At 38.3% G+C, this 70,000-nt stretch overlaps 3 protein-coding genes across 3 annotated transcripts; 1 reads left to right on the plus strand and 2 right to left on the minus strand.

Moving 5' to 3' along the window:
• Positions 1-13,846: 13,846 nt before the first annotated feature.
• On the plus strand, positions 13,847-19,154 carry LOC133665108 (mitochondrial ubiquitin ligase activator of nfkb 1-A-like). The gene is made up of 5 exons (XM_062070317.1): positions 13,847-13,892; positions 13,989-14,104; positions 14,177-14,264; positions 17,818-17,938; positions 18,017-19,154. The coding sequence occupies exons 2-5, from the start codon at positions 13,991-13,993 to the stop codon at positions 18,504-18,506; spliced, it is 813 nt and encodes a 270-aa protein (XP_061926301.1). The 5' UTR covers positions 13,847-13,892; positions 13,989-13,990; the 3' UTR covers positions 18,507-19,154.
• Positions 19,155-23,806: 4,652 nt separating this feature from the next.
• LOC133665109 (translation initiation factor eIF-2B subunit epsilon-like) lies at positions 23,807-50,064 on the minus strand. The gene is made up of 16 exons (XM_062070318.1): positions 49,818-50,064; positions 45,214-45,338; positions 44,962-45,147; positions 41,043-41,220; positions 40,566-40,646; positions 40,393-40,470; positions 36,187-36,499; positions 33,168-33,313; positions 32,873-33,020; positions 32,708-32,809; positions 32,530-32,631; positions 28,807-28,897; positions 28,611-28,734; positions 27,032-27,157; positions 24,257-24,367; positions 23,807-24,000 (listed from the first exon to the last, which is right to left on the minus strand). The coding sequence occupies exons 1-16, from the start codon at positions 49,959-49,961 to the stop codon at positions 23,938-23,940; spliced, it is 2,118 nt and encodes a 705-aa protein (XP_061926302.1). The 5' UTR covers positions 49,962-50,064; the 3' UTR covers positions 23,807-23,937.
• A 3,806-nt stretch (positions 50,065-53,870) lies between these two features.
• On the minus strand, positions 53,871-64,626 carry LOC133665463 (crystallin J1A-like). Its single transcript, XM_062070763.1, has 10 exons — positions 64,595-64,626; positions 64,277-64,343; positions 59,309-59,485; positions 57,973-58,071; positions 57,816-57,908; positions 57,584-57,740; positions 57,287-57,402; positions 54,521-54,598; positions 54,313-54,452; positions 53,871-54,245 (listed from the first exon to the last, which is right to left on the minus strand). Exons 2-10 carry the CDS (start codon positions 64,341-64,343, stop codon positions 54,153-54,155), a joined length of 1,020 nt encoding a protein of 339 aa, XP_061926747.1. The 5' UTR covers positions 64,595-64,626; the 3' UTR covers positions 53,871-54,152.
• Between the last annotated feature and the right edge of the window lie 5,374 nt (positions 64,627-70,000).

The raw sequence follows: 70,000 nt of genomic DNA on the forward strand, positions 1-70,000 counted from the left end.
AATGGTTTGAATAGGTTGAAAAATGTGGGAATTGTGCAACTTGGAGAAATGTCCCATTCATTTTAATGGGAACTTCCTGGAAATTTGGGGAAAAGCGGGATTTTTTAAAAAATGATTAGGAGCATGAATGTCCTGAATGAGCTGAATCGGTTGGTGTTGGAATTGTTTAAATCAGTCAAAAAAATTTGAATTAGTAACAGTTTTTAATTAAGAAATTCCGGGAATTTCGCGAAAACCGGGAATTTTTCTAGTTCCTTAACCGACTTGGTTTTTGTCCTTGACGGTGGAACGGTTGAAATGGGTTGAAAAATGTGAAAGGAGTAGTCGAACTTAAGAAGGGTGGAAATAGGTTACCAAAAAACGGGAATTCCTGGAAATTTGTTGAATGTGGAAAAATGGTAGTTTAAATGTCCAGGATGAGTGGAATGTGTTGATGTTGGAATGGTTTGAAAAGGTTGAAAAATGTGGGAATTGTGCAACTTGGAAAAATGTCCCATTCATTTTAATGGGAACTTCCTGGAAATTTGTGGGAAAGCGGGGTTTTTGAAAAAAAATTATTAGGAGCATAAATGTCCTGAATGAGCTGAATTGATTGGTGTTGGAATTGTTTAAATCGGTCAAAAAATGTTGAATTAGTAACAGTTTTTAATTGAGAAATTCCTGGAAATTTCGGTAAAACCGCAAATTTTTCTAGTTCGTTAACCAACTTGTTTTTTTTCCCTGAATATGAGTGTTTTGACGGCGGAACGGTTGAAATGGGTTGAAAAATGTGAAAGGAGTAGTCGAACTTAAGAAGGGTGGAAATAGGTTACCAAAAAACAGGAATTCCTGGAATTTTTTTGAATGTGGAAAAATGGTAGTTTGAATGTCCAGGATGAGTGAATGTGTTGAAGGTGGAATGGTTTGAATGTTGGAATGGTTTGAATGTTGAAGAGTTTGAATTCAGGAAACGGGAATTTGGTTTGGAACTTGGGAAAGTGTTAGTTTGAATGTCCAGGATGAGTGGAATGTGTTGATGTTGGAATGGTTTGATAGGTTGAAAAATGCGGGAATTGTGCAACTTGAAAAAAATGTCCCATTCATTTTAATGGGAACTTCCTGGAAAATTTGGGGAAAAGCGGGATTTTTTTTTAAATGATTAGGAGCATGAATGTCCTGAATGAGCTGAATTGGTTGTGTTGAATTGTTTAAATCGGTCAAGAAATGTTGAATTAGCAACAGTTTTTAATTGAGAAATTCCTGGAATTTCGGGAAAACCGGGAATTTTTCCACATTCAACAAATTTCCAGTAAGTCCCGTTTCTTGGCAACCTATTTCCACCCTTAAGTTCGACTACTCCTTTTACATTTTTCAACCCATTTCAAGCGTTCCACCGTCAAAACACTCCTCACATTCAGGACAAAAACCAAGTTGGTTAAGGAACTAGAAAAATTCCCAGTTTTCCCGAAATTCCAGGAATTTCTCAATTAAAAATTGTTACTAATTCAAAATTTTTTGACCGATTTAAACAATTCCAACACCATCCAATTCAGCTCATTCAGGACATTCATGCTCCTACTCATTTTCAAAAAAATTCCGCTTTTCCCCCAAATTCCCAAATTTCCAGGAAGTTCCCATTAAAATGAATGGGACATTTTTCCAAGTTGCACAATTTCCACTTTTTTCAACCTATTCAAACCATTCCAACATCAACACATTCCACTCATCCTGGACACTTTCTTAAGTTCCTGGAAATTCAAACTCTTCGACATTCAAACTAGGAATTGTGTGCTCTACTTCAACAATTGTAAAAAAAAAATCCCGCATTTCCCATAATTCCTTTTTTTTTTTTTCATTTTCCCCATTTCAAAATGAATTGGCCATTTTTCAAACTGCGATGAGGTGGCAACTTGTCCAGGTTGTACCCCGCCTTCCGCCCAAATGCAGCTGAGATAGGCTCTAACCCCCCCACCCCCCAACCCCGAAACTACCATGTTTTCACATTCAACAAATTTCCAGGAATTCCCATTTCTTGGTAACCTATTTCCACCCTTAAGTTCGACTACTCCTTTCACATTTTTCAACCCATTTCAACCGTTCCACTGTCAAAACACTCCTCACATTCAGGACAAAAACCAAGTTGGTTAAGGAACTACAACAATTCCCGGTTTTCCCGAAATTCCAGGAATTTCTCAATTAAAAACTGTTACTAATTCAACATTTTTTGACCGATTGAAACAATTCCAACACCAACCAATTCAGCTCATTCAGGACATTCATGCTCCTAATAATAAATTTTTAAAAAATCCCGCTTTTCCCCAAATTTCCAGGAAGTTCCCATTGAAACGAATGGGACATTTTTCCAAGTTGCACAATTCCCACATTTTTCAACCTATTCAAATCATTCCAACATCAACACATTCCACTCATCCTGGACATTTAAACTACCATTTTACCACATTCAACAAATTTCCAGGAATTCACGTTTTTTAGTAACCTATTTCCACCCTTAAGTTCGACTACTCTTTTTACATTTTTCAACTCATTTCAACCGTTCCACCGTCAAAACACTCCTCACATTCAGGACAAAAATCAAGTCAATTAAGGAACTACAAAAATTCCCGGTTTTCCCGAAATTCCAGGGATTTCTCAATTAAAACTGTTTCTAATTCAGCATTTTTTGACCAATTTAAACAATTCCAACACCAACCAATTCAGCTCATTCACGACATTCATGCTCCTACTCATTTTCAAAAAAGTCCCACTTTTCCCAAAATTCCAGGAATTTCTCAATTCAAAACTGTTACTAAATCAGCATTTTTTTGATCGATTCAAACGATTCCAACACCAACCAATTCAGCTCATTCATGCACCTAAGCATTTTTCTTTTTTATCCCACTTTTCCCAAAATTCCCAAATTTCCAGGAAGTTCCCATTTAAATGAATGGGACATTTTTCCAAGTTGCACAATTCCCACATTTTTCAACCTATTCAAACCATTCCAACATCAACACATTCCACTCATCCTGGACATTCAAACTAACACTTTCCCAAGTTCCAAACCAAATTCCCGTTTTCCTGGAAATTCAAACTCTTCAACATTCAAACCATTTCAACATTCAAACCATTCCACTTTCAACACATTCAAACTACCATTTTTCCACATTCAAAAAAATTCCAGGAATTCCTGTTTTTTGGTAACCTATTTCCACCCTTCTTAAGTTCGACTACTCCTTTCACATTTTTCAACCCATTTCAACCGTTCCGCCGTCAAAACACTCATATTCAGGGAAAAAAAACAAGTTGGTTAACGAACTAGAAAAATTTGCGGTTTTACCGAAAATTCCAGGAATTTCTCAATTAAAAACTGTTACTAATTCAAAATTTTTTGACCGATTTTAACAATTCCAACACCAACCAATTCAGCTCATTCACGACATTCATGCTCCTACTCATTTTCAAAAAAGTCCCACTTTTCACAAAATTCCAGGAATTTCTCAATTCAAAACTGTTACTAAATCAGCATTTTTTGATCGATTCAAACGATTCCAACACCAACCAATTCAGCTCATTCATGCACCTAAGCATTTTTTTTTTTTTATCCCACTTTTCCCAAAATTCCCAAATTTCCAGGAAGTTCCCATTTAAATGAATGGGACATTTTTCCAAGTTGCACAATTCCCACATTTTTCAACCTATTCAAACCATTCCAACATCAACACATTCCACCTATCCTGGACATTCAAACTAACACTTTCCCAAGTTCCAAACCAAAATCTGTTTTTTCCTGGAAATTCAAACTCTTCAACATTCAAACTATTCTTACATTCATACTACATTATGTCAGCATTGGAGTATTCACACACAATTCCTTCAGGAATGGTCTCTTCTAGTTGTATATGTCTTTTTAATGAATATATCAGGCCTAATCTAATCCAATAATAATAAAAATCAAGAGAATACTCTTTAGTTACAGCACTGCGTGATTATGCAACATCACCGTTCCTTTTCCACACCTTAAAAAAAACGATTAATAATGACGGACAGTAAAACGGTCAGGCGGTGTTTGCAGAGGGATCATAGTCTGACGGTCGGTACACACCACGTAAGGCACAGAAAAGGGAAGTGTGCGACACGTTATGTAATGTTGCACGTGCGCATACCAATACTAGTGGTGCTTCTCAAACTTCTTTTCACCGAGTACCATCTCAGAAAACACCTGAATGACCAACAAAAAAAATGTAGCTTTTTGGCCACAATACTCAGCAATATGTTTGGGAGGAGAGAAGGTGAGGCCTTTAATCCCAGGAACACCACACCTACCGTCAAGCATGGTGGTGGTAGTATTATGCTCTGGGCCTGTTTTGCTGCCAATGAAACTGGTGCTTTACAGAGAGTAAATGGGACAATGAAAAAGGAGGATTACCTCCAAATTCTTCAGGACAAGCTAAAATCATCAGCCCGGGGGTTGGGTCTTGGGCGCAGTTGGTTGTTCCAACAGGACAATGACCCCAAACACACGTCAAAAGTGGTAAAGGAATGGCTAAATCAGGCTATAATGAAGGTTTTAGAATGGCCTTCCCAAAGTCCTGACTTAAACGTGTGGACAATGCTGAAGAAACAAGTCCATGTCAGAGAACCAACACATTTAGCTGAACTGCACCAATTTTGTCAAGAGGAGTGGTCAAAAATCATCAAAGCTCTGAGAATTATGCTCATGGTTTTGTGGTTAAAGGATGTAATTACACCGAAACAGTATTATTTTGTTTTATAATTGTCAGGAATGAGATTCATTCAGTTTTCATAGAAAAAGCATATTTATACGCCACAATTACAGTTGGTTAAAAATCAGCAGTTATGAGAGTCAATGGGACCTAAGGGGGTGTTAAAAGGTGTGTATACATTATGTTTATAGCCTATTCTAAAAATGTTACAATCAATGCAATTTTATATTTAAAAAAAAAATAACTTAAAAGGTGAATTCAGACCACTAACTTTCAAACTGAAAAACCATATCAGATAAGGAACACGTCCGTTCTGAAACCCCAGGGTGAACAATAGTTAAAGAGGTCACATTATGATTTTGTTTTTCTTTTTATATTTACAAACCCCGTTTCCATATGAGTTGGGAAATGGTGTTGGATGTAAATATAAACGGAATACAATGATTTGCAAATCCTTTTCAAGCCATATTCAGTTGAATATGCTACAAAGACAACATGTTTGATGTTCAAACTCATAAAAAAAATAAAAATTGTCACCACTTTGTCAACAAATGCGTGAGCAAATTGTTGAACAGTTTAAGAAAAACCTTTCTCAACCAGCTATTGCAAGGAATTTAGGGATTTCACCATCTACGCTCCGTAATATCATCAAAGGGTTCGGAGAATCTGGAGAAATCACTGCAGGTAAGCAGCTAAGCCCGTGACCTTCCATCCCTCAGGCGGTACTGCATCAACAAGCGACATCAGTGTGTAAAGGATATCACCACATGGGCTCAGGAACACTCCAGAAACCCACTGTCAGTAACTACAGTTGGTCGCTACATCTGTAAGTGCAAGTTAAAACTCTCCTATGCAAGGCAAAAAACGTTTATCAACAACACCCAGGAATGCCGTCGGCTTCGCTGGGCCTGAGCTCATCTAAGATGGACTGATGCAAAGTGGAAAAGTGTTCTGTGGTCTGACGAGTCCACATTTCAAATTGTTTTTAGAAACTGTGGACGTCGTGTCCTCCGGACCAAAGAGGAAAAGAACCATCCGGATTGTTCTAGGCGCAAAGTGTAAAAGCCAGCATCTGTGATGGTATGGGGGTGTATTAGTGCCCAAGACATGGGTAACTTACACATCTGTGAAGGCGCCATTAATGCTGAAAAGGTACATACAGGTTTTGGAGCAACATATGTTGCCATCCAAGCAACGTTACCATGGACGCCCCTGCTTATTTCAGCAAGACAATGCCAAGCCACGTGTTACATCAACGTGGCTTCATAGTAAAAGAGTGCGGGTACTAGACGGGCCTGCCTGTAGTCCAGACCTGTCTCCCATTGAAAATGTGTGGTGCATTATGAAGCCTAAAAGACCACAAGGGAGACCCCCGGACTGTTGAACAACTTAAGCTGTACATCAAGCAAGAATGGGAAAGAATTCCACCTGAGAAGCTTCAAAAATGTGTCTCCTCAGTTCCCAAACGTTTACTGAGTGTTGTTAAAAGGAAAGGCCATGTAACACAGTGGTGAACATGCCCTTTCCCAACTACTTTGGCACGTGTTGCGGCCATGAAATTCTAAGTTAATTATTATTTGAAAAAAATAAATAAAGTTTATGAGTTTGAACATCAAATATGTTGTCTTTGTAGTGCATTCAACTGAATATGGCTTGAAAAGGATTTGCAAATCATTGTATTCTGTTTATATTTACATCTAACACCATTTCCCAACTCATATGGAAACGGGGTTTGTAAAACTGTGTCAGAAAATACTAGGAATCAACCCAATAATATCTGTAAATCAACCGCTTTGGTACAATCCTAAAATCAGAATTAATAAAAATGTGGTTAAATGGACAACATGGAAAGACACAGGTATTACTAAACCTCATCATATTATTAATAAAAACTCTTTTAAACCGTTCAATGATTTAGTTGATCAATATAATGTACCCAGAAATCATTTTTTAAATGTTATCTCTTTAAAACATGCTGTAAATAAATGCATATCCTCTGAAAGTATGTCCTTAAATAGCCATGAACTGGAAGATGCACTTTTTAATCAAGATACATTTAAGAAATTAATTAAACTATTTTATGGAATAATAAATGAACACCACACTAGAAATGCATGTGTTCGGAAATGGATGATGGACTTAAGCCCTTTAGAAGCATTAAAGATAAACTGACTCAATTTAAGATATTGAATAGATTGTATTTTACATCTTCTCAGCTGTTTAAAATTGGTGTAGTAGATAGCAAGTTATGTATGAAGTGTCGGGCAGCCGAGGCAACTCTTGTTCATTTATTGTGGGAATGTCAGAGAATAAAAGAGTTACGGTTGAAAACAACAAAAGAAGCAATCACAGTCCTTAATATAAACATCCCAATGACACTTCAAACTTGTATTCTTGGGGATCTCCATCAATTTAGTAATGTGTCATCAAAGAGTAAAAATGCATTTATTTCAATATGCATAATAACAAAAAGGGTAATATTTAAAAAATGGATACATGTTGATAGTCCAACTCATACTGACTGGTACACACAAGCTATGGAGATGATATCAGTAGAACAAACTGCATTTAGTTTAGATAATAATGAGTCATATATTGGAATATGGGATCCATTATTTAAATTTGTTTTAACTATTAAATGAACCAAAATATGACTTATTATATCTTTGTGGAAAATATTGGACACAGTGTGTTGTCAAGCTTATGAGATGCGATGCAAGTGTAAGCCACTGTGACACTATTGTTCTTTTTTTAATGTTTTTATAAATGTCTAATGATAATGTCAATGAGGGATTTTTAATCACTGCTATGTTGAAATTGCAACTAATATTGATGCTGTTGTTGATAATATTCATTTTTGTTTCACTACTTTTGGTTTGTTCTGTGTCGTGTTTGTGTGTCCTCTCAATTGCTCTGTTTATTGCAGTTCTGAGTGTTGCTGGGTCGGGTTTGGTTTTGGAATTGGATTGCATTGTTATGGTATTGCTGTGTATTGTTTTGTTGGATTGATTAACAAACTAATAAAAATTAAAAAATTTAAAAAAGAAAAGAAAAAGAAAAAGCATATTTATACACCACAATTACAGTTGGTTAAAAATCAGCAGTTATAATGAGAGTCAATGGGACCTAAGGGGGTGTTAAAAGAAGGTGTGTATACATTATGTTTACAGCCTATTCTAACAATGTTGCAATCAATAACTCAATGCAATTTTATATAAAAAAAAAAAAAAAATTTAAATTAAAAAGGGGAATTCAGACCACTAACTATCAAACTGAAAAATCATAGATAAGGAACACATCCGTTCAGAAACCGCGGTGTGAAAAATAGTTAAAGAGGTTAACATTATGATTTTTTTTTTCTTTATATATTTAAAACACTTCCTTGTGGTCTACATAAAATGTAATGCTGGTTCTTTAGTGAAAATGTTGCATAGATTATGTTACACAGACCTACACTACATTGACAAAAGTATTTGGCCACCCATCAAATGATGAGAACCAGGTGTCCCAATCACTTGGCCACATGGAGACTGTTTCTACAAACTTTTGTGAAAGAATGGGCCGCTCTCAGTGATTTCCAGCGTGGAACTGTCATAGGATGCCACCTGTGCAACAAATCCAGTCGCTCCTAAATATTCCAAAGTCAACTTTATTATAAGAAAATGGAAGAGTTTGGGAACAACAGCAAGTCAGCCACCAAGTGGTAGGCCACGTACACTGACAGAGAGGGGTATAGTGCAAAGACTTTCTGCACAGTCAGTTGCTACAGAGCTCCAAACTTCATGTGACCTTCCAATTAGCCCAGGCACAGGACGCAGAGAGCTTCATGGAATGGGTTTCCATGGCCGAGCGGCTGGATCTAAGCCATACATCACCAAGTCCAATGCAAAGCGTGGGATGCGGTGGTGTAAAGCACGTTGCTGCCAGACTCTAGAACAGTGGAGACGCCTTCTCTGGACTGATGAATCACGCTTTTCCATCTGGCAACCTGATGGACCAGTCTGGGTTTGGAGGTTGCCAGGAGAACGCTACATTTCGGACTGCATTGTGCCCAGTGTGAAATTTGGTGGAGGAGGAATTATGGTGTGGGGTTGTTTTTCAAGTGAAAGGAACTTTGAATGCTCCAGGATACCAAAACATTTTGGACAATTCCATGCTCCCAACCTTGTGGGAACAGTTTGAAGCGGGCCTCTTCCTCTTCCAACATGACTGTGCACCAGTGCACAAAGCAAGGTCCATAAAGACATGGATGACAGTCTGGTGTGGGTGAACTTGACTGGCTTGCACAGAGTCCTGACCTGAACCCGATAAAACACCTTTGTGATGAATTAGAACGGAGACTGAGAGCCAGGCCTTCTCCACCAACATCAGTGTGTGACCTCACCAAATGCACTTTTGGAAAAATGGTGGGAAATTCCTATAATCACACTCTTCAACCTTGTGGACAGCCTTCCCAGGAGAGTTGAAGCTGTTATAGCTGCAAAAGGTGGACCCACATCATATTGAACCCTATGGGTTAGGAATGGGATACTTTTGGCAATATAGTGTATCTATCCTCTGAAAGTATATTTCATGGAGGAATGGACAACAAAAAATCCACTTTAAAATTTTAAGGGATGTCCAAAACATGCAAATATCCAACAAAGTTACTGCAGTGGTTTAAACGCATGTATTTGTTTTGACTGCAAGTATATACGTATAACGTAGTAACAGACACCTTCAAAACAATATGTAATATGTACAATATACACACTGCAAGTATATATATATAATGTAGTAACAGACACCTTCATAACAATATGTAATATGTACAATATACACACTACAAGTATATATATAATGTAGTAACAGACACCTTCATAACAATATGTAATATGTACAATATACACACTGCAAGTATATATATAATGTAGTAACAGACACCTTCATAACAATATGTAATATGTACAATATACACACAGCAAGTATATATAAATTGTAGTAACAGACACCTTCATAACAATATGTAATATGTACAATATACACACTGCAAGTATATATATAATGTAGTAACAGACACCTTCATAACAATATGTAATATGTACAATATACACACTGCAAGTATGTATATAATGTAGTAACAGACACCTTCATAACAATATGTAATATGTACAATATACACACTGCAAGTATATATATAATGTAGTAACAGACACCTTCATAACAATATGTAATATGTACAATATACACACTGCAAGTATATATATAATGTAGTAACAGACACCTTCATAACAATATGTAATATGTACAATATACACACAGCAAGTATATATAAATTGTAGTAACAGACACCTTCATAACAATATGTAATATGTACAATATACACACTGCAAGTATATATATAATGTAGTAACAGACACCTTCATAACAATATGTAATATGTACAATATACACACTGCAAGTATATATATAATGTAGTAACAGACACCTTCATAACAATATGTAATATGTACAATATACACACTGCAAGTATATATATAATGTAGTAACAGACACCTTCATAACAATATGTAATATGTACAATATACACACTGCAAGTATGTATATAATGTAGTAACAGACACCTTCATAACAATATGTAATATGTACAATATACACACTGCAAGTATATATATAATGTAGTAACAGACACCTTCATAACAATATGCAATATGTACAATATACACACTGCAAGTATATATATAATGTAGTAACAGACACCTTCATAACAATATGCAATATGTAAAATATACACACTGCAAGTGTATATATAATGTAGTAACAGACACCTTCATAACAATATGTAATATGTACAATATACACACTGCAAGTATGTATATAATGTAGTAACAGACACCTTCATAACAATATGCAATATGTAAAATATACACACTGCAAGTATTTATATATATAATGTAGTAACAGACACCTTCATAATAATATGTAATGTGTACAATATACACACTGCAAGTATATATATATACAATGTAGTAACAGACACCTTCATAACAATATGTACAATATACACACTGCAAGTATATATATATATATATATATATATATATATATATATATATATATATATATATATATATATATATAATGTAGTATGCTCCTACTTAAGGAACAAAACACGAGTGTGTTGTCTAATCATGGCAGACTTGGTAACAGACAACAAAGACGACTATTTTGGGACAAATAAGGATTTACGACCTTCTCTTTCTGAAGCTGAACATACTGAGGATGAACTGCTGCTTCTAGAAGCGAGCAGGAAGGAAGAGTGAGCCGTTGGAGCAAACGGAAGCTGAGAGAGGGGGACGAACGCGATTTTGACACTATAAATATGGAACTTGGAGACAAGCTACTTCGACATAAATGGATTGCTTACCCAAAATCAACAGGAAACGTCCCTGGCCAACTGGACCAGACGAACAACTTATAAAGAACACACAAACCCTTTATTTACGAAATCATAAATCAGGTTATAGTTTGCTTTATACACTATGTATAAAGCAAACTATAACCTGCTACCCAAGAATGAACAATTCTTCTCCCCAAAAAAAGGATAAATATAAGCTTCATGCTACAGATTGAATACAGTAAGTAAAGGTTAGTAATTGCTGTGAAACAGAGAAGTGGTTGTGGTAAGCTGTAAATATGTAATTTATTGTTATGTAATCATGTTTCCTTGTTCGAAATAAACAAACAAGAACACAATAAACATGCAATGTATGTGGGTTGAATGCATGTGGTTGCAACTTGATGACTTATATTGTTTATTTTATTTCTGTGTCTGGCATTCATGGCAGACACACAAATAAACGTGTTTTCTCTTTTATTGTGTAACTTATTTGATCTTACTTTGTAGCAACACAAGGCTTGTCTGTAGTTTAGTATATGTTTAGTATGTGGCTCTGCTGCCATCTGCTGGTCATGTAGGATTACTACATTCTTATTGGCTGTTCAAATATGACGTAACAGTACGGAAACATTTCTATTTTGGGAAGCGCGAGAAAATAAAAATAAAATAAAAGGTAGGATATGAAATAATTTAGTTTATGTTGTTGTCTTTTTAAATGTAATTCTAAAGTATTCAGTCCTTTTTACATACATTTAACGTCATAGTTATAGTAGAAGGTCAACAAACGAACCAGGAAACGGGAAAAACCGCGATGGGGAATGGGACGGCCATTTTGGCTCGGTTTCCTAAAGAGTCTGTTATTTAGGCTCAATTGTTTGTTTTTTGCTGTTGTTGCTGCTTCAATTGCTTTATTATGGTTGTTGTAATTTTCCAAATTAATTTAATAAGATAGTATTTTTTTTTATCAACCAAACTGTTTATATTTTAAGTATTGTTTATTTTGAGAGGTTCTAACATTTTAGTTCAGGGGTGTCTAAAAGGCCACATACTGAAAAGTCAAAAGTATGTGGGTCTATATCGATATTTTTGTATTTTTAAAAAAAGGCTAAAAATAGACATTGTGTCAGTGGTGACCAATCATATTATTATTACTTATTAGTTAGAACATTTGATCTTTTTCTAATTACATTCCAATTTTTTTTTTTACATTTTTCCCGTTGTTTTTTTTCCCATGTAAAAATAATAATAATAATAATAATGATTGTGTAACTGCATACCATAGTGTGCCAAAAAAGAATCTTCAGTTACACATTTAACAGTGTTAATTTAATAAATGAGTATTGTTTTTTTAATTAACCGAACTTTGTTTATATTTCATGTGTTGTTTATTTTGAGAGCTTCTAACATTAAGGGGTGTCTAAACTTTTCCCCCCAAGGGCCACTTACTAAAAATTCAAGTACAGGGGGTCGTTTTTATACTTTTTATTTGGGAAAAACATGCTTAAAACAGATATATAGATTTAAAAAGAAAACTTTGTGATATAGATAATACGTTTATTATTATTATTAGTTTAAAAAATGTAGATTTTTCTCCTTAATTCCAACTTGTGTTCTATGTTCTTACATTTCAGTTTTGTTTATTTTAGAAACATTATTTTAAAATACACAACTTTTTCAATTTTAGCAAGCTGGTTAGGTATCGTGTCGGTTCAGTATCGCGGATACCAGCCTGATTACTTGGTATCGAATCAGAAATAAAATCAGTGGTATCTCAAGTGACTAATCTCGACTCAAAATATGCAATGTATCTTTTTTCTTCTAATTTATGTCGTGGTTATAGAACAGGGGTGTCAAACGTACGGCCCGGGGGCCGGATCAGGCCCGTAAACAGGTTTTAGCCGGCCCGCGGGATGAGTTTGCTAAGTATAAAAATGCACCTGAAATTTATGAATGAAAGAAACAGCTGTTTTAAATGTGTCCACTGGATGTCGCAATAGCAATTCTTTGTATCGTTGTAGATGATGCTATATATGTACAAAATAAACCACATAAGGTTAGTGCACCAGTCGAGGAAAATGATCAAACTACATAAATAACATACTGTAATTTGATATTGATATAAGTTTTTTATCTTGATAGATTGAAAATGAACACCAATGACTGATGAACATTACCATATAATTTATTCAGAAAATATAAGTAACAACAAATAAAGATAGAAGTCTATTAACTGCAACATGTAAGTGTAAAAAAAAAAAAACAACATGATTTCTACAATTTCAGAATGTACTTGTTCTGTTTTTAAACAAAGAAAACAATCTGAAGTTTGTCTATATTTTTAAGTTATCGTGCCGTGATTTTACCAGTCCGGCCCACTTGGGAGTAGATTTTTCTCCGTGTGGCCCCCGATCTAAAATGAGTTTGACACCCCTGTTATAGAAGATCAACAAACGAACCAGGAAACGGAAATGGGGAATGAGACGGCCATTTTGGCTCGGTTTCCTAAAGATAAGCCGGTTATTTTTTTTTGCTTTAATTGATTTATAACAATAAAATACGGTACTGGTTGAACAAAAATATGATTATTAATTATCTGTTGTTTTTTTTATTTTACATGTTCCACGTGCAATACATTACAAGAAAAAAAAAAGTTTAAACACACTTGGGTTTAGCGTGTCGATGCACATTTAATTCCGGAAGGTGGCGGTATTGCACTGCAAAAGACGCTTGCCAACTGCCATTAAATAAAAGAAGAAGAACCCACCAGCCAATCAGGCCATCAGACAAAGTGAGGACTTTTATTAATGCAGGTAGTTGTCTTCACTTTCGATTTTTAAATACTTCTCCCGCACAACTTTCAAGATATAAACAAGTTTTTAATAATCTACTTGGTTGTTTCTCGACAGAAATGAGTGACTTCATAAGCGCTTTGGTTTTATTCGGGGCAGGAACCAGTTTCGCCTGTTCGGGCTTGTTTCACCACTTATACCACGAGAAGAAGAAAGAGTTGAAGAAACTGAAGGTAAAACTTTTTAAAGCTTTTTAAATGTTGCACGTTTTTTTTTATTTAAATGTCGTTTTAATGTTGATCCAGGAAATACCGGTGTTCAGACCTGATCAACGTTTGTCCGCAGTGTTGAAGTCGTCTCCCCGCAGGAGGCTGCACTATGTTGCAGTGGAAGGTAATGTTGCACATAAGTCATGGTCAAATGTTGTAAAGAACATCATGTCATGGCTGTCTTGAGTTTACAATCATTTCTTATTTTTTGGTGATAGAGTGATTGGAGCACATACTTGTTGGTCACAAAAAACATTCATGAAGTTTGCTTCTTTTATGAATTTATTATGAGTCTACTGAAAATGTGCTGGGTCAAAAGTATACATACAGCAATGTTAATATTTGCTTACATGTCCCTTGGAAAGTTTCACTGCAATAAGGCGCTTTTGGTAGCCATCCACAAGCTTCTGCTTGTATTTTTGACCACCAAAATTGGTGCAGTTCAGCTAAATGTGTTGGTTTTCTGACATGGACTTGTTTCTTCAGCATCTGACCACAGAACTTTCCTCCAGAAGCTATTATCTTTGTCCATGTGATGTCAGATGAAACAAAAATGGAGCTGTTTGGCCACAATACCGAGGAATCCCAGGAACACCATTCCTACCGTCAAACATGGTGGTGGTAGTATTATGCTCTGGGCCTGTTTTGCTGCCAATGGAACTGGTGCTTTACAGAGAGTAAACGGGACAATGAAAAAGGAGGATGTGAGGAGGCGTGGCCTGCGGACCTGCAGCGAGGCGGGGCGCGCCGGGGCCGGCTCCGAGATGGGCGACAGGTGCGTAGATGGCCCACCTGGGCGCAGTTCTCTCATCACCTGTCACTGTATAAAAGGGCAGCAGCCGGGAAGGAGGGGGTTGGTGAAGTCGGAGTGGATGGCCTAGAACGAACCCGAGCCCGAGCAGAAGCGAAGACGCGGAAGGCTGAAAAAGCGACCGGAAGAGCGAGACGGGTGCTGAAAAGCGAACAGAGAAGGAGATTTATTGAAAAATTAAATCTCCAAACCGTCAAGCCTGTCATGTCCGTCATTGGTGGTCCAAGGAACCCGGAAAAACGAGACCTCCACAGATGATTACCTCCAAATTCTTCAGGACAAGCTAAAATCATCAGCCCAGAGGTTGGGTCTTGGGCGCAGTTGGGTGTTCCAACAGAACAACAGTGTTTCCATTCAACTGCCAAGATACCTGTGGCGGTGGGGGCGTGGCTATGGGCGTGGTCAACATGACATCATCGAGTAATTTGCATAATTTACTACAATGATATTTTCTCTAAAAAGGCTCAAAAAATGTATACTTAATAATTAATAATAACAGTTTTGTTTTAAACGTCCATCCATTTTACAATATAATTACAACACTTTATGTACATATTTATATACAGATTTGAACAATAAGTTATTCACTGAAATATTTATTAATTGTGGTTCTTAGAAAAAATATATCTTATAAAATATAAAAGCTGAAATGTCTCTTATAGCTCTGCCCCTTTAGTGCATACTAAATAATTTAACTTTAGCCTACTACTACAACCATATTATTTACCAGCAACATAAAGTGAAACAGAGGCAGAGGTGTCCTGCCACAGTCAGTAACAAATAAACAGAAAACAGTAGTGGTCAAATACAAATAAGGCAACAAGAGAAGTATCCTACACTTCTCTTTTGTAAAGTAAATCTGAACAGCCGATATGGGCATCTACATCAACTAAAGTCCTGACTTAAACGTGTGGACAATGCTGAAGAAACAAGTCCATGTCAGAAAACCAACACATTTAGCTGAACTGCACCAATTTTGTCAAGAGGAGTGGTCAAAAATTCAACTAGAAGCGCCCAAGACCCAACCTCCGGGCTGATGATTTTAGGTTGTCCTGAAGAATTTGGAGGTAATCCTCCTTTTTCATTGTCCCATTTAAAGCACCAGTTCCATTGACAGCACAACAGGCCCGGAGCATAATACTACTACCACCACCATGCTTGATGGTAGGAATTGGTGTTCCTGGGATTAAAGGCCTCACCAGAAGCTTGTGGATGGCTACCAAAAGCGCCTTATAGCAGTGAAACTTGCCAAGGGACATGTAAGCAAATATTAACATTGTTGTATGTATACTTTTGACCAAGTCACATTTTCAGTAGACCCATAATAAATTCATAAAAGAAGCAAACTTCATGAATGTTTTTTGTGACCAACAAGTATGTGCTCCAATCACTCTTTCACAAAAAAAGTTGTGGAAATGATTGTTAACTCCAGACAGCCATGACATGATGTTCTTTACAAGTGTATGTACACTTTTGACCGCGACTGTGTGTGACCCGTGGGGAACCTATGTGGTTGTAGTGAAGATACAAAGTCCACCAAAAAATAAGGTACAAGAACACAGGAAAACAAGGGTGAATGTTCAGCGGCGCCACTTCTACATACAGCTATAAAAGTATAACAATGAAAAATGAGCAATAAATATTACGCACATACAATTGCACCCAGCATTGCAACACCCACATGCTGTACACCACCGTGGCCTGTGCAGTGCTCCACGCCATTGTCTGCTGGCGTGGGAGTGGCATGGCCAGAGTTAAAAGTCTATCCTACCCTACACGTCATTTTATGTGGCCCACGAAGGCCCGGGAAAAAAATAATATGCATCGTTAAAGTACCTTATATTTTCATTCTAAATGTATTTGTTTTTTCCATTTTGATTGAACAAAAATATATGTACTGGATGAAATCTTTTCAACTTTAATAGTATCCAATATTGCAAGAAATATTATATTGTCATACTCTCCTTTTTTTGTGTAAATACAAAAATAATACTTAAATGTCTGCTTGACTTAAGATTTCAAAGCAAGTTATACATCAAATTGTAAAAATGAAAATAAAATTTAACGTAAAATATATATTATATATATATATACATACATACATACACACACATATATACATACATACATACACATATATACATGATATACATACATACATTACATATATATATATATACACACATATATACATGATATACACATACATACATGATATGTATATATATATATATATGATATATACAATATAAACATACATAATATATACATACATACATACATTTTATATATATACACCACATATACATATATATATATATATATATATATATATATATATATATATATATATATATATATATATATATATATATATATACACATACATACATACATACATGATATATTTATATATATACACACACACATACACAATATATACATGATATATATACATACATAATATATACATAGATATATATATATATATATATATACATACATAATATATACATGATATATACGTATATACATAATATATAAATATACAGACATCCATTTTCTACTGCTTGTCCCTTATATATATATATATATATATATATATATATATATATATATATATATATACACACACACACACATTGTACACATGCTTTCATATCATCTGCCAAGGTTTATCCTGTTAAACTGTAAGTAGGTTGGATATAATTATTGAGTATGATTAAAATCAAGTGTAAGATGACTCATTCGGTGGTAATATTTGAGTGGGCCCCGGGCCCCTCTGTAGTGGAAAAGTGAAACAGGTTAAGAGCCCCTGACATATGCAGTATGTCACATTCTGTACTTACTGCGATGATGCTTCCAGGTGTCGTGCAGGCAGACGAGGAGCCTCTTAGCAGCCATTTTGTCCCAAAATGCTTCGGTGTGCTTCGGAGGACAGTAGTTCAGGAACATTCCGAATCCTGGAACACCCTCACTAAAACATGGTACATTGAAATAAATAAATACATCATATTTCTGCTTCCTCTCAGCATATTGTCTGATTACATTGCGACTGCCTCCAGGCGCCCTCTGCTGGTGAACCGGAGAGAAACCAACAACGCCGTGCCCTTCTCTCTCGTCTGCCCCGGCTCCTACATGGCCGACTTTGACGTGAAGGTGCAGGATCCCTTGGCGGGCTCGGGGTACTTCCTGGAGCAGGTGCACCACCGCGTGAGGCGGGCCGAGGATGGCCTGGTGAACGCGGTGTTGCGGGGCATCGGCGGCGAGCGCTCGGTGGCGATAGAGGAGAGCGAGGAGATTCTGCGGGTGGGGAGCAGCCTGACTGTGTTCGGAGAGGTGCTGCTGGAGGGAGACCACGGGAGGATGCAGGCGCCGCAAGATGGCCGCCAGTACCTCCTGGTGCCCAGCAGCTATGAGAGCTACATGGAGCGGCATGAGAGAGCGGCCAGCATGTGGAAGATGTTGACTGCTGCTACAGGCATCACCGGAGCGTCGCTGCTCGCCGCTCTTGTTTACAACATGGCGGGAAGACGGGACGAGAGATCCAAATAGTCCCAGCAGTCCTGACTAGTGATGTGCTGATCGATACTCAACTGTAGGTACCCGCCGATACCAAATCTTTATGCTCTAATATCGATTCTCAAATCAAAATATCGATACTTTAGTTCAGGAGTGTACAAACTGTTTCCACCACCATATTGATATTTTTTTATTTAAAACAATTCTAAAAATAGATATTATTGGTGACCAATCATATTATTATTAATTATTAGTTATTTTAGCTTTTTCTAATTACATACCAATTTTTTTCTCTTTTTTCTTACATTTTTCATGTAGTTTTTTCCCCATGTAAAAATTAAATAATATTAATAAAATATTTTTTAACTGCATACAATAGTGTGTCCGTTACACATATAACAGTGTTTATTATGGTTGTTGTAATTTTCCAAATTAATTAAATAAGTTTGTATTCTTTTTTAAATGAAATAAAATGTAATTATTGTTTATCATATCAGGGGTGTCTTAACTTTTTCCACCAAGAGCCGCATACTTAAGTCAAAAATATGTGGGGCCATATAGATATATTTTTTTAAATTCCAAAAATAGAGTTTGTATTATTGGTGACCAATCATATTATTATTAGTTAGAACATTTTAGCTTTTTCTAATTACATACCTAATTTTTTGTCTTTCTTCTTACATTTTTCCTGTTGTTTTTCCCCCCATTTGAAAATAAAATAATATGATTGTGTAACTGCATACAGTAGTGTGTCAAAAAAATTATCTTCAATTACATATTTAACAGTGTTAATTATGGTGGTTGTAATTTTCCAAATTAATTTAATAAGTATTATTTTTTAATTAAATTAAATTAAATTGTTTATTTTGAGAGCTTCTAACATTTTAGGTGATGAGTGTCTAAACTTTTTCCACCAAGGGCTGCATACTGAAAAGTCAAAAGTATGTGGGGCCATATTGTTATTTTTGTATTTTTAAAAAAATGCTAAAAATAGACTTTGTATTAGTGCTGACCAATCATATTATTATTAATTATTAGTTAGAACATTTTAGCTTTTTCTAATTACATACCAATTTTTTTGTCTTTTTTCTTACATTTTTCCTGTTTTTATTTCCCATGTAAAAATAAAATAATATTATCTAAATATTAACTGCATACAATAGTGTGTCAAAAAAATAATCTTCAATTACATATTTAACAGTGTTAATTATGGTTGTTGTAATTTTCCAAATTAATTTAATAAGTATTATTTTTTAATTAAATACAATTTAAGTATTGTTTATTTTGAGAGCTTCTAACATTTTATATCAGGGTTGTCTTAACTTTTTCCACCAAGGGCCGCATTCTGAAAAGTCAAAAGTATGTGAGGCCATATTGATATTTTTTTATTTTAAAAACATGCTAAAAATAGACTTTGTATTATTGGTGACCAATCTTATTATTAATTCTTAGTTAGAACATTTTAGCTTTTTCTAATTACATACCAATTTTTTAATCTTTTTTCTTACATTTTTCCTGTTGTTTTTTCCCATGTAAAAATAAAATATTAATATGATTGTGTAACTGCATACAATAGTGTGTCAAAAAACTAATCTTCAGTTACACATAACAGTGTTTAGTATGGTTGTTGTAATTTTCCAAATTAATTAAACAAGTTAGTAATCTTTTTTTAATTAAATTAAATTAAACTATTGGTTATTTTGAGAACTTCTAACATTTTATATAAGGGGTGTCTTAACTTTTTCCACCAAGGGCCACTTACTGAAAAGTCAAAAGTATGTGGGGCCACATTGATATTTTTTAATAAAATAAAAATAAAAATGCTAAAAATAGACAGTGTCAGCTTTGTATTATTGGTGACCAATCATATTATTATTAATTATTAGTTAGAACATTTTAGCTTTTTCTAATTACATACCAATTTTTTTGTCTTTTTTCTTACATTTATCCTGTTTTTTTTTCCCATGTAAAAATAAAATAATATTAACTGCATACAATAGTGTGTCAAAAAAATAATCTTCAATTACATATTTAACAGTGTTATTTATTGTGGTTGTAATTTTCCAAATTAATAAGTTAGTATTCTTTTTTAATTAAATTTAATTCAAGTATTTTTTGTTTTGAGAGCTTCTAACATTTTATATCAAGGGTGTCTATACTTGTTCCACCAAGGGCCACTTACTGAAAAGTCAAAAGTATGTGGGGCCACATTGATATTTTTGTATTTAAAAAAAAAAAGAAGCTAAAAATAGACTTTGTATTAGTGCTGATCCATCATATTATTATTAATTATTAGTTAGAACATTTGAGCTTTTTCTAATTACATACCAATTTTTTTTCTCTTTTTTCTTACATTTTTCCTGTTGTTTTTCCCCATGTAAAAATTAAATAATAATAATATGATTGTGTAACTGCATACAATAGTGTGTCAAAAAATAATCTTCAATTACATATTTAACAATGTTAGTTATGGTTGTTGGAATTTTCCAAATTAATTAAATAAGTTAGTTTTTTTTTTTAAATTAAATTAAATTTAAGTATTCTAACATTTTTCCAAATTTAATAAGTTAGTATTTTATTTTTTTATTCACTAAACTTTATGTTTTAAGTATTTTTTAGATCAGGGGTGTCTATAAACTTTTTCCACTAAGGGCCACATACTGAAAAGTCAAGTATGAAAAACAGATACATAGATTTAAAGACAAAAAAATCTGAAATAGATAACTAAGTTTATTATTATAATAAGTTAAAAATGTAGATTTTTCGTATTGCATTTCAATTTTTGTTGTATGTTCTTACATTTTACTGTTGTTTATTTTAGATAGATGTTTTATTTTAAAATAAACAACAATTTTAGCAGACTGGTTAGGTATATATGCACAAAGTATCGGTTCCGTATCGCCAATACCAGCCTGAATATTACTTGTTATCGGATCAGAAAGAAAATCAGCGGTATCTCACATCACTAGTCTTGACTCAAAAAAATGCATTGTAATTTTTTTTTCTAGTTTATGTATCAACACTACAAATATGCATGGTCTGAATAAGTCAGTCTTATATTTTTCAAAATAATCCACGCTGGGATACATTTGGTGTGGAAGAACTTGAGTCCTGACATGTTGGAAATGAGCTCGGACAGAAAATTGTGACCTCTGACCTAATGAATGTATAAACAAAGTCCCTCCGAAGGCTTTACTAAACACTGGAATTTACGGAACATTTCCTTTCTTTATAGGTGTATTTTGGAGACCCCAGTACTTTTAGCCATTTCATTGAATGATAGTGAATTATGTTATTTTATTTTATTTTATCAAATCGGTTGAAAAATAAAAGCGGGTGACGGCAAATATTATGTAAGGCAGGGGTGTCCAAAGTGCGGCCCGGGGGCCATTTGCGGCCCGCAGGTCATTTTTTCACGGCCCATTTTAAAATACGATTAAAAAAATTAAAAACCTAAAAAGTGGTATGAAAGACCAAAGAGGTGAAATGTAACAAGAAAATGATGCAATGTTTACTCCAATAACACAAAGCTGCCATGCAGGCTGTTTCTTTCTTTAAAAAACAATAATGAATCAACATCAATGTTATTATGAATTATTGACCTATCCAAGGCTCCAATTACGTCACATTAAATATTGCACTTTGTGATATTTTTTGGGGAAAATGTTGCATATTTTGTGTTTGCCATATAAAAAAATTGAGCTGTTTTTTTTTTTTTTAAAGAAAGGCCTAAAACGAACAAACAAAAAACATAAACAACAATACAATTTATAATTAACGGATAGATCTGAAGTAGAGATGTCCGATAATATCGGCCTGCCGATAATATCGGCCGATATATGCGTTAAAATGTAATATCGGAAATTATCGGTATCGTTTTTTTTTTTATTATCGGTATAGTTTTTTTAATTTATTTTTTGTTTTTTAATTAAATCAACATAAAAAACAAGATACACTTACAATTAGTGCACCAACCCAAAAAACCTCCCTCCCCCATTTACACTCATTCACACAAAAGGGTTGTTTCTTTCTGTTATTAATATTCTGGTTCCTACATTATATATCAATATATATCAATACAGTCTGCAAGGGATACAGTCCGTAAGCACACATGATTGTGCGTGCTGCTGGTCCACTAATAGTACTAACCTTTAACAGTTAATTTTACAAATTTTCATTCATTACTAGTTTCTATGTAACTGTTTTTATATTGTTGTACTTTCTTTTTTATTCAAGAAAATGTTTTTAATTTATTTATCTTATTTTACAATTTTTTCTAAAAAGTACCTTATCTTCACCATACCTGGTTGTCCAAATTAGGCATAATAATGTGTTAATTCCACGACTGCATATATCGGTTGATATCGGTATCGGTTGATATCGGTATCGGTAATTAAAGAGTTGGACAATATCGGATATCGGCAAAAAGCCATTATCGGACATCCCTAATCTGAAGTTGATCTCGAGATTGTTGTGTTAAAAGTATACAGTAAAAAAAAATTATAATTTATTTTTTAACACTTTAATGAGTAGGACCCTTTTGGTTCCCCAATAATTTTAGTGTGATTTGTTTTTAAGTGTAATCGCTCAAAAAAAAATGAATTAAAATCAATGGTGTTATGAGTTATTGACCTTTTTAAGGCTCCAATTATATAATCTCAAATATTCCACTTAACAATTTTATTGGGTGAAAATATTGCATATTGTGTTTTTTCCATTAAAAAACAGGGTTTTCTTTGACAAAAAGAGCATACGACTTAAATCTTTAAAAACGTTATATTGACAGATAGACCTAATGTTGATCTAGGGATTTAAAACTTGAATAATAATAATACTGAATAATGACACATTTATGTTTTTTTTTTTAACCAAAACCCTTTGGGGTCCCTGGGATCAAGCCTGAGTGGAGGCCTAAATGTATATTTCTTATACATATTTTGTATTGGTTTTTAAAATAAAAAAATATCAAAATGGCCCCCGCTTGCTTTGGTTTTTCAGTGTGCGGCCCTCAGTGGAAAAAGTTTGGACACCCCTGATGTAAGAAGTTCATACTTTTTTTTTTTAAAGATGGGATTCATTGGTTTACGCAATGATTGGTGATTAAATACAAGTCAAATATTAATAGCAATGTGACGAAACGTGAATTTAAAACATTGTGATTTGCTGCTTTGTCAGTCATAAAAGGAAATGATTGTGATCGGTGCATTTTAACGCTGTAAACATTGTAATTATAAATATCTTTATCGCATTGTGATTGCCGATTTAAAAAATGGTTGTTTTCACCCCAATATTCTGATATTGTCTCTTTTTTTTTCAAGCCTGGTTGTGAAACTGATTTGTGTGAGGGAGTTTCCACATGGCACGCTTTTATTTTGGAACGTTTCCTTCACAGCACACAAAAATGTGGCGGTATAAGTTAAAAACTGGATATTACGTGCAAGATGAGAGTTTTGGTCTCCGCCGGCTATTCTTCATCTCCCCCCGAAGACTCCTCGGCTTCCTCCAGCCACTGGATGAACTTCTGAAGCTGCAGGGAGACAAAAAGATAACGGATGGTTGTAGACGACGACAACCTATTCCCCCCGGGAACTGCACTTTTTTTCCCCAATGTTGTCTTTTTATTCACAAGCACACATGTTTTTATTTTTCGTTCATGGACTAACTCGTAAATAAACGCTAGCAAGTGATGGCTCACAATGCAGGTAATGGTATTCGCTCTAATTGGCCTATAAAGCGCTATAAAAAAACCTCCAAAAACCTCCAGGTGTGGAGTGCACACCTACCCCCTGGTTCTTGCGCAGCTGCTTGCTCTTGTCAGTTGTGTCTCCTTGGGAAAACCAGCGAAGGATCATCTCCTCCTCCAGGATCTCCAGTTGGTACATGGTCATCAGGATCTAGGTGGTGGGAAAAAAAAATAAAAATAAAAAATGGAAGCGTTTCATCTCAAATCAACTTTATTTATAAAGCACATTTAAAATTTACCACAGGGGTAGCCAAAGTGTTGTACAATGGGCAGGTTAAAAGATAATACGAGAACCGAGCAAACACAACACAACACAACACAAACAGAGCACAATAAAAAATAAATAACTAAAATAAATAGAACATAAAAACAGGTTCACAGCAGGTGTATTATGGGGCGCCATTGCAGGATGGATATCACTGTGTTAAAAGCCATGGAATAAAAGTATGTTTTTAAGAGAGATTTAAAAACAGGAAGAGAGGAGGCCTATCTAACACTCAGAGGTAGGTCGTTCCAGAGCTTGGGAGCAGCAGCGGCGAAAGCTCTGTCACCTCTAAGCTTCAGCCTTGTGTCAGGGACCGTCAGTAGCAGCCGATCGGCTGATCTTAGGGATCGGGTGGGGCAGTAAGGCTGAAGGAGGTCGGAGAGATATTTTGGAGCGAGGTTTTTCAGACATTTAAAAACAAATAGAAGGAGTTTAAAATTGATTCGGTAACGATCTCCAAGTACATTTCGGTCTGGGTGAGCACCAAGTTCTGGAATAACCTGCCTGGAATTCTCCCCGGCATTGAAAGTAAACAGGTTTTTAAAATGAAAGTAATATTTGATCTGAGTCTGTAAATTAGTTTGCTTGTTGATGATTTATGTTTGGTTTTGTATTGTGTAGTTATATCTATATGGTAATTATTATTCTGTGACTGTAAATTGTTTGCTTATTGATGCTTTTATTTGTTTCTGTATTTGTGTAGTTATAATTATATGCTTTTACTTGTAATTGTATGGAGTTTGTGGACCCCAAGAAGACTACACTGCAAAAACTGAAATCTAAGTAAGAGTAAATATCTCAAATAAGGGCGATATTTGCTTATTTTCTGTCTGATAAGATCATTCTTCTCACTAAGCAGATTTTATGTTAGTGTTTTACTTATTTTAAGGGTTTTGTTCCTAAATTATCTCAGTAAGATATTACAGCTTGTAGCTGAGATTTTATGACCTATATCAGGGGTGCTCACACTTTTTCTGCAGGCGAGCTACTTTTCAATTGATCAAGTCGCGGGGATCTACCTCATTCATATATATCATTTATATTTACTTATTTATGAATTATATGTTTTGTTAACAAGTTAAAGGTGTTTAATGATAATGCAAGCATGTTTAACACATATAGTTAATATTTTTAATAAATTAAAGGTGTTTAATGATAATACAAGAATGTTTAATACATATAGTTAATATTGTTACATGTTTAAGGTGTTTAAAGATAATGCAAGCATGTTTAACACATATACTTAATATTGTTAACACGTTAAAGGTGTTTAATGATAATACAAGCATGTTTAACACATATAGTTAATATTGTTAACAAGTTAAAGGTGTTTAATGATAATACATGCATGTTTAACACATATAGATTCCTTTCTTTCATGAAGACAAGAATATAAGTTGGTGTATTACCTGATTCTGATGACTTGCATTGATAGGAATCAGACAGTAGTGATGACAACGTCCACATTTTCAAATGGAGGAGAAAAAAGTCCTCCTTTCTGTCCAATACCACATGAAAGTGGTTGCTTTTTGTCATCTTATTTGTCCAGCTTCAATACTCCTTTGTATACACTTTACAAGAAATACATTAGCGGCAAACTCCGTAGCATGCTAGCTTGTGCACGCTAGCTTTCTGAGACTCTTAGCGCAGGCAGGATGAAGCAGAGCTTTTATTGTGAAGGCAGGAACTGTGCAGTCGGTCTTTGGAGTTTTGACGGCAGGTACGGCGCCAGAGTCTGTTGAAATAAAAAGTGTTTCTCGCCTTCCTGTCGGTAATTTTTTTCTTAATAATGATCTGGCAGCAGCCAGCGTCATCTCAGAAGACCCTCGGGTGCCGTGAATGTCAATCAAGTGACGTCATAGTGAAGATTTATGATCGCTCATTTTTAGGACTATTTTTTTAATGCCTGGCTGGCGAACGACTGACACACCCTCCGCGATCGACCGGTAAATCGCGATCGACGTAATGAGCACCCCTGACCTATATTGAGTAAAACATGCTTGAAACTAGAATATCAAGTGTTGCAAAGCTGTGTCATCAACACTCACAAGTATGAAACTACTTTTTTAAAGTAATCATTTCTTACTTCAAGCATGAAATAAAAAATCATGATGCACATCATTATGTCAAGATAATGGCACTAGCATTTACTTCATTTAAGAAAATTTTTCAACATATTGAGCAAAAAGGTCTCATTTTGTTTTCTACCAAGAAAAGTGCACTTGTTATTAGTGAGAATATACTTATTTTAAGGTATTTTTGGGTTCATTGAGATTATCTAATTTTACTTGTTTTGGAAAGTCTTGACAAGCCGAATTTTCTTGTTCTATTGGCAGATCATTTTGCTTAGTTCAAATAAAATACCCCTAATTTTTATATATTTTTTTCTTGTTTTTGAACACTGACTTTTTGCAGTGTAGTGGGTTGTTGTGGCAACCAGCTAATGGGGATCCTTAATAAAAAATCAAAATCAAATCAAGCGAAGCGTCAAGTCGGCGACACGGGCGTCGACCTCCATACGATGCTGCTGTTATCATTGACGAGCCTCACCTTGCCCATGGCCACCCAGTGGCTGTCCTGCTCCAGGAAGTGCTCCTCAAAAGCCGACAGACAGTCCAGCTGGTCCCGGGACCTCTTCACGTAGTTCTTGAACACGGGCGACCATTTCTTCAATAACTGAGGACGGAGCCAACATTTTGTTAGAGGCCGCTTATTCTTGAAGGAAAAGTGACAAAACTTAGACAAACTTTATTGATCCACAAGGGAAATTGTTCCACACAGTAGCTCAGTTACAAAGGATGGAAAGGGTAAGGATGGAAAGGATAATGCAGGTATAAAGTAGACTAAAAATGTGCCATAGTAGCAATATAAAATGTAACATATTAAATATTTACATATAGCTGTATAGCTCGGTTGGTAGAGCGGCCGTGCCAGCAACTTGAGGGTTCCAGGTTTGATCCCCGCATCTGCCAACCTAGTCACTGCCGTTGTGTCCTTGGGCAAGACACTTTACCCACCTCCTCCCAGTGCCACCCACTCTGGTTTAACTTAGATATTAGGTTTCACAATGTAAAGCGCTTTATACAAAATATAATTCACATATATACAGTATATAATATATACTGATATATTATATCATATTTTTATACAATACCATCACAGATGCTGTCTTTTAAACTTTGCGCCTATAAGAGTCCGGATGGTTCTTTTCCTCTTTGGTCCGGAGGACACGACGTCCACAGTTTCCGCAAACAATTTGAAATGTGGACTCGTCAGACCACAGAAAACTTTTCCACTTTGTATCAGTCCATCTTAGATGAGCTCGGGCCCCAGCGAAGCCGGCGGCGTTTCTGGGTGTTGTTGATAAATGGCTTTGGCTTTGCATAGTAGAGTTTTAACTTGTACTTACAGATGTAGCGACAAATTGTAGTTACTGACAATGGTTTTCTCAAGTTTTTCTGAGCCCATGTGGTGATATCCTTTACACACTGATGTCGCTTTTTGATGCAGTACCGCCTGAGGGATCAAAGGTTACGTACCTGCAGTGATTTCTCCAGATTCTCTGAACCTTTTGATGATATTACAGACCGTAGATGGTGTAATCCCTAAATTCCTTGCAATAGCTCGTTGAGAAATGTTTTTTAACTGTTAAACTGCTCACGCATTTGTTGACAAAGTGGTGACCCTCGCCCCGTCCTTGTTTGTGAATGACTGAGCATTTCATGGAAGCTGCTTTTATACCCAATCATGGCACCCACCTGTTCCCAATTAGCTTGTTCACCTGTGGGATGTTCCAAATAAGTGTTTGATGAGCATTCCTCAACTTTCTCAGTCTTTTTTGCCACTTGTGCCAGCTTTGTTGAAACACGTTGGAGGCATCAAGTTCCAAATGAGCTAATATTTGCAAAAAATAACAAAAGTTTTCCAGTTGGAACATGAAATATCTTGTCTTTGCAGTCTATTTAATTAAATATAAGTATAATATAAGCAAATCATTGTATTCTGTTTTTATTTACCATTTACACAATGTGCCAACTTCACTGGTTTTGGGTTTTGTACTAATGTTTCACCTGTAACACAATGTCTCAGTCCTTTAGTCCACACAATAGAAGTCAAAGAGAAGATTTACCGGCAGAAGCATGGCGAAGTATTGGGATGCGGTGAGCTGTGGGCCTTGCTGCTGGAAGGGGGTCTCCAACAACACCCGGGTCAGTATCTGCATCACCTCCTTCAGAGTGATGTTGTAGGCATACCTGCAGGAAGACGGCTCAGCACACTCCACAAAAATGTAAAAAAAAAAGTGCTAACTTGATGTTAGCACCTACTTGAGAGAGTTGATCTCGAGCACCAGGTTGTCACAGCTGATGTTTTCTTCCAAGCCTCTTTGTAGAGTACCCACCACCTCCTTCTGGAACACTACAGGTACAAAGTCATCGGATTCTTTGGTTAGAATATCTTTGGAATGTTTATTAATTCACAATTATTAACATTTTTGTAAAAATACTTTAAAAAACACTAAAATTAAACAGAAATGCCCAAAGCATTCTGGAAAATTAAGTATTTCTCCAAATTTTTTCCATAGTACAAAAGTAATAATATTACTTATAGTTTTATGCCTCCAAAATTGGCTAAAATGCATGCTGACTGTTAACATGCTCGCAAGACTTTAAGTAAATAACCATGACTTTAAGTGTTATACCTACAAAAGTGGCTAAAATTCTAACATGTTAACACTTCTTCCATAATACGGGATAGGATAGGACTTTATTGTCATTGCACAAGTACAACGAAACTATGTTTTCAGCACAAACCGGTTCAAGATTAGACAAACAAACAGTGTACAGGGTTACAGAACAGGAACGCTGAGGCGCCCCGTAAAAGGTGGGGAAAAGGTAAAACGCTGGGGAAGATGAGTAAAAAAAATACAATCTAGACTAGGCTCCTAAGGGGGCCTAGTCTGGAGTGGGGAAAAAAACCCTCCATGCCATGCACACATAAACAAGTTACATTTAAAGGCCTACTGAAAGCCACTACTACCGAGCACGCAGTCTGATAGTTTATATATCAATGATGAAATCTTAACATTGCAACACATGCCAATACGGCCGGGTTAACTTATAAAGTGACATTTAAAACTTCCCGGGAAATATCCGGCTGAAACGTCGCGGTATGATGACGTATGCGCGTGACGAAGTCAGAGTAACGGAAGTTATGGTACCCGTAGAATCCTATACAAAAAGCTCGGTTTTCATTTCATAATTCCACAGTATTACCCTGGAGGTCGACTGCTGCTATGAAGCGCTGCCAGCCGTACATCACCCCGAAGGGGAATCCAAGCGGTGGTGAAGGCGTGGGGTGGGCGTAGGGGTGTGTGTGTGTGTGTATGCCCACAGGCTCCTTCAGCTTCCCTCCTGCACTGTGCGATTCAAGAACTCCTTCATTCCGCACTCCATCCAGCTGTATAATCACTCACCATACAGCAATAGATGATATCTGCCTATTACCTGACTCCTTCCATGTCAGCTACTTCTCTTTGTTTTTAATGTCTATTTTCTGCTGGATCTACTCTCTATTTTATGCTGCTGCTGTCACATATACTGTAATATTGTACGTGGTCATTGGTATATATTGTATTTATGTTATAGGCATAATATAATATATCTGTGTATATAATATACTGTGTTAGATTTTATATCGCTAAATTTAGTCTATTTATACCTGCATTGTCCTTTCCATCCTTACACTTTCCATCATTGTAACTGAGCTACTGTGTGGAACAATTTCCCTTGTGGATTATTAAAGTTTGTCTAAGTCTTGGGTGTGTTGATGTAGTGCCCATAGGCCTGGGGCCGTTCTGCATGCAAGCAAAAGTTCGACTCCAGGTGTCGTTGAGGAGGGAGGGAGGTCAAAAGCGTCCATCATTGAGGTGTCCTCGGGGGGATGTTTTCAGAACAGCCTGCTCCTGTTGTTGCAGCGTCAAGGCCATTCGAGGGAGTCAAATCGTAGATTAGGATTTTTGTTTTTCCGCGAGCAGACATGACAATGGCTTGTCTGTTCTATTCGTCCATGCTGGCTCTCATATCTGTTCCCTTTCAACCAGCTTTTCCATGATGTGATCCATCTTGCGATTCAGTTCAGAAATCGCCCCAGACTGTGATCCCACAGCCTGGCCCAAACCTTCCATTGCGACGAACAGCCTTTGGGCTCCTTGAGTGGCTGCCATCGTCTTACGAATTTGACGATACACCAGCCCAATCAGCAGGCGCCCCGCGATCACGGTTCCAAATAGGTAGATGTCTTCCACGCCCTCGATGGAAAGGACTGAGAGGCACATGATTCTCCATTTATCCCAGGAATCTCTCACGTACCCCGCAGCGATGGTTCAATCAGGGCAGCCAGGCTCCCCAGAACCTCTTTTCCTCGTCGAGAAGATTTTGTCAATTGGGTCGAGAGTCCATCTGATCATTTCCATGTCTGACGTTTAGATTTGGAGGACAGCGCAAAGAAAGAGGCTTCAAAAAAAGTGTAGACAAGACAAAACAAAGAGAGCAAGCAGGGAGAAAAAGGGAGCGGAAAAAAATGCAATGACAATAAAGTCCTATCCTATCCCAGTGTTTCCCACACATTCATTTATTTATGGCGGCCCGCCACGAAAGAATTAAGGCCGCTACAAATAGATATATATTTTTTTTTTTAATGTTTTTTTTTAGTCCTGTCCAGCTTCTCAGGCAAATCCTATAGTTGATGTAGATGCCCATATCGGCTGTTTAGATTTACTTTACAAAAGAGAAGTGTAGGATCAAGATTTTTGGAGCTCTTTGTTCAGTGGATCAGATGTTTGATGAAGCTCTGTGTCTATCTACCACCACTACTGTTTTCTGTTTATTTGTTACTGACTGTGGCAGGACACCTCTGCCTCTGTTTCACTTTATGTTGCTGGTAAATAATATGGTTGTAGTAGTAGGCTAAAGTTAAATTATTTAGTACGCACTAATTAAAGGGGCAGAGCTTTAAGAGACATTTTAGCTTTTATATTTTTATAAGATATATTTTTTGTAAGAACCACAATTAATAAATATATTTCAGTGAATAACTTATTGTTCAAATCTGTATATAAATATGTACATAAAGTGTTGTAGTTATATTGTAAAATGGATGGATGGATGGACGTTTAAAACAAAACGGTTATTATTAATTAGTAAGTATACATTTTTTGAGCCTTTTTAGAGAAAATCATATCATTGTAGTAAATTATGCAAATTACTCAATGATGTCATGGTGACCACGCCCATAGCCACGCCCCCACCGCCACAGGTATCTTGGCAGTTTATGGGAAACACTGTATCCTATAGCATACATATTGAAGTGTACTCCATACACATATTGAAGTGCACTAAGGGGTTTAAGGCGACAAACCACTTTGCTATTGACAGACGTGGATAATTACATATATTCATATTTAAGTGTTATTTCTCTAGTTTCGTGGTCGTATTGCAAACCAGCTCCATTTTGTTCTCTTTTGAGTTTTCAAAGTGCACGATATGGTCTGGCCTTCATAGTTCTGGAATGTAGGAGACAGAAGAAGGAACCCTCCCTGCTCCCTTCTCGGGCCGGCTTGAGATAACAGATACAATGGACATCTGTATTCATTTCTGTAAGGTGGGGGCAAGGAACAACGAAGGTGGGGGCGAGAGACAGAGGGAAGTACACAGGAGTTCCGGGGTTTTGGAAGACCGAGCTAGACCGGGCGAGGGAACGCTTGTGTACTGGGTTGGTCTCACGTTTGTCCTCTAAGCTTGGAGAATAAACCACAAAATACCAACTACTGCCTGGTGATTGAATATAAACATCAGCTTATTGCCATAAAAAGAATCTGGGAGAGACTAGCAATTTGAATTCCCCATTGGAGGAACGCTGGTCGACGCAACACTATCTTGCAATCTACATTGCTTTGGCATAAAAGTCACTAAAGTAGCAGACACTACATCTCTCTGTTGGCCTGCAAAGATCCACCGTTGGTCTGTTAGGTAAAAAAAAAGAAACCTCACCATTGACATCATCCATCTCAGGTGAGGGAATGACTGGATCATCAGGACCGTCGGGCTCGCTGTCCTCGCTCTCGCTCTCAAGCTCCGGGTTCAAGGTCAAACCTGGGAGAAAATGAGCGTGTGTGAGAGACAGCTGCATTGTGGAAAGTGTGAACACATCACCAGAGTGCCGGCCTACCCCACAGACAATGTGACAGCTCCTCATCGTCCGTGTCACTCAGGCTGCCGACTTTCCAGATGTAGCCTTGTCCCTCTGCTCCCACCTCCGCCGGGTTGAAAACTGCGAAGGAACAGCGACTACGGCTCAAACACGGCCAACGCGTCGAGGCTTACCGAGCCGCACCTTTCTGTTTGGCGTGGTCCTCGCTCTGCCCCACCGTGGCGTCGTCGCTGAGGAATTCGTCGTCATCTTCCTCCTCCTCCTCCTCCGCCGGATGGTGCATGGACACCACAGTGCCCTCGGGCAAAGAGACGCGAGGTCCGATCACCACCTGGCGAGGAAGAGAGCGTTGCTTAAAATAGGAAGTCTGCTTCGGTTGCCATGGTGACCATCTTGAATAATATCCATTAATGACAACATGTTAGTGTTTCCACATAAAACAATGTTAGACATACACGCTTTTCAGGGAGTTGCTCACATTATACGCCAGGACGCACTGTTTGTTGAGCGTGACGCCTTCTTTGACCTCGGCCTTGTCACAGACCACAGAATGACTGATCCGCACGTTGCTGGCCACCTGGACATGATTCCAGATGTAGGCGTGGTCCAAGATGACATTGTCGCCTGTTGCAGGAAAAAACATTTGTAACTTTATTTATAAAGCACTTTTAATGCACAGGCGAGTTGAGGGAAAAAAAAGACAAAAACACATAAACTAGGGTTGTACTATGTACCAGTACTAGTATAGTATCAAGGTACTAATGAATCAAAAACGGTACTATACTCTGTTTGAAAAGTAATGGTTTGCCTTTTTTTTTTATAGGCATGACGCCGCGTCGTCATCACGTCGTGACATTGCTGGTTTTACGAGCAGAGGAGCATGTTTGGCAGCGCACAATCACAGAGTACTGTGTATATGTACATATTTTTTCCATTTTTTTTTAACATAATTTTTTATATACATGTTACAGGTAGAGATGTCCGATAATGGCTTTTTTGCCGATATTCCGATATTGTCCAACTCTTAATTACCGATTCCGATATCAACCGATACAGATATACCGTATTTCCTTGAATAGCCGCAGGGGCGCTAATTAATTTAAAACCTCCTGTCACTCCGGCGCTTACCGGAAGCCTGCGGGATGGCCAAGCATGCGCTAATTATTTTAAAACCTCTTCTCACTCCGGCGCTTACCTTATCATGATTAGCACATTTAATTAAAAAAACGTTGTTTTACCTTTAGGTATAAATGAGTCCATGCCAGCTCCTTTTGAAGAAAAGCATCGATATAGAAGTCTTCCTTATCTTTCTTCAGTTTTAAAAGTCTCTGTCTCGATGGAGATCTTCCTTTTAAGTATTACCTCCTGCTTCTATTGAAAGTCCAGTTTAGAAAACTGTTTTATTTTAGATATGTAATCCTCCATGGTAAAAGTCCAAGCAAACAATGGCTGCGCACTCTTTCTGTCGGTTGTCTTCTTCTGCTGCACAGTACCAGCAGTCGCAAGAACGATCACTAGCGCCCTCTACCACCAGGAGGCGGGAGTCATTTAATGACTCATATTTGACCCGGCGGAAGTGCCAAGCATGCGCTAATTGTTTTGCGAAACGAGTTTGACCCGGCTGTAATTCGAGGTATGCGAATACCATATTGCCGGTGCCAATTCAAGGAAATACGGTATACAGTCGTGGAATTAACACATTATTATGCCTAATTTTGTTGTGACGCCCCGCTGGATGCATTAAACAATGTAACAAGGTTTTCCAAAATAAATCAACTCAAGTTATGGAAAAAAAGTGCCAACATGGCACTGCCATATTTATTATTGAAGTCACAAAGTGCATTATTTTTTTTAACATGCCTCAAAACAGCAGCTTGGAATTTGGGACATGCTCTCCCTGAGACAGCATGAGGAGGTTGAGGTGGGCGGGGTTGAGGAGGGGAGGGGGGGTGTATATTGTAGCGTACCGGAAGAGTTAGTGCTGCAAGGGGTTCTGGGTATTTGTTCTGTTGTGTTTATGTTGTGTTACGGTGCGGATGTTCTCCCGAAATGTGTTTGTCATTCTTGTTTGGTGTGGGTTCACAGTGTGGCGCATATTTGTAACAGTGCTAAAGTTGTTTATACGGCCACCCTCAGTGTGACCTGTATGGCTGTTGACCAAGTATGCCTTGCATTCACTTGTGTGTGGGTGAAAAGCCGTAGATATTATGTGACTGGGCCGGCACGCAAAGGCAGTGCCTTTAAGGTTTATTGGCGCTCTGTACTTCTCCCTACGTCCGTGTACACAGCGGCGTTTTAAAAAGCCATACATTTTACTTTTTGAAACCGATACCGATCATTTTGAAACCGATACCGATAATATACGATATTACATTTTAAAGCATTTATCGGCAGTACGATATTATCGGACATCCCTAGTAATTATGAATCCATCAAACGTTATTTATACAGCACTTTTAATGCAAAGGCGAGTTGAGGGAAAAAAAAAACCCCACATAAACTAGGATTGTACGGTATACCGGTACTAGTATAGTAACACGGTACTAATGAATCCAAAACGGTACTATACTCCGTTTGAAAAGTACCGGTTCGCCATATTTAAAAAAATTTTTTTTTTTTTTTTTACAGGCATGATACGTCGTGACATTGCTGGTTTTACGAGCAGAGGAGCATGTTTGGCAGCGCACAATCACAGAGTACTGTGTATATGTACATAATTTTTCCATTTTTTTAACGTAATTTTTTTATATACATGTTACAGGTTATATATATCTTTTATTATTGAATGTATCAAATGTGATGAATATTTAATGGACCCACAATGGAAACAAGCCTTTTGGCTTTTTGTGCCGTCCATTTGCCTTTTTTAAAACATTACATGGATTAAATTCTTTAAGATGTCAATAAACTTCTCAATCAATCAATCAAAAACTTACAAGCAGACACAGTGTGTGGACAGAAAAGGGAGAATGGACACATTTTGGCTTAAAAACTAAAGATAATGTAATGATACCAAGTACAGGAGCGTATCTAGTCGATACTATTATGATTACATCAGTATTTTTTAGCCTCACAAAATCTTTAAAAAAAAAATGTATATTATGTTTATAAACTCAGGAAATATGTCCCTGGACTAGGGTTGTGCTAAACCGGTATTGCTATAGTACCGCGATACTAATTAATCATATTCGGTACTATACCGTCTCTGTACAGTAAGTGATTGTTTTGTTATGTTCCTAGTTTATATTTCTTGTTCGGCATTTAGCTATAGTGCTATTTGCTCGATCTGCGTATCACTCAGCTTCGAAAACGTGTAGCTCATCCTCCTTATATGCGGGCTCAAAAAGATAAAGTTCTGCACCAACATTTGTCCCAAACTAATTGTCGGGCCAAGTGATTCTGATCATTTGGATGGGTGGCTAAATACTTTTGGCACTATAGTATGGTATGAGCAAGTTATGTAATCCAATTATGGACTATTTGCCAGTGTAACTTACCTATCGTGCAGTCGTTGCCGATGACGCTGTTGGAGATAAAGCAGTTGGCGCCGACGCTGGTGTCGCAGCCGATCAGCACGTTCTCCTCCATCTGGCTGCCGTGGCCCAGGCTGACCCCCGAGCCCCGGTAGACGTTGTGGCGGGAGTACGTGCAGCTCCACCCTTTCTGGTCCGTAAAATTGGACTCGGGAGTGAGGGGGTAGACCCAGCGCCTCACCAGGTCCGACGACACCGAGTCGTACATGAGCAGGTTGGACACTCGGGCCCCGTAACCGTCTTTGGTGACGTGCATGTGTATCTGATTGCCCAGGATCTGATGGGGGAGGCAAACAAACCAAAAAAAGGGGTTGAAATGTGTTGAATTAATAGGATGTGATATTGGGGAACAGTGCATAGGATTCAGGAAGCAGTACAAAATGTATATTGTGGTATGAGCTAGTACCCGCACTCTTTTACTACGAAGCCACGCCGTTGTAACACGTGCAGAATGTGGCTTGGCATTGTCTTGCTGAAATAAGCAGGGGCGTCCATGATAACGTTGCTTGGATGGCAACATATGTTGCTCAAAAACCTGTATGTATCTTTCAGCATTAATGGTGCCTTCACAGATGTGTAAGTTACCCATGTCTTGGGCACTAATACACCCCCATACCATCACACATGCTGGCTTTTCAACTTTGCGCCTACAACATTCCGGATGGTTCTTTTCCTCTTTGGTCCAGAGGACACGACGTCCACAGTTTCCAAAAACAATTTGAAATGTGGACTCGTCAGACCACAGAACACTTTACCACTTTGCATCAGTCCATCTTAGATGAGCTCGGGCTCCAGCGAAGCCGGCGGCGTTTCTGGGTGTTGTTGATAAATGGCTTTGGCTTTGCATAGTAGAGTTTTAACTTGCACTTACAGATGTAGCGACCGACTTTAGTTACTGACAGTGGTTTTCTGAAGTGTTCCTGAGCCCATGTGGTGATATCCTTTACACACTGAGGTCAGTTTTGATGTAGTACCGCCTGAGGGATCGAAGATCACAGGCACGTGATTTTTCTAGATGGTGAAATCCCTAAATTCCTTCCAATAGCTGGTTGAGAAATGTTGTTCTTAAACTGTTCGACAATTAGCTCACGCATTTGTTGACAAAGTGGTGATCCTCGCCCCGTCCTTGTTTGTGAATGACTGAGCATTTCATGGAATCTACTTTTATACCCAATCATGGCACCCACCTGTTCCCAATTAGCCTGTTCACCTGTGGGATGTTCCAAACAAGTCAGGGGTGTCCAAAGTGCGGCCCGCAGCTAATTGTTTACCGGCCCGCCACACTTTCTGGAAATGCTATTGCAAAAATTAAAAAAACCTTTAAAAAAGTGGAATGAGGTGAAATCTAACTAGAAAAAGTTGCAATGTTGACACAAAGCTACCATGCAGGCTAAGTTGTCTTTGACAGAAAAGGCATAAAACCTTTTTGTTTTTTTAAACTTTATATCAACCTGAAGTTGATATACTGTACAGATTTACTGTAAGCGTTATATAAATAATAAAAAAAATAATTTACCTTGTTTTTAACATTTTAATGACTTAGACCCTTTATGGTCCCCGGGAGCCCTAAAGATAAAAAACAAAAAAAATCCATATATTTTGTTATGGTTTGAAAATTAACAATATCAAAATGGCCCCCGCATGCTTTAATTTTTCCGTGTGCGGCCCTCAGTGGAAAAAGTTTGGACACCCCTGAAATAAGTGTTTGATGAGCATTCCTCCACTTTCTAAGTCTTTTTTGCCACGTGTGCCAGCTTTTTTTTAAACATGTTGCAGGCATCAAACTCAAAATGAGCTAATATTTGCAAGAAATAACAAAGTTTTCCAGTTCGAACGTTAAATATCTTGTCTTTGCAGTCTATTAAATTGAATATGGGTTGGAAAGGATTAGCAAATCATTGTATTCTGTTTTTATTTACCATTTACACAACGTGTCAACTTCCCCGGTTTTGGGTTTTGTAAATAAAAATGTACAAAATATTTTTGTGTAAATAAATCAATTCACAACATATTTATCTGCGACTTATAGTCCGGGCTAATACATGGGGGAAAAAAATGTCCCTTCTAAAATAGGGAAATAGGGTAATAATGGCATCAGTGGCCTAGTGGTTAGAGTGTCCGCCCTGAGATCGGTAGGTTGTGAGTTCAAACCCCGGCCGAGTCATACCAAAGACTATAAAAATGGGAGCCATTACCTCCCTGCTTGGCACTCAGCATCAAGGGTTGGAATTGGGGGTTAAATCACCAAAAAATGATTCCCGGGCGCGGCCACCGCTGCTGCTCACTGCTCCCCTCACCTCCCAGGGGGGGATCAAGGGTGATGGGTCGAATGCAGAGAATAATTTCGCCACACCTCGTGTGTGTGAGAATCATTGCTACTTTAAAGGCCTACTGAAAGCCACTACTACCGACCACGCAGTCTGATAGTTTATATATCAATGATGAAATCTTAACATTATAACACATGCCAATACGGCCGGGTTAACTTATAAAGTGACATTTTAAATTTGCCGCTAAACTTCCGGTTCGAAACGCCTCTGAGGATGACGTATGCGCGTGACGTAGACCGGCGAACACGGGTATGCCTTCCACATTGAAGCCAATACGAAAAAGCTCTGTTTTCATTTCATAATTCCACAGTATTCTGGACATCTGTGTTCGTGAATCTGTTTCAATCATGTTCATTGCATTATGGAGAAGGAAGCCGAGCAAGCAAAGAAGAAAGTTGTCGGTGCGAAATGGACGTATTTTTCGAACGTAGTCAGCAACAACAGTACACAGCCGGCGCTTCTTTGTTTACATTCCCGAAAGATGCAGTCAAGATGGAAGAACCCGGATAACAGAGACTCTAACCAGGAGGACTTTTGACTTCGTTACACAGACGCCTGTAGAGAACTGGGACAACACAGACTCTTACCAGGATTACTTTGATTTGGATGACAAAGACGCAGACGTGCTACTGTGAGTATGCAGCTTTGGCTTCTAAACATTTGATCGCTTGACCGTATGTGCGCAACTTTTTTTTGCGTATGTACGTAACTTTTTAAAAATATATAAGCTTTATGAACCTTGGGTTAGGTGAACGGTCTTTTGGGCTGAGTGATTGTGTGTGTTGATCAGGTGTTTGAATTATATTGGCGTGTTCTATGGAGCTAGGAGCTAGCATAGGAGCTAGGAGCTAGCATAACAAACACGCAGGTGTTTTTATGCAGGATTAATTTGTGGCATATTAAATATAAGCCTGGTTGTGTTGTGGCTAATAGAGTATATATATGTCTTGTGTTTATTTACTGTTGTAGTCATTCCCAGCTGAATATCAGGTACCGTGAGTATGCAGCCTTGGCTGCTAAACATTTGATAGCTTGACCGTATGTGCGCGTCACGTACGTAACTTTTTAAAAATATATAAGCTTTATGAACCTTGGGTTAGGTGAACGGTCTTTTGGGCTGAGTGATTGTGTGTGTTGATCAGGTGTTTGAATTGTATTGGCGTGTTCTATGGAGCTAGGAGCTAGCAGAGGAGCTAGGAGCTAGCATAACAAACACGCAGGTGTTTTTATGCAGGATTAATTTGTGGCATATTAAATATAAGCCTGGTTGTGTTGTGGCTAATAGAGTATATATATGTCTTGTGTTTATTTACTGTTGTAGTCATTCCCAGCTGAATATCAGGTCACCCCCGGCTCTCACAGCATCTTCCCTATCTGAATAGCTTCAACTCCCCACTAGTCCTTCACTTGCACTTTACTCATCCACAAATCTTTCATCCTCGCTCAAATTAATGGGGAAATCGTCGCTTTCTCGGTCCGAATCTCTCTCACTTCATGCGGCCATCATTGTAAACAATAGGGAACTTTGCGTATATGTTCAACTGACTACGTCACGCTACTTCCGGTAGGGGCAAGCCTTTTTTTATCAGATACCAAAAGTTGCGATCTTTATCGTCGTTGTTCTATACTAAATCCTTTCAGCAAAAATATGGCAATATCGCGAAATGATCAAGTATGACACATAGAATAGATCTGCTATCCCCGTTTAAATAAAACAATTTCATTTCAGTAGGCCTTTAACTTATGAGAAGAGGGAAGAAATGTGCGCCCTCACCACAAGATGGCACTAAACCCCATGCACTGGTCCTTTGGGCAAAAAACATCAATTGCACTTTATTACCTCTTCATTCACCAAAATCCCCCTGACAAAGTCATTCCTGGTCTGGTAATCAAAATTGTCAGTGAAGAGCTCGGCGACCTACAACATGAGAGCAAAACAAGAGTTGTTGTTTTTATTTTGATTATTTTTTAATCGCACGTCAAACAGTTCCTGTCTCTGGAACAAAAATGCACCTGTGGTGAGCAGATGCTGATGTGGCAGTCCAGGAGGTCGTGTCTGATTTCAAACTCGTCACTTCCGTTGTGGAAAATGTTCTGGAGAAGAAGCAGGGATTTAGCGACGTTACATACTTTATTTGCTCAATACACACAGCAAGTGTAGTGTAGGTGGAGATGTGTACTGCATCACACGCATATAAACATTCCAGCATAGCATTTTACCACTAGTGCTTCTAATTAGGGATGTCCGATAATATCGGCAGTCCGATATAATCGGCCGATAAATGCTTTAAAATGTAATATCGGAAATTATCGGTTTCAAAAAGTTTTTAAAACACCGCTGTGTAACGTATCGTTTAACTAGTACGAGTTTCCTTGATCAAAAAATGTAAAAATAAACTATAATAATGAGCCAGTCCTTAAAAGGAAGAGCCATAAAAACCCTCTCTAATGTTTTGATACGGAGTATAGTGTTTTTTAGTGGTCACGTACCATTGGGAAATGTAGCTTCTTCAAGCCGTGTGTTTTGTGGCAGTGCAGAACTCTCTGACTCTTGCTGTCCATGGCGACGATCAGGTCGTCTTCCTCACAGCGAGACTTGTGACCCGGCGACGATTCTTTGAAGAGCATCGTCATCACCGAAATGTTCTTGTCGATCTTTCGACGTTGCCTGAAGAAGAAAAAAAAAAAAAGATTTTGTGACGATAAAAAAATAGACGTAATCATAGTAGTATCGTCTAGATACACTATTGTACTTGGTATCATTACAGTGGATGTCAGGTGTAGATCCACCCATGGCATTTGTTTACATTCTGGCACGTTAGATTTTGTTAGCAGCGACGCCAAAAAATATTTTTTTGCAAATCAATAATCATAATAATGTGCCGCTGTCTTGTGCCTGCGCTGTGTAGCGCTTGGCAGGGTAATGTTGTAATACTCCATGTCAGTAGGTGGCAGCAGGTAGCTCATTGCTTTGTAAAAGTCGGAACGCGTCGAGGATGGTTTTGTTGTGATCCCAATATGCAGAGCACAGCGTGCAGGTAAAAAGGTATGTAACGCTTAAGCCAAAAATGAACAAAAGGCAAGTACCGCTAGGAAAAGGCACTGAAGCATAGGGAAGGCTATGTAAAAATAAAGTAAAACAGAACTGGCTACAAAGTCAACAAAAACAGAATGCTGGACGACAGCAAAAACTTACAGCGTGTGGAGCAAAGACGGCGTCCACAAAGTACATCCATACATGACGTGACTAGGGCTGCAACAACTAATCGATTAAAATCGATTATAAAAATAGTTGCCGATTAATTTAGTCATTCATTCGTTGGATCTATGCTATGCGCATGCGCAGAGGCTTTTAAAAAATAAAAAATGTTTTTCTTTTTTTTTTATAAATAAATCTTTATTTATAAACTGCAACATTTACAAACAGCTGAGAAACAATAATCAAAATAAGTATGTTGCCAGTATACTGTTTTTTTTTCAATAAAATACTGGAAAGGATAGAAATGTAGTTTGTCTCTTTTATCCGATTATTAATCGAAGTAATAATCGACAGATTAATCGATTATCAGATTAATCGTTAGTTGCCGCCCTAGACGTGACAATCAACAATGTCCCCACAAAGAAGGATAGCGTACACACAACTTCAATAGTTTTGATTGCGAAAACAAAGCAGGTGCGGGCAATAACACTCAAAGGAAGGCGTGAAGCTGCTACAGGAGAACCCCAACAAAACAGGAAGGGTCACCAAAATAAAAGCGCAAGACAGGAACTGAAGCACGACACACGGGAAACAACAAACTCAAAATAAGGCACGACAACCTGGTGGAGTTTCATTTTTTAACCTTTTCTGCTGGTGGTGTGCTTCCGTATTTTTTTATGAAAAAAATGTGCCTTGGCTCAAAAAAGGTTGAAAAACACTGAGCTGCGGTGTGTAGTGAAGCATGTTTAGCTATTCCTCGTCCTGCAGTGATAATGATACTTGTAAGAAACTTACTTTATTTGTCGCCATGGAGGCGAGGATTAGTGATTTAGAAGTACCGTAATTTCCGCACTATAAGGCGCACCTAAAAACCTCCAATTTTCTCAAAAGCTGACAGTGCGCCTTATAATCCGGTGCGCCTTATATATGGGCTAGGGATGTCCGATAATGGCTTTTTGCCGATATCCGATATTGTCCAACTCTTTAATTACCGATACCGATATCAACCGATACCAATATCAACCAATACATACAGTCGTGGAATTAACACATTATTATGCCTAATTTGGACAACCAGGTATGGTGAAAATAAGGTACTTTTAAAAAAAATTAATAAAATAAAATAAAATAAATTAAAAACATTTTCTTGAATAAAAAAGAAAGTAAAACAATATAAAAACAGTTACATAGAAACTAGTAATTAATGAAAATGAGTAAAATTAACTGTTAAAGGTTAGTACTATTAGTGGACCAGCAACACGCACAATCATGTGTGCTTACGGACTGTATCCCTTGCAGACTGTATTGATATATATTGATATATAATGTAGGAACCAGAATATTAATAACAGAAAGAAACAACCCTTTTGTGTGAATGAGTGTGAATGGGGGAGGGAGGTTTTTTGGGTTGGTGCACTAATTGTAAGTGTATCTTGTGTTTTTTATGTGGATTTAATAAAAAAAAAAAAAACTAAAAAAAAAACAACAAAAAAAACGATACTGATAATAAAAAAAACGATACCGATAATTTCCGATATTACATTTTAACGCATTTATCGGCCGATAATATCGGCAGACCGATATTATCGGACATCTCTACTCAAAACATATTGGTGACACTTTAGTATGGGGAACATATTCACCATTAATTAGCTGCTTATTAAAGGCCTTTTATGTTGATTTAATTTATTTTAAAAAAATAAAAATAAATTTAAAAAAACGATACCGATAATAAAAAAACCGATACCGATAATTTCCGATATTACATTTTAACGCATTTATCGGCCGATATTATCGGACATCTCTAATATGGACCAATATTGAGCCACAACAGGTCTTGCAACCCCAGCCTCTACTGTAGCGTCTATTCTACGCGCCTTATAATGCGGTGCGCCTTGTATATGAACAAAGTATTAAAATAGGCCATTCATTGAAGGTGCGCCTTATAATCCGGTGCGCCTTATAGTGCGGAAAATACGGTAGCTAAAACACTGCAAATGGACTTTAGCCGCTAGCTCGCTAGCCATGTCTTAAAGCACCTCTTCCTGAGAGGGTTTCAGTGTTATAACTTCACCTTTATCTTTACTTTTTAAGCCAAAATGCGTCCGTTCTCCCTTTTCTGTCTACATACTGTGTCTGCTTCTAAGTACTCTGTGTGTGTGCGCTGCCGAACATGCTCCTCTGCAAGTAAAACCAGCAATGTCACGACATCATGCCCCGGAACCGGTATTTTTCAAACAGAGTATAGTACCATTTTTGATTCATTAGTACCGCGATACTATACTAGTACCGGTATACCGAACAACCCTTGTTCGGAAATATTACATGTTGCGCTATCGTAAACCAGTGTTTTTCAACCATAGTGTGCCGTGAGATACAGTCTGGTGTGCTGTGGGAGATTATGTAAAAATGTTTTTTGCAAACCAGTAATTATAATCCGCAAATGATGTGTTGTTGTTGAGTGTCGGTGCTGTCTAGAGCTCGGCAGAGTAACCGTGTAATACTCTTCCATATCAGTAGGTGGCAGCAGGTAGCTAATTGGGCGGGAGGCAGTGTGAAAACTAAACTGGCTGCAAAGTAAACAAAAGCAAAATGCTGGACGACAGCAAAGACTTACTGTGGAGCAGACGGCATCCACAAAGTGCAATGCGTACATGACAATCAACAATGTCCCCACAAAGAAGGATAAGAGTCCGCACAACTTAAATAGTCTTGACTGCAAAAACAAAGCAGGTGCTGGGAATAATAGCGTTCAAGGAAGACATGAAACTGCTACAGGAAAATACCAAAAAAAGAGAAAAAGACACCAAAATAGGAGCGCAAGACAAGAACTAAAACACTACACACAGGAAAAGAGCAATAAACTCAAAATAAGTCAGGGCGTGATGTGACAGGTCGTGATAGTACACCTACTTTGAGACAAGAGCTATAGTGATGCATGCTTGGTTATGGTTTAAAGTCATATCCAACATTTGCGACAACGACTTTTATTTGTATTTTTTTTGCAGAGTTTCATTTTTTATGATTTCTGCTGGCGGTGTGCCTCGGGATTTTTCCAATGAAAAAAAATGTGCCTCGGCTCAGAAAAGGTTGAAAAAACTGTCGTAAACGATGACTCTACGGCAATGCATTGTGGGATACTTCAGCCGTCCCTGACAAGGAGTAAAAAGCTTGTGGGGCGACACTTTTTTCCTCCCAAGAAAACCTTACCTGTGCTCCACCAGCGCCTGGCTGATGTCGATGTTTGACACCACGTCTCCGTAGACCAACAGAAAGTCTGAGCGTAAAAGGGACTTGGCGTCCACATCCCTGAGCACGTCTCCCAGAGACCTGTACAGTTCTGACGTGATGATGTGCACCGTGTTCGGGGAGGTCGGCCGACACCATTTGGACTTCCTGTCAGATAAAATGTCATATTTATATAAAGACTAAGAGGAGCTTTACCTGGTGTGTGCCGCTTACAGCAGGTGTTCTTTGACCTGGCCCGCCATCCAGCAGCAGAAGACGTAAGTTTCCTGCACTCCGGTGGAGGTGAGGAACTCCAGCGTGTAGTCGATCATGGCAACATTACCCAGGGGCAGCAAAGTCTGAGGAACAATTATATTATTATAACATCACACAATAGGTAATTGCTAAAAATCTATGCAAGTATGTAAAACAAAATACAATATAAACAGTCCAGCATAGGATTTTACGACCAGCGCTTCTAATAATAAGTAGCTGTGGGGGGGCGTGGCCTGCGGACCTGCAGCGAAGCGGGGTGTGTCAGGACCGGCTTCGAGATTAGTGACAGGTGCGTAGATGACACAGCTGTGTTTGTTTGTCTGATCACCCGTCGCTCTGTTAAAGGCAGCAGTCGGGAAGGAGAGAGGGGGTTGTTGATGGTGGAGAACGAGCGAGAGGAACTTTAACATGGCTGAAAAGCACAACTCGTTGCAAAATAAAACATTGTTCGCAAAGATGAACACGGCTGTCATGTCCGTCATTGGTGGTCCAGAGAACCCGGAGGAACCTCCACAGTAGCATTATTGTAGCGAGATTTGACATGCGCGAACGAATCAAGTCTTTTGAACGGCTCTTTTAAGTGAGCGATGAGCACCGATTCCCGATTGAGAGGCAGAAAATTAGTCGCACTTAAGAAACTTAGCAGCAATTGGATTAATTTTTATTATTTTTTTTAAATTACAGTATTTCTACAATTTTTAATCATATATTTTTAACTCTAAAGGCCTTAGTGGCCACACGCGTGGACAGCACCTTTTAGCTCTTATTTCCAAAATTGTGTACACTACTGAATTGGGGTCTTATGGCCACTTATGTGGACACTTATACTGCCCTCTGGTGGTGTCAGAAGAGTATAACATACAATAGAATTTGGGGGGGGAAAAAAGTGTAAAAATACAAATTTGCATGTCACTAAACATGAAGTACACGTTTGTGTACTTATGGACTAAGTACATCATTTCAAAATATGATTATTAGTTTTTATTCTAATTAGGGTCCAATAAGCCCAAATAGCAAAAAGAGAAATTAAAAAAAGCATGTAAACAAACCGCTTGGGCCATAAGAGGTTAATTAAGTATTTTGTCAGGTTCAAACACTGATGACATCTATTAAACAAGACAAGAAGCAAAGAATTAAACCGAGACAGAGTTAAATTTGGCTCAAATTGAGGAGAAACGTCTGGACACTGTACAATTGTCCAGTGTCTCAACACGTTCTGCCAAAAGATTGCAGGCCCCCTTCTTTTATTTGGACCTTCCCTGACCACAGCTGTTTCTAAGGGACGAGGGTCGTAAACAGTTCACAGAAAAGGTCGGTTCAAAAAAAGAGGTCGTAAAACAGTTCAAAAAGAGGTTCGTAAAACAGTTGAAAAAGAAGGTTCAAAAAGAGGTCGTCTGGAACTTGGGCAGATCCTGCCTTCTCTCCGCTTTGTAGTCCTTGGGTTGAAACAATATCTTTCTGTTGATTACCATACATGAAAGAAAACAGAACACCTTCATGTCGCTTCCCCCCCTACACAGTGGAGTTTTACAAGCCTTCTTCTTGGTATTTTCAAAGACATGTTTTTGCTTCTCGCTTGGGAACTCATTGAAACACAAAGTTTTTGTGATAACTTAGATACAATTATTCTAACATCTTTATTTACTTATTTTTACCTGTTTCATTGTTCTGATATGTTGTAGTTCAAGCATACACACACCAGGTAGGGTAGTCCAATTTTGTACTCATGTTTTTTTATAAACTCCTAGGTTTATTTATACTTTCTGTATCTAATAATGAATTTTGTTCTTACTTATTATGGGTGTGTATTTTTTCTGTATATTTAAAACGCTTGAACTAGCGTTTAAAATAACACATTTTTATCAGTATGACAATTAATCGATTAAAAAATAGTTCTGATTTATATTTTTTTGCTGCGATTAATCATTTGAGTGTAATGGTGTTGTTTTTTAATTTTAAGTTCACGCATCGTGTCCTCTTTAAACATCTTCCGGCTCCAGATTAAACGAATACGTCGACACTAGCTTGTTTGCGCTTATTTTGTCAGCGCAGGCAGGACGGAGCAGCGCTTTTATTGCGAAGACAGGAAATGTGCAGTCGGTCTCTAGGCTTTTGACGAGAGAGTCTGTTGAAATTTTAAAAAAAGTGTTTCTCGCCTTCCTGTCGGTCGTTTTTTCTTAATACTGATCTGGCAGCAGCCAGCGTCATCTCACAACGCTCTCCCTGACCACCTGAGGGCACCACAGACTGTGGATGCTTTTAAAAAAAGGCTTAAAAACCCTTCTTTTTAGATATATGCATACTAGTTATAGCTATTTGGCTATTCTAGTTTTTATTTGTATTTATTTCTTTATTATCTTTTTATTTATTTTATTTTATTTTTTTTAATACACTGTAGCACTTTGAGATTGTTTACTCAATATAAAGTGCTTTTTACAAATAAAATATATTATTATTATTATTATTACAAGACCCTTTGGTGCCTTGAATGTCAATCAAGTGACGTCTTAGTGAAGATTGATGGTCGCTCATTTTTAGGTTTATTGTTTTAATGCCTGGCTGGCGATCGACTAACACACCCTGCACGATCAAAAGTGTACGTACACTTGTAAAGAACATAATGTCATGGCTGTCTTGAGTTTCCAATCGGTTCTACAACTCGTGATTGGAGCACAAAAAAACATTCATGAAGTTTGCTTCTTTTATGAATTTATTATGGGTCTACTGAAAATGTGAGCAAATCTGCTGGGTCAAAAGTATTGTTAGAATAATTGTATCTAAGTTATCACAAAAATGTGTGTTTTAATGAGTTCCCGGCAAGCAGACAAAAGCTGTCTTTAATCCTACCAAGCAGAGGGCTTGTAAAACTCCACGGTGTAGGATGGGAAGCGACATGAAGGCGTTCTGTTTCTTTGTTTCTTTGATGTATTGTAATCAACAGAAAGATGTTGTCCTGACCCGAGAACTACAAAGTGAAGAGGAAGCAAGACCCGGCTCCCCTCCAGGGACCTCTTTTTTTAACTGTTTTACGACCTTTTCTGTTAACTGTTTACAACCTTTTCTTTTAACTGTTCTGTAACCAAAGGCGATGGCTGTTTACGACCCCCCCTCCCTTAGAAACAGCTGTTGCCATGTGTGGGGAGGCGTGCCCCGCCAGGGCCGACTCAGAGATGGCGGCGAGGAGGTGTGGCCGGCGGACGCGCGTCCAAATGGACTGCAGGTGCGTGGATCGTGGATCGGACAGATGGGCACAATCAATTAATGCACTCTGTGTTTAAAAGGACGGCAGCCAAGAGAGACGGAAAGGAGAGAAGGAGCCAGAGAGAGGGGGATGCAGAGCGAAAGAGGAAGAGAGCGCAAGGCAGACGACGACACCGTGACGCTGAAAAGCTGGAACGGAGGAGCGAAGCGCGCAGAGCTGAAAAGCAGCCAGCGAGAGACTTTGATTTATTGAAAAATAAAGAAAATCTACACCTGCTCGGCAATGTCCTTCCTTGATGGTCCTGAGAACCCGGACGACAGTCAGAGTCCATCACATCATGTAATCGGGGAAAGTTCAAATAAAAGAGGAGGCGTACAATCTTTCGCCAGAGCGTGATGGAGACTGTACGAGAGTACAGCCCAGACACGCTCTCCTCAATTGAGCCAAATTTAATTCTGTCTCTGTTTAATTCCTTGCTTCTTGTCTTGTTTAATAGATGTCATCAGTGTTTGAACCTGACGGTATACATACAGCAATGTTAATATTTGCTTAAATGTCCCTTGGCAAGTTTCACTGCAATAAGGCGCTTTTGGTAGCCATCCACAAGCTTCTGCTTGAATTTTTGACCACTCCTCTTGACAAAATCGGTGCAGTTCAGCTAAATGTGTTTGTTTTCTGACACGGACTTGTTTCTTCAGCATTGTCCACACGTTTAAGTCAGGACTTTGGGAAGGCCATTCTAAAACCTTCATTCTGGCCTGATTTAGCCATTCCTTTACCACTTTTGACGTGTGTTTGGGGTCAACTGCGCCCAAGAGCCAACCTCCGGGCTGATGATTTTAGGTTGTCCTGAAGAATTTGGAGGTAGTCCTCCTTTTTCATTGTCCCATTTAAAGCACCAGTTCCATTGGCAGCAAAACAGGCCCAGAGCATAATACTACCACCACCATGCTTGACGGTAGGAATGGTGTTCCTGGGATTAAAGGCCTCACCTTTTCTCCTCCAAACATATTGCTGGGTATTGTGGCCACTCTATCCCAAAAAATAAGTTATAGAAAGTATTGGAAACTCAAAGACAGCCATGATATTATGTTATTTACAAGTGTATGTACATAATGGACAACCCTGGTGTAAGTCTATACTTTATACTGTTTGTCTGTTCTTGGACGGATTGTATTGAATATTAAAAAAGGGGCAGCAATGTCTGACGAACAATTATATTGTTATAACATCACACAGCAAGTCAATGTTAGGAGTTGCTAAAATGAATGTAAGTATGTAAATAAATGTTTGTATCAGTGACATATATACCATGTTGTATATAGCTAGCTGCTAATGTTAGCATAGCACGCTGACATACCCGCGGGTGGTCTTTGGTCACCGGGAAGAACTTCCGGTTGAAGCTGTCGGCGACTAAAACTGCCTGCAACTGAGGCTCTTCTTCATCTTGCTCACAGCCACCTTTTCTAGCCGATAGTCTCTGTTTCGCTCCTTTACCGGCCATGTTGACTCCACTATGGCGTCAGGAATGACTAGCAAGTACGGTGGCCGACGCGGGGCCATTCGCTCACCGACGCCAGAGGCAGACATTGGAGATGTGGCGTTTGCGAACGAGTCGACGCTTTTGAGCGGTTCTTTTCAGCGAACGACGAGAACCGAACGAGTCGAGGCTTTTGAGCGGTTCTTTTCAACGAACGACGAGAACCAATTCCCTGTTATGAGACGTTCGTTTGGATTAACTTTTTTTCCTTATAAAAACAATGTATAAGTAATTTTACATATAAAAAAAATATATATATATATATATATATGTAACCTATTTTTATGGGCTTTCCTCTTTCTGATGTTAAGTTCCTGTTATACGCTGTTATACAGTATATGCCTTGAGCTCTTATTTTGAAGGCGCTAAGAGCGGAAGTGATGACACGTAATGTAACCGAGGGTTTATCAATGTCACCTATACTGTTTAAAACTACAAAATAACAAACACGGAGGCTCCAGTTTTACACGAGGACCACTTTATTTTATTTCTTTCAAAACCCCCGCTCCACTACAACGTGTCATCACTTCCGCTCTTAGCGCCTTCAAAATAAGAGCTCAAGGCATATACTGTATAACAGCGTATAACAGGAACTTAATACCACAAAGAGGATAGCCCATAAAAATAGTTTACATATATATATATGTATGTATATACATATATATGTATATATGTATATACATATATATATATATACGGTACATATCCATCCATCCATTTTCTACCGCTTGTATATAAAGTATAAATAAAGCCGCCATAAAAATTAGAACATACTTAAAATTGGAATACAAAATGTACTAACATTTGTACTGATGAACCCGAAAAGTGAATTAAAAAAAAAAAAATACAGTACAAGTTGTAATTTTCAAAATATGAATATATATTTATATATTTTTTAAATATATATATATATATATATATATATATATATATATATATATATATATATATATATATATATATATTATATATTCTAAATATATACGTTTCAAAATATATATATATTTTCAAAACCCGAAAAGTGAATCAAAATAAAAAAAATAATGCAGTACAAGTTGTAATTTTTAAAATATAAAAATATATATTTTTCAAAATATAAATATATATAGTCATGCTCATAAGTTTACATACCCTGGGAGAATTTATGATTTCTTGGCCATTCTTCAGAGAATATGAATGATAACACAAAAGCCTTTCTTCCACTCATGCTTAATGGTTGTGTGAAGCTATTTATTGGCAAACAACTGTGTTTACTCTTTTTAAATCAAAATGACAAAAGAAAGTACCCAAATGACCCTGATCAAAAGTTGACATAACCCAGTGACTTTGATCTGATAACATGCACAAAAGTTGACACAAACAAGTTTGAATGACTAATCAAGGTTCCAATCCTCACCTGTGACATGTTTGTTTGTAATTCATGTGTGTGTATAAAAGGTCAGTGAGTTTCTGGGCTTCTGACAGACCATTGCATCTTTCATCCAGTGCTGCACAGATGTTTCTGGATTCTGAGTCATGGGGAAGGCAAAAGAATTGTCAAAGGATCTGCGAGAAAAGGTACTTGAACTGCATAAAACAGGAAAGGGGTATAAAAAGATATCCAAGGAATTGAGATGCCAATCAGCAGTGTTCAAACACTGATTAAGAAGTGGAAAATGAGGGATTCGGGTAGACCAGCAAAGATTTCAGCCACGACTGCCAGGAAAATTGTTCAAAATGCAAAGAAAAATCCACAAATAACTTCAGCTGAAATACAGGACTCTCTGAAACATTGTGGTGTGGCTGTTTCAAGATGCACAATAAGGAGGCACTTGAAGAAAAATGGGCTGCATGGTCGAGTCGCCAGAAGAAAGCCATTTCTGCGCAAATGTCACAAAGTATCCCGCTTACATTACGCCAAAAAAACAGAGACAAGCCTCAAAAGTTCTGTAAAAAATAATTTGGAGTGATGGCTTTCTTCTGGCTATGAGGTTTTTTTCCCCTTGGCCTCAGTCTGGACCCCCTCTCCAGGGGCCCGGGCTTAGACCGAATATTTTTTTTATTTTTAGCTATCACTTTGCGTACCAAGGTCCACTTTACTGCCTTTTCTCGTGCGAGAACTAACCCAGTCCACGTGCGAATGTCAAACTTGGGGGCCCCATTTTTATTATGTGCTCCAAAGGAATTACCACTATTTACCTAAACTTGTGGTTTGCTTTCTCCGAGATGAATGTAAACATTCACCATATGCAACACATATTACCAGTTAATTAATTGACACTTCACCACAAATATCAACAAGTTTAGAAGAACTTTGTTTCAATTAGTTCTCGGCGAGCAGACCAAAAGCTGTCTTTGATCTTACCAATCAAAAGGCTTGTAAAACTCCACTGTGTAGGTTGGGAAGCGACATGAAGGCGTCTGTTTCTTTGATCTATTGTAATCCACAGGAAGATCTTGTCTTGACCCGAGATCTACAAAGCAGAGAGGAAGCAGGACCTGACCCCCCTCCAGGCGACCTTTTCTTTGAACTGTTTTGTAACCAAAGGCGACGGCTGTTTACGACCCCCCTCCCTTTAGAAACAGCTGTTGCCAGGTAATCAGGGAAAGTCCAAATAAAAGAGGAGGCGTGCAATCTTTCGTCAGAGCGTGGAGGAACACTGTACAAGAGTACAGCCCAGACGTTTCTCCTCATTGAGCCAAATTAAATCCTGTCTCTGTTTAATTCCTTGCTTCTTGTCTGTTTAATAGATGTCATCAGTGTTTGAACCTGACAGCGATGAGGTTTTTTTCCCCTTGGCCTCAGTCTGGACCCCCTCTTCAGGGGCCCGGGCTTAGACTGAATATTTTTTCTTTTTAGTTATCACTTTGCGTACCAATGTCCACTTTACTGCCTTTTCTCGTGCGAGAACTAATCCAGAATCCTGAATGTAAATAAATGCCATGGGTGGATCTACACCTGACATCCACTGTACTGATACCAAGTACAATAGCGTATGTAGTCGATACTACTATGATTACATTGATATTTTTATCGTCGCAAAATGTTTTTTTCAAAATTCATGTTATTTTTATAAACTCAGGAAATATGTCCCTGAACACATGAGGACTTAAATTATGACCAATGTATGATCCTGTAACTACTTGGTATCAGATCGATACCCAAATTTGTGGTATCATCCAAAACTAATGTAAAGTATCAAACAAAAGAAGAATACGTGATTATTACATTTGAACAGAAGTGTAGATAGAACATGTTAAAAGAGAAAGTAAGTAGATATTAACAGTAAATGAACAAGTAGATTAATACATTTTTACAGCTTGTCCTTAATAATGTTGACAAAATAATAGGTAGATAAATGACACAATATGTTACTGCATATGTCAGCAGACTAAATTAGGAGTCTTTGTTTGTTTACTTCCTACTAAAAGACAAGTTTTCTTGTATGCTCACTATTTTATTTAAGGACAAACTTGCAATAAGAAACATATGTTTAATGCACCTGTGGAGGGGGGCGTGGCCTGCGGGCCTGCCGCGGAACGGGGTGTGCCAGGACCGGCCTCGAAGACAGCGGCAGGTGAGTGGATGGCCCAGATGGGCCTTGTCATCTAATCACCTGTCGCCTTTATTAGCAGCAGCCGGGGCGATACACATTGTTGGAGTGGGAGCCAGAGAGAGAGAGAGAGAGACACACGACCAAAGAAAAAATACATTTTGCTGGAAAGCAAAAGCCTTGCACGATTGATGAAAATAAAACAGTGTTATACCCTGAATACCGGGCTCTCCTGCCAGTGTGTGGTGGTCCGAAGAACCCACTAGAGGGCAACCTCTACAGCACCTTAAGATATTTGGTTAAAATAAAGTTAATAATGCAATTTTTTTGTGGTGCCCTTTTATTTAGAAAAGTATCGAAAAGTACCAAAATATTGGTATCGGGACAACCCTAGTAGGAACTATTGAATAAAATCAATATCCAAGCAAATATTGAACAGAGACTTTTTGGTTTAATCAATAAGAGAAAAGTTGCGTGGCACGAACATCGGAACAATCCGCCAAACTTTCACAGAAGCAAAAACTTCCGCCTCCTGTCGACACTTTAGACAGGAACCTTCATCGACTGCTCCGTAAAAAGCTCAACAGACGCTCACGATGTTGTTAGCCGGCGAGGAAAATAACTACCCTTTTGTTATCTTCTTGCTGTGCTCCAACACAGACTCATAGCGCCGGGTTTTGGAGGCCCAGGAAGAAGGAATTCCCTCGAGGCCCACCTGGGAAGAAATCCGCACCGCGTGAGTGATCCCACGTAGAAAACAACAGTGAAACAGGTGGGTCTACCTGGGCGCCGAGACACGCCCCGATGAAGGAGGCTCTGCTACAGGTGCATCCCCCGCAGCTCATGGTGTCTCTGATAGCCTGCTGGTACTGCTTGGCTGTCAGGACTCCGTGCAGCGCTGCTTGGAACGCACCGGGCAAACCTGCCGGGACATTCGGGGGGAAAATATTTGTTGCCGTGGTAACAAAAATCCGGCAAGAGACGATATACCTCATGTGTTTGGGAAGACGGTTGGAATGAGCTCCTGGGGAGTCTTGGATAAGTTCTCCTTCACCTGGGTAACGTGCCCTGAAATGATGAAAAACTAAATGTAACTTGACACATGTTATTGTACCTTCACAGTGGGGTTGTTGTCAGAATAATTGTATCTAAGTCATACTTGCCAACCTTGAGACCTCCGATATCGGGAGGTGGGGGGAGGGGGGCGGCGTGGTTGGGGTGGGGGCGTGGTTATGGGCGGGGTTAAGAGGATAGTATATTTACAGCTAGAATTCACCAACTAAAGTATTTCATATATATATATATATGTATGAAATACTTGACTTTCAGTGAATTCTAGCTATAAATATATATATATATATATATATATATACAGGTATATATATATATATATTGACGGATGCATATATCCACATTTATCCATAATTAAGAGTTACTTCTTTCTATATTTCTATAGTCATATTTTAAATAGCTAATGTTCCATCTTGTACTCTTTTCATTGTTTTGATCGTCTCATGACAAAGTGCTTGCACTGTGGACGGCCTTGAAGTAGGAGGCAGAGAAGAGGAGTCCTCCCTGCTTCCCTTCTCGGGCCGACTTGAGATAACGGACACAATGGGCATCTGTGCGGCCGTAAGGGGGGGGGGGGAGATATTGAAGAGGAGAGTGCATGAAAAGTTGTCAGATCAACTTGGGCTACGCATTCGTATGTGTTGTTCGAGGCTGGTCTCTATTCTCAAATATTTGACAATAAATTACAAAATACCTATCCTGTGCTTGGTGGTACATTTGAGTTCAGTTTATATGTCATCTAAGGAACTTGGGACTGACCAGCGTTTTACATCCCACTTGGAGGAACATCTGGTCAAACGCAACAATTTATATATATATATTTATTTTATTATACATATAAATAAAATAAATACTTGAATTTCAGTGTTCCGTAGGCTTTCCAGTAGATGGCAGCATTGTCCTGTTTAACTTCTCCGTTCATGAATGAGTATATCATTTCGGCCACCCTGTTCAATGGAGAAGTCTGTTCTACAAAATGTACAAGCAACATACATACCCCTTCCCCTTCGAACTGTCCTGGATGAACTGACATTCTTGTTTCCATACGTTTTGGAACTTGCAAGCGTATTTCTTCATCTTGCTCGTCGACGGCGTCGCCATGTCTGTAACTTCCTCGTTCTTCTGCTTCGTCTCCTTGTTGTGTGCGCAGTTGTGCACTCTACTCTCTAAAAGCCGTAGATGTTATGACATCATTGGGCAGGCAAGCTGTTTATATTGTGGGAAAGCGGACGTGAGGTCCGCATTGAGCTGGAGGGGGCGTGGCCTCCAGCTATGGCTGAATTCCGGGAGTTTGTTGGGAAAAAAATTCTGCCGGGAGGTTATCGGGAGAGGCGCTGAATACCGGGAGTCTTCCGCTAAAAACGGGAGGGTTGGCAAGTATGATCTAAGTTGTCACAAAACTTTGTGTTTCCATGAGTTCCCGGCGAGAGGACAAAAGCTGCCTTAGATCCTACCAAGCAAAAGGCTTGTAAAACTCCACTGTGTAGGATGGGAAGCGACATGAAGGCGTCGGTTTCTTTGATGTATTGTAATCCACAGGAAGATTTTGTCTTGACCCGAGATCTACAAAGCGGAGAGGAAGCAGGGCCTGACCCACCTCCAGGCACCTTTTCTTTGAACTGTTTTGTGACCAAAGGCAGCGGCTGTTTACGACCCCCTTCCTTTAGAAACTGCTGTTGCCATGTAATCAGGGAAAGTCCAAATAAAAAAGAGGAGGCGTACAATCTTTCGTCAGAGCGTGGTGAGACTGTGCAAAGAGTACAGCCCAGACGTGTCTCCTCAATTGAGCCAAATTTAATTCTGTCTCTGTTTAATTCCTTGCTTCTTGTCTTGTTTAATAGATGTCATCAGTGTTTGAACCTGACAGTTGTCTAATCGGGGAGTTTCAAAGAAGCTCAAACAGAGCCCGGTACCGGTACCAAAATGTATTTCAAAATTTTTCGATACTTTTCTAAATAAAAGGGACCACATTGGCTTTATTTTAACAAAAAATCTTAGGGTACATTAAACATATGTTTATTATTGTAATGTTGTCCTTAAATAAAATAGTGAACATACAAGACAACTTGTCTTTTAGTAGTAAGTAAACAAACAAAGGCTTCTAATTAGTGTGCTGACATATGCAGTAACATATTGTGTCATTTACCTACCTATTATTTTGTCAACATTATTAAGGACAAGTGGTAGAAAATTATAAATCTACTTGTTCATTTACTGTTAATATTTTAACACTTCTGTTAAAATGTAATAATCACTTATTCTTCTGTTGTTTGATACTTTACATTAGTTTTGGATGAGACCACAAATTTGGGTATCAATCCGATACCAAGTAGTTAAGGGATCATACATTGGTCATAATTAAAGTCCACATGTGTCCAGGGACATATTTCCTGAGTTTATAAACATAATATAAATTAAAAAAATGTTGTGATGCTAAAAAATATTGATGTAATCATAGTAGTATTGACTAGATACACTCCTATACTTGGTATCATTACAGTGGATGTCACACATGGCATTTGTGTACATTGTGACGCCGGTGAGCTATTGTATCCTCCTGCGGTGTGTAGTGAAGCCCGTTAAAAAACAAGGGGTACTTTTTAGAGGCGGTGTAGTACCGAATATGATTCATTAGTAGCGCTGTACTATACTAGTATCGGTATACCGTACAAGCCTAGTACATACCAACGACTGCTTTGTCCAAATCCTGTGGCTGCTTTCTGTTCGGGTCGTTGAGCTGATGGAGAACGGCCTCCAGGGCTCCGGGGTCAGGACCATTCAGGATGAAATGCTCCAGGAACCTATGGAAAATAACCCCAAATTTTTCACCTAAGGAATTCACTTCTTTTCAAAAAGCATTGAATCACCAACAAGAGTTGTATACTACGTTACCATGGCAAACATAGCTGAATAGAAAGTATCCAGTAACGAACGTGTCCGCATTATCCAAAGTGCTGTAACACAAAAGATAATCCTACTGACCTGGCAGCTGCCAAAGTCTCTGCAACACACATGTCATCGTTCTGGGTGACTCGGGTGGCCTGCTCAACCTTCTCCAGCATGTCCGACTTCCCCGCGTAAAAGGCCACCACGGGGGCGAGCTTGGCTATCCCGTCAATCTGACAGTCCGTCTGGCAGCCTGCAGACAAGACAACACCCGGTGTTAGGTACTTCCACTCGCTGCGTCACCGCTGGAAGTGACGACTTCTGTCACCCGTCTCCTCTTTGCCAGAGTCCACGTTCTTCAGGAAGCTTTTCAGACTTCCGTGTCTCCACGGCCCGTCGATGGGAAGCTGAGGTCTTGGCCCTGAGGGCAGAAACGTGTCAGATTTCCTCAAAAAACGGACCCGGTCGAAAATGTACATTCTTACCGCCTTTCTGTCTGTAAGGGTCATTGACAGGTGTGTCGTACTCGGAGCCCGGGCCGAAGAATTTGAACGTGCGCTGCGTCAGGTCGTGGACGTCTAGACCTGGCCGACAGGTTGACAATTCAGTTCAGTTTCAGTCTACATGCATACGATACAATGTAACGCGTCACACATTTCCAGTTGTTTCATGACAGCCCGTCCGAAAAGGAGTAGGAAGAAGCCGAGCTTATTTAATCCTACCCCTTTTCATACCATAGCAATTTCATCCCATTTCCTCGTTCTCTGTAACAGAACAGTGAAAAAAGGGTTGAAGATGTTGGTTTATGCGGTCACACCACACAGCACATAGGGCTGTGAGCGCACCTGTTTTTATTAGCACACACAAATTGGCACAATCAACCACGGACGCATTCCAGCTGTGCGTGTCAGCCTTCAATAATGAAAACAGACAATTTGGCCAAACGCAATAATATAAATTAATATAATTAAACCTTAATCAAGCACAAATATGATTTATTCGATTACTCGAGATATTCGATAGAATACTTGATTACTAAAATATTTGATAGCTGCAGATCTAGTTGGCTCTGTATCCGTATTGGTTATCTGTTAGAATAATTATGTGTAATTTATCACACAACTCTTATGCTTAAAGGCTGTTGCTATAGTTATTATCAATTGTGCTGAAGTTGTACTTTTCTATCTATCTGTGCAAAGGGACAATTTGCAATCTTGTTTGCAAATCAGTGTTTGTGTTCAGAACATCGAGTACCGTGACGCAGACAAAGCAGAGGCAGGGCGATATCACTAGTGTCAGCACATTTGCATTTCTGAATAATCATATATTGTGTCTAACTGGGGCTGCCTCAGTGATGTAACCAGGGACCTCCCAAATAAATAGAGGAGCACGTGGGTCTGGACCTTAGAGTGTGGTGGGAGATTGTAACTGAGTGTGCAGCCCCAAACGCCTCTCCTCATTGAGCCAAATTGAACTCTGTCTCTGCATGATTCCTTGCTTCTTGTCTGTTTAATAGATGTCATCAGTGTTTGAACCTGACATCTTCTGTGAGTGTTTCGTTTTTATTCATGATTTTGTCCAATCTGTTGTTGAACAGTTTTTCAATGATTTTAGAAAATTGTGGAAGTAGAGAAACAGGTCTGGAATTTGTAAACTGGTGTTTGTCACCAGTCTTATAAATCGGTACGACTTTTGCTATTTTCATTTTATCTGGGAATTTGCCTGTTTGAAGTGATCAGTTGCTGATAATTGAAACAAAACTGTTAAATTAATGGTGACACACAGGTGCATCAAAAATAATGACAAAATGTGAAGGTCTACCTCCGCATTCAGACAAGGACTCCAGCAGGACGTAGGCTTGGTCTCCATAGCAACTCTGTTGGCCCGTCTGCCTCGTGTAGAAGGGGTTTGCAGACACGGAGCGGAACTCCGGATTCGGATCCTCAGCCAGGATGGCTTTCAGCTTCTGAAGGTCATAGACCCAGTGGAGGGGCTGCGCTGTAAGTCATCCACATTATTAAGCATGACTTACTGTATTAATGCTGATCATGTATATTTATTATAGCCATACACTTCTGGTAAACAGTGCAGGTGCACAAGTGGAATCAGACAACAGACACATTTCATTATTTGGTATGGTATACAAACATTGCATCAAGTCTTATAGGGCAGTAGTCCCCAACCACCGGGCCGCGGCCCGGTACCGGTCCATGGACCGATTGGTACCGGGCCGCGGCCACACAAAAAGTTTAAAAAATAAAAATAAAAAATATTTTTTTTTTTTTTTTTTTTTTTTAATTAAATCAACATAAAAAACACAATATATACATTATATATCAATATAAATCAATACAGTCTGCAGGGATACAGTCCGTAAGCACACATGATTGTATTTCTTTATGACAAAAAAAAATACAAAAAAAAAAACATTTTTATTTTTTTTACTACCACTATAAAATCAGAATGTAATAAGAAAAAGCAGATTTTTTAAAAACTAATAATTAATAATAATATATTGAGTCACCTTTTTTTTTTTAAATACAAAAGTTTGGACACACCTACTCATTCAATGTGTTTTTCTTTATTTTCATGACTATTTACATTGTAGATTGTCACATCAAAACTATGAATGAACACATGTGGGGTTATGTACTTAACACAAAAAAGGTGAAATAACTGAAATTATATTCTACTTTCTTCAAAATAGCCACCCTTTGCTCTGATTACTGCTTTGCACACTCTTGGCATTCTCTCCATGAGCTTCATTTGGAAGAAACTAGAATATAAAACATGTTTTCAGTTATTTCCCCTTTTTTTTGTCTTAAAAGGTGTCATACTATGCATTTTTTCTAAATGTAAAATACTTCCTTGTGGTCTGCACAACATGTAATGGTGGTTCTTTGCTCAAAATGTTGCATAGATGATGTTTTACACACCATCTTCGAGATAGTGATGTGCGATACCACTTATTTTCTTTCCGATCCCATACTGAGTAAAATTTAGGCTGGTATCGGCGGTAAATATCCCTAATGTGTTTGCTAACATTTCAAAAGGTGTTTGTAAATAATAACACATCCATCTAAAAAAACAACAGTAAAATTTAAGAAAAAAGGACAAAAAAATCAGAATGTAATAAGAAAAAGCAGATTTTTTTTAAAACTAATAATTAATAATAATATATTTAGTCACCTTTTTTTTTTAAATACAAAAGTTTGGACACACCTACTCATTCAATGTGTTTTTCTTTATTTTCATGACTATTTACATTGTAGATTGTCACATCAAAACTATAAATGAACACATGTGGAGTTATGTACTTAACAAAAAAAAGGTGAAATAACTGAAATTATATTCTACTTTCTTCAAAATAGCCACCCTTTGCTCTGATTACTGCTTTGCACACTCTTGGCATTCTCTCCATGAGCTTCATTTGGAAGAAACTAGAATATAAAACATGTTTTCAGTTATTTCCCCTTTTTTTTGTCTTAAAAGGTGTCATACTACGCATTTTTTCTAAATGTAAAAGACTTCCTTGTGGTCTACATAACATGTAATGGTGGTTCTTTGCTCAAAATGTTGCATAGATGATGTTTTACACACCATCTTCGAGATAGTGATGTGCGATACCACTTATTTTCTTTCCGATCCCATACTGAGTAAAATTTAGGCTGGTATCGGCGGTAAATATTCCTAATGTGTTTGCTAACATTTCAAAAGGTGTTTGTAAATAATGACACATCCATCTAAAAAAACAACAGTAAAATTGAAGAAAAAAGGACAAAAAAATCAGAATGTAATAAGAAAAAGCAGATTTTTTTTTAAACTAATAATTAATAATAATATATTTAGTCACCTTTTTTTTTTAAATACAAAAGTTTGGACACACCTACTCATTCAATGTGTTTTTCTTTATTTTCATGACTATTTACATTGTAGATTGTCACATCAAAACTATAAATGAACACATGTGGAGTTATGTACTTAACAAAAAAAAGGTGAAATAACTGAAATTATATTCTACTTTCTTCAAAATAGCCACCCTTTGCTCTGATTACTGCTTTGCACACTCTTGGCATTCTCTCCATGAGCTTTATTTGGAAGAAACTAGAATATAAAACATGTTTTCAGTTATTTCCCCTTTTTTTTGTCTTAAAAGGTGTCATACTACGCATTTTTTCTAAATGTAAAAGACTTCCTTGTGGTCTACATAACATGTAATGGTGGTTCTTTGCTCAAAATGTTGCACAGATGATGTTTTACACGTCATCTTCGAGATAGTGATGTGCGATACAGCTTATTTTCTTTCCGATCCCATACTGAGTAAAATTTAGGCTGGTATCGGCGGTAAATATTCCTAATGTGTTTGCTAACATTTCAAAAGGTGTTTGTAAATAATAACACATCCATCTAAAAAAAACAACAGTAAAAATGTAAGAAAAAAGGACAAAAAAATCAGAATGTAATAAGAAAAAGCAGATTTTTTAAAAACTAATAATTAATAATAATATATTGAGTCACCTTTTTTTTTTTAAATACAAAAGTTTGGACACACCTACTCATTCAATGTGTTTTTCTTTATTTTCATGACTATTTACATTGTAGATTGTCACATCAAAACTATGAATGAACACATGTGGGGTAATGTACTTAACAAAAAAAAGGTGAAATAACTGAAATTATATTCTAGTTTCTTCAAAATAGCCACCCTTTGCTCTGATTACTGCTTTGCACACTCTTGGCATTCTCTCCATGAGCTTCATTTGGAAGAAACTAGAATATAAAACATGTTTTCAGTTATTTCCCCTTTTTTTTTGTCTTAAAAGGTGTCATACTATGCATTTTTTCTAAATGTAAAAGACTTCCTTGTGGTCTACATAACATGTAATGGTGGTTCTTTGCTCAAAATGTTGCATAGATGATGTTTTACACATCATCTTCGAGATAGTGATGTGCGATACAGCTTATTTTCTTTCCGATCTAATACAGAGTAAAATTTATGCCGGTATCGGCAGTACCGATCCGATGCTTTGTGAAAATTACCCTAATGAGTTTGCAAAAATTTCAAAAGTTGTTTGTAAATAACAACACATCCATCTAAAGAAACAACAGTAACATTTAAGAAAAAAAGGACAAAAAAATCAGAATATAATAAGAAAAAGCTGACATTTTTAAACTAATAATAATAATATATTTAGTCACCTTTTGTCTTCAAATACACAGTACAGGCCAAAAGTTTGGACACACCTTCTCATTCAATGTGTTTTCTTTATTTTCATGACTATTAACATTGTAGATTGTGACATCAAAACTATGAATGAACACATGTGGAATTACTGTATGTACTTAACAAAAAAAGGTGAAATAACTAAAATCATATTCTAGTTTCTTCAAAATAGCCACCCTTTGCTCTGATTACTGCTTTGCACACTCTTGGCATTCTCTCGATGGGCTTCATTTTGAAGAAACTAGAATATAAAACATGTTTTCAGTTATTTCACCTTTTTGTGTTAAGTACATAACTCCACATGAGTTCATTCATAGTTTTGATGTGACAATCTACAATGTAAATAGTCATGAAAATAAAGAAAACGCATTGAATGAGGATAAAGTGTGTCCAAACTTTTGGCCTGTACTGTAGGTAGTACCACACGAGGACCTGGTATGGTATACAATATTACTCGCATACCGAGTAAAATGTAGGCTAGGGTTGTACGGTATACCCGTACTAGTAAAGTACCACGATACTAAGGAATCATATTCGGTACTATACTGTCGTCGTCACGTCATGACATTGCTGATTTTACAAGCAGAGGAGCATGTTCGGCAGCGCGCACACACAGAGTACTTACAAGCAGACAAAGTGTGTAGACAGAGAAGGGAGAACAAACGCATTTTGTCTTAAAAACTAAAGATAAAGGTGAAGTTATAACACTGAAACACCCACAGAAAGAGGCGCTTTAAGACATGGCTAGCTAGCTAAATCACTAATCCTCGCCTCCATGGCGACAAATAAAGTGAGTTTCTTACAAGTATCATTATCACTGCAGGACGAGGAATAGCTAATCATGCTTCAATGCACATCGTCGTCACAATGTAAACAAACGCCACGGGTGGATCTACACCTGACATCCACTGTAACGATACCAAGTACAAGAGTGTATTTAGTCGATACTACTATGATTACATCAATATTTTTTAGCATCACAAAATGTTATTTATATTATGTTTATAAATTCAGGAAATACATCCCTGGACGTAGAGAACTTAAATTATGACCGATGTATGATCCTGTAACTACTTGGTATCTGGTCGATATCTAAATTTGTGGTATCATCCAAAACTAATGTAAAGTATAGAAACAAGATAATAAGTGATTATTACATTTTAACAGAAGTGTAGATAGAACATGTTAAAACAGAAAATAAGCAGATATTAACAGTAAATGAACAAGTGGATTGATAATACATTTTTACAGCTTGTCCTTTATAATTTTGACAAAATAATAGGTAGATAAATAACACAATATGTTACTGCATATGTCAGCAGACTAATTAGGAGTCTTTGTTTGTTTACTTACTACTAAAAGACAAGTTGTCTAGTATGTTCACTATTTTATTTAAGGACTAAATTGCAGTAATAAACATACGTTTAATGTACCCTAAGATTTTATGTTAAAATAATGCAAATTTTTTTGTGGTCCCCTTTATATGGAAAAGTATCGAAATACATGTTGGTACCGGTACCAAAATATTGGTATGGAAACAAGCCCATTGTGATGCCAAGTAGTACCTGCTGCATCTGCAACTGCTGATCCCACAATGGCTCCTATTGCTCTGTTGGTCAAAACAGCAGCCATCTGTGGAACAAAACATTCATTTCTTATTATCTGGAGTGCAAACAAGGTGATTGGATAATTATGTCGGCGTCACGGAATGTTGTGTTGTTTTAGCAAGGATAAGCATTTAGTTTCACTTTTCTTCAAGCAGTGGGCAGCTAGCTACAGTTTTAGCTTCATGACATTAAGACATTACATTGTTAGCCAGTAACTTGTAAACATATTCGTCTTTAGTTACATATAACGCGGCATAATTAAACTGTTTTTCTTACCTTTAACTTTAAGTACTATTATTTCCATAGATATATATCAGGACCTGCTATCCCCGTTTAAATAAGAAAATCTCATTTCAGTAAGCCTTTAAAGGCCTACTGAAATGAATTTTTTTAATTTAAACGGGGATAGCAGATCTATTCTTTGTGTCATACTTGATCATTTCGCGATATTGCCATATTTTTGCTGAAAGGATTTAGTATAGAACAACGACGATAAAGATTGCAACTTTTGGTATCTGATAAAAAAAAGGCTTGCCCCTACCGGAAGTAGCGTGACGTAGTCAGTTGAACATATACGCAAAGTTCCCTATTGTTTACAATGATGGCCGCATGAAGTGAGAGAGATTCGGACCGAGAAAGCGACAATTTCCCCATTAATTTGAGCGAGGATGAAAGATTTGTGGATGAGTAAAGTGCAAGTGAAGGACTAGTGGGGAGTTGAAGCTATTCAGATAGGGAAGATGCTGTGAGAGGCGGGTGGGACCTGATATTCAGCTGGGAATGACTACAACAGTAAATAAACACAAGACATATATATACTCTATTAGCCACAACACAACCAGGCTTATATTTAATATGCCACAAATTAATCCTGCATAAAAACACCTGCGTGTTTGTTATGCTAGCTCCTAGCTCCTCTGCTAGCTCCTAGCTCCATAGAACACGCCAATACAATTCAAACACCTGATCAACACACACAATCACTCAGCCCAAAAGACCGTTCACCTAACCCAAGGTTCATAAAGCTTATATATTTTAAAAAAGTTACGTACATACGCAAAAAAAAGTTGCGCACATACGGTCAAGCGATCAAATGTTTAGAAGCCAAAGCTGCATACTCACAGTAGCACGTCTGCGTCTTTGTCATCCAAATCAAAGTAATCCTGGTAAGAGTCTGTGTTGTCCCAGTTCTCTACAGGCGTCTGTGTTTCGAAGTCAAAAGTCCTCCTGGTTAGAGTCTCTGTTATCCGAGTTCTTCCATCTTGACTGCATCTTTCGGGAATGTAAACAAAGAAGCGCCGGCTGTGTACTGTTGTTGCTGACTACGTTCGAAAAATACGTCCATTTCGCACCGACAACTTTCTTCTTTGCTTGCTCAGCTTCCTTCTCCATAATGCAATGAACATGATTGCAACAGATTCACGAACACAGATGTCCAGAATACTGTGGAATTATGAAATGAAAACAGAGCTTTTTCGTATTGGCTTCAATGTGGAAGGCATACCCGTGTTCCCCGGTCTACGTCACGCGCATACGTCATCCTCAGAGGCGTTTCGAACCGGAAGTTTAGCGGCAAATTTAAAATGTCACTTCATAAGTTAACCCGGCCGTATTGGCATGTGTTATAATGTTAAGATTTCATCATTGATATATAAATTATCAGACTGCGTGGTCGGTAGTAGTGGCTTTCAGTAGGCCTTTAATATTGTTGTCCAGGTGAAAATCGGGAGAATGGTTGCCCCGGGAGATTTTCGGGAGGGGCACTGTAATTCGGGAGTCTCTCTGAAAAATCGGGAGGGTTGGTAAGTATGCCTTGCACACCCCCGTTTTGCGGCAGGCCCGCAGGCCACGCCCCCCCCCTCCACAAAGTGTATTACAACTGAGCCCGTACGGACCACAGATGAGAGACAGATATTTTTTTTGTGGTTAGGGAACACGGACCTACAACGTCGCAACAGTATGGGGAAATAAAACGAGGACGGCAGCAGGCGAAGGAGGCCCGGGAAGGCATCTCCCGATGGGGACGATGTCAGGGGCCGCTGCCAAGAATGTTGATCCGAGTGTGTTCACAGACATGGGTGCAAATCATCACAATCCACACAGTTTAGCGTCGCCTACCAGGAGCGCGGCATGCAGAGTACAGGGTCGGTGAAATTTCAAATGAAAGTCCCCCCCCTGGTTATGACACATTGAAGTGGATTAAATATCGCCTCCTTTCGGCTACTGAGATCCTCCCTTGGGTTCTTGCCAGTGACTCAGTTTCCAAGCATGTCGCTAGCAAGTAAGACCTGTGCACCTTCTTTTGCACGTTTCGACTCGGCAAAATGACACTTGCACAAATGTGATGGTCTTTAAAGGTGTTGGGGGCCCGGTGTGACGATGGCTGCCCTATTAAAGCAGCGTATGAAGTGTCAGGTCTTGGTGAAGCTCAGCGTGCGGACGTGGGCGAGCAGCTGCTGTGGGAATGACGTAGCCACGTAACGGCGCTTTGACCGCAAAATGTTCGCGGTTACGGTGAATACCGTCCGATTGTCGGTTACCGGCGACGACACGCATTGTCGGTATCCCGTTACACGCTCGCACCCGGATAGGACGCATCATCCAAGTCCTCATACTGCATGCTTGCACATCTACTGGGTCAGATGCCTCCATTTATTTATAGTTTTTCTTCTTCCCTTTCAATTGGTACAGGAATATCACAGGTGATCGTCTTGAGCGTACACTGCAAAGGGCATGTGCAGAAAACAAAAAAAAAAAGGAGGCACACAGTCCCTTTTTGGGTCCAAATGAGGTTGTAACGGAGGCATCAGCAGGTTGGTGTCCCAAGGTGACCTGGTGCAATCTTCTAGTGTCTTGTTGGCAGCAAATAAGACACCCGGCGCATGCGGGCATCCATTATTTTTAGCTTCCAGATTCACTTTATATGGGGGAACCGTACCGCGTCTCCGGACTCGAATATGCACTTTCAGGAGAAGTCGGGTTTGAACGCGGGAAATGCCCGAGTCCAACTAAAAACGCTAACCGAGTTGTATGACTCTGAAGTGTACGCCTGCAAAATTAGATGAAAAAATATTAACAATGAATGAATGAAATAAGTTTATTTCGGTCATATAATCCAGTGTTTTTCAACCACTGTGCCGCGTGCCGTGAGATACAGTCTGGTGTGCCGTGGGAGATGACCTAATTTCCCCTATTTGAGTTAAAAATATTTTTTGCAAACCAGTAATTATAGTCTGCAAATGATGTGTTGTTGTCTAGAGCTTGGCAGAGTAACTGTGTAATACTCTTCCATATCAGTAGGTGGCAGCCGGTAGCGAATTGCTTTGTAGATGTCGGAAACAGCGGGAGGCAGGGTGCAGGTAAAAAGGTGTCTAGTGCTTAAACCAAAAATAAACAAAAGGTGAGTGCCTTTAAGAAAAGGCATTGAAGCTTAGGGAAGTCTATGCAGAACGAGACTAAAACTGAACTGGCTACAAAGTCAACAAAAACAGAATGCTGGACGACCGCAAAGACTTACAGTGTGTGGAGCAAAGACGGCGTCCACAAAGTACATCCGAACATGACATGACAATCAACAATGTCCCCACAAAGAAGGATAAAAACTCTTGTAGATGGCCTGAGGACGATATATATTGTGATGTTATGAGCTAGGTCAGTGTTTTTCAACCACTGTGCTGCGGCACTAGAGATACAGTTTGGTGTGCCGTGGGAGATTATCTAATTTCACCTATTTGGGTTAAAAATATTTTTGGGGTAAAAAATAATTTTTGCAAACCAGTAATTATAGTCTGCAAATGATGTGTTGTTGTCTAGAGCTCGGCAGAGTAACCGTGTAATACTCTTCCATATCAGTAGGTGGCAGCCGCTAGCTAATTGCTTTGTAGATGTCGGAAACAGCGGGAGGCAGGGTGCAGGTAAAAAGGTGTCTAGTGCTTAAACCAAAAAATAAACAAAAGGTGAGGGCCCCTAAGAAAAGGCATTGAAGCTTAGGGAAGTCTATGTAGAACGAGACTAAAACTGAACGGGCTACAAAGTAAACAAAAACAGAATGCTGGACGACCGCAAAGACTTACAGTGTGTGGAGCAAAGACGGCGTCCACAAAGTACATCCGAACATGACATGACACTCAACAATGTCCCCACAAAGAAGGATACAAACTCTTGTAGATGGCCTGAGGACGATATATATTGTGATGTTATGAGCTAGGTCAGTGTTTTTCAACCACTGTGCTGCGGCACTAGAGATACAGTTTGGTGTGCCGTGGGAGATTATCTAATTTCAACTATTTGGGTTAAAAATATTTTATGGGTTAAAAATATTTTTGGGGTAAAAAATAATTTTTGCAAACCAGTAATTATAGTCTGCAAATGATGTGTTGTTGTCTAGAGCTTGGCAGAGTAACCGTGTAATACTCTTCCATATCAGTAGGTGGCAGCCGGTAGCGAATTGCTTTGTAGATGTCGGAAAGAGCGGGAGGCAGGGTGCAGGTAAAAAGGTGTCTAGTGCTTAAACCAAAAAATAAACAAAAGGTGAGGGCCCCTAAGAAAAGGCATTGAAGCTTCGGGAAGTCTATGTAGAACGAAACTAAAACTGAACGGGCTACAAAGTAAACAAAAACAGAATGCTGGACGACCGCAAAGACTTACAGTGTGTGGAGCAAAGACGGCGTCCACAAAGTACATCCGAACATGACATGACAATCAACAATGTCCCCACAAAGAAGGATAAAAACTCTTGTAGATGGCCTGAGGACGATATATATTGTGATGTTATGAGCTAGGTCAGTGTTTTTCAACCACTGTGCTGCGGCACTAGAGATACAGTTTGGTGTGCCGTGGGAGATGATCTAATTTCACCTATTTGGGTTAAAAATATTTTTTGGGTAAAAAATAATTTTTGCAAACCAGTAATTATAGTCTGCAAATGATGTGTTGTTGTCTAGAGCTCGGCAGAGTAACCGTGTAATACTCTTCCATATCAGTAGGTGGCAGCCGCTAGCTAATTTCTTTGTAGATGTCGGAAACAGCGGGAGGCAGGGTGCAGGTAAAAAGGTGTCTAGTGCTTAAACCAAAAAATAAACAAAAGGTGAGGGCCCCTAAGAAAAGGCATTGAAGCTTAGGGAAGTCTATGTAGAACGAAACTAAAACTGAACGGGCTACAAAGTAAACAAAAACAGAATGCTGGACGACCGCAAAGACTTACTGTGGAGCAAAGACGGCGTCCACAATGTACATCCGAACATGACATGACACTCAACAATGTCCCCACAAAGAAGGATAAAAACTCTTGTAGATGGCCTGAGGACGATATATATTGTGATGTTATGAGCTAGGTCAGTGTTTTTCAACCACTGTGCTGCGGCACTAGAGATACAGTTTGGTGTGCCGTGGGAGATGATCTAATTTCACCTATTTGGGTTAAAAATATTTTATGGGTTAAAAATATTTTTGGGGTAAAAAATAATTTTTGCAAACCAGTAATTATAGTCTGCAAATGATGTGTTGTTGTCTAGAGCTCGGCAGAGTAACCGTGTAATACTCTTCCATATCAGTAGGTGGCAGCCGGTAGCGAATTGCTTTGTAGATGTCGGAAACAGCGGGAGGCAGGGTGCAGGTAAAAAGGTGTCTAGTGCTTAAACCAAAAAATAAACAAAAGGTGAGGGCCCCTAAGAAAAGGCATTG

This window comes from Entelurus aequoreus, linkage group LG14 (genome assembly GCF_033978785.1).
Source record: "Entelurus aequoreus isolate RoL-2023_Sb linkage group LG14, RoL_Eaeq_v1.1, whole genome shotgun sequence".
Taxonomy (NCBI): Eukaryota; Metazoa; Chordata; class Actinopteri; order Syngnathiformes; family Syngnathidae; genus Entelurus; species Entelurus aequoreus.

What these genes read in the sequence shown, in the direction of transcription:
- LOC133665109 (XM_062070318.1), bottom strand. Translation starts at nt 49,961, where the DNA reads ATGGCCGGTAAAGGAGCGAAACAGAGACTATCGGCTAGAAAAGGTGGC. An exon ending in CGGCAACGACTGCACGATAG is followed by an intron (nt 33,314 to 36,186) that starts GTAAGTTACACT and finishes TTCCTGCAACAG; the next exon opens with GCGACAATGTCATCTTGGAC. An exon ending in GCTGTCACATTGTCTGTGGG is followed by an intron (nt 32,632 to 32,707) that starts GTAGGCCGGCAC and finishes ATTTTCTCCCAG; the next exon opens with GTTTGACCTTGAACCCGGAG.
- LOC133665108 (XM_062070317.1), top strand. Translation starts at nt 13,991, where the DNA reads ATGAGTGACTTCATAAGCGCTTTGGTTTTATTCGGGGCAGGAACCAGT. An exon ending in AAGAGTTGAAGAAACTGAAG is followed by an intron (nt 14,105 to 14,176) that starts GTAAAACTTTTT and finishes ATGTTGATCCAG; the next exon opens with GAAATACCGGTGTTCAGACC. An exon ending in GCACTATGTTGCAGTGGAAG is followed by an intron (nt 14,265 to 17,817) that starts GTAATGTTGCAC and finishes TGATGCTTCCAG; the next exon opens with GTGTCGTGCAGGCAGACGAG.